Raw genomic sequence first — 72,089 nt, 5'->3', positions numbered from 1 at the left:
GAGCACCGAATAATGTATAGAATTGTTGAATCACTATATTGTATACCTGAAACTAATATTACGTTGTTTGTTGACTATACTGGAATTAAAATAAAAAACTTACGGGGTGCCTGGGTGGCTCAGTTGGTTAAGTGACTGACTCTTGGTTTCAGCTCAGGTCATGATTTCACAGTTTGTAAGATTGAGCCCTGCATCTGGCTCTGCACTGACACTGTGGAGCCTGCTTGAGGTTCTCTCGCTCCCTCTCTCTCTGCTCCTCCCCCCATGCATGCGCGCTCTCTCTCTCTCTCTCTCTAAGTAAATAACTTCTAAAAAACACTTCATTTAAAATAAAGTGTCCTTCCAAAGGATGGGAAGGCTAGAGAATATATTCATGAACTCCCATCTCCCGGGAGCTAAGGGTTGCTATTGCATACTTTTGTTATCTGAAATATTGTTCACATTTTCTTCATATCATGAGCTATCTTTGTCGTATTTTAATGAATACTTTAATAGAAGGTTAAATCCCCAGCTTCTTGACAGCCTAGTTCAGCACTTCCCAAAGGAAGAGAAGCAGAAACACAGGACTAGAAACAGAAGCTGCCACAATGCATAGAAACTATAGACACAGTAGCCCCAAGTGGGCTCAGTTGTAAGCCAAGTAAACAGGAGGCAGAACATTAACTTTATCTGCTACATGAACAAGTTCATCCATCTATCTTAACTGCCATCATCAGGCCAGCAGCTCCAGAAACCTAGTTTCTACTCATGGTCCTATTAGTATTTTCTGATTGATTGAAGATTTATGTCAATTTACATCCATCTTAGGCATACAATAATGTAAAGGCTATCATATAATACAACAAGGTAGCAGGGGGCTTAGAGATGTGACTGAGCTTTCATGTTTATTAGGGTTTGGGTCAGGGGTCACAAACTCAAATGCCTTCCATGGTTTTGGCTTTATGACCATCATAAACAGGGATAAAGCCTCAATGAGAGTAATCCTGATGGCGCAAGGTAGAGTTCCCAGCTGGCAAGGGGTAAAATGTTGGGACCAGAGGGTCTTTCCAAAACCATGTGGAGTTCTGAAGCATCTATTTAACTCCTGGTGACTCCAGTCATTCAACTGCCAGTTACTATCTACAGCACACCAGAAACCATGCTGGATACTAATAATATAGCTATATTCCTGATCCCTTGCGCTGGGGGAATCATGGCCTATGGAGGGAATGCTAATAAAAATAGAATCCTTCACCAACCCTGAAGTCTATTCCTGAAAATCCACTTCACAATAGAATTGACATTTAAGAAGCATTATACAAGTTTATGGAAAAACAGGGTCAAAAGCCTGAGTTAACCTACAGGAAACTTTATAAACATTGCATGCTACTTCTAATTGTTCATATTTAATCATCACTTACTATAGGTCAGGAACAATATAAAGTGCCTTTCATACATTCTCATTTAATTCTCCTAACAACCTATTTTACTGATAAGGAAACCGACTCTAGAGAGGTTTGGCAATTTGTGCAAAGCCATTCACCTAGCAGGTGAGTCAAAATTTATATCAGATAATCCAACTACAGAGCCAACACTCATTGTGACAAACCTACAGAACTTAATTAAAATAGAGCAAAGGTAGCACATGAAATGAAGAGGATACGAACAATATTTCTCAGAGCAAAAGTACATACTCACGGCTGCTTTACTATTAATTTCTGGTATAAAACCAACCACTTCAAAAGTTAAGCTAAACATTAATTATTTCTCCCAGCTCTGATCCGCGCTGGCTCAGCCAGGGATAATGATGTGGCATGGCCTCACTTATGTCTGTGGCCTCCACTGCATGGCTTGGACGATTGGAGGTCACTCCACATCATCTCTCTAATCCTCTAAGAGGCTACTTGGGCTTGTTTACATAGTGGCAGAAGGGTCTTCAATGACTAGAGCATGTAAGTTCTAATTACAAGTACTTTTCCAGCCTCTACACAGTATTTGCTATTATCTCATTGGCCAAATCAAGTCCCATGACCAAGACTAGAATCCAGACAGGAGTAGACCCAGTGAGGCAAGAATACCTTGAGGGCAATGTGTAATTTCTACAGAAGCTCTGTGCTCTCATTTCATTTTGCTTTCTTGCAGATGCATAAACTAAGAGGAACTATCTTCTATGTCAGTCACTTGCCCATATGGTTGGTTCCTTTCTCACTGTATGACTCAAAATAAATTCTTTCTTCCCAGGCCACAAAGCAAGGTTGCTGCAAGGTAACTAGATTAAGAATATATTGGGGCGCCTGGGTGGCTCAGTCGGTTAAGCCTCCGACTTCAGCTCAGGTCGCGATCTCGCGGTCCATGAGTTCGAGCCCCGCGTCGGGCTCTGGGCTGATGGCTGAAGAACCTGGAGCCTGCTTCTGAATCTGTGTCTCCCTCTCTCTCTGCCCCTCCCCCATTCATGCTCTGCCTCTCTCTGTCTCAAAAATAAATAAACATTAAAAAAATAAATTAAAAAAAAGAGTATGATGAGGAGTAGGAATAGGAATAGGAGGAGGAGGAGAAAAAAGAAGAGGAAGAAAAGCAGCAGCAGCCACCACCACCACCTTGAGTAATGCTACTTAACCTTGCCAGCATGGCAGAGTATCTCTGAACCTCCCTCCCCTCACTCTCAGGAATTGCACACCCCTGCTAATTCCCTGTCCTTCCTCCCACAGCATCAGGGATGCTGTCACAAGACCCAGAATTTTACGTGTTCTAATTGTTATTGCACCAGCTTCTATCCCAACTCTTGGTTCCCACGTTTTCAAATACCAGCAACAGAAATGACTCACAGTTCACATATACTAGAAGTAAAATTCTCACAGTTGATAAGAGTGATATGGAAATAGAACTCATATACTAGGATTTTCCAAAGGGAAATGGGGAAGAATGTATGCATGACTTATGTAGGGGCAAGGTGGAGAAGCTGTTGGATATGCTGGGGCAAGGGAGCTAGGATTCCCTCAGGTAGATTTCACGTCATAGGTGAAATGAGTCACATCAATGTGTAACTTTGGCCAGTGATGCCTCTCTGTGTGTCTTCTCATTTGACTAGAGATAATCAATAATAGGAGATAGCACACTGTAAGCACTTACCCCAGTCCCTGGAAATTGTAAGATAGCCAACAAATACTAGTTACCACAATATTTGAGTCTGAACTGCATATTGGTTCACAGTGAATGTTCCTCTAATTCACTCAGTGTCAAAAGAAACTTGATGGTGAGCTTCCAGCCTCTTCCCAAACTGTTCATGAGCCATGGTGAGTACCTGGACATCTCTGCCAAGGTCCCTAAGCCCAGGTCTACCTCCACCCAACATCTTACGAGCCTAAGGGGAATCTCTCTCCCCATTCTTTCTTTCTCATCCCCTGGCATACTCTTTGAGTACATCCATTTTAGGAAAACAAAAACTAGAACGAAACTATTAATGTTTTTGTATAAATATAAACATATAAATAAATGTATACGTACATATATACACATATATATACTTATTGCTTTCTGCCTATAACTCCAACCTTCACTGAGGCAAAGGAAAACAGAGGTCTGGCTACCATGCCCACAGGATGCAGGGAAAAGTTTGGAGCTAATCAAAGACATACTGATTTCTCAAATTATATTACTTCCCGGGACATGCCAAGGAGTTTGGATGTCCTCCCATGCATGACCCAGATGATCACTGAAATGCATACATGGGGCACTGACACAAGCAGATTCGTTTTAGAAAACTAATATTTGCAGCAAGCAATAGGCTGGAATAGTGTCTAGAAAAGTGGTTCTCAAGGTGGGATCCTCAAACCACGCCATCAGCATCACCTTGGAACTTGTTAGAAATACAGTTCTCAGGGGACGCCTGGGTAGATCAGCTGGTTAAGCATCTGACTCTTGATTTCAGCTCAGGTCATGATCTCACAGTTCATCGGATCGAGCCCTCTATTGGGCTCTGTGCTGACAGAGCAGTGCCTGCTTGGGATCTTCTCTCTCCCCCTCTCTCTCTCTGCCGCTCGCCCATGGATGTGTGCGTGCATGCTCCTGCTCTCTCTCTCTCTCTCCCTCTCAAAATAAATCAACTTTTTTTTTTAAATTCAGATAATAACAAGTGTTGACAAATATGTGAAGAAATCAGAACCTTCCTACACTGCTGGTGGGAATGCAAAATGGTGCATCCACTTTGGAAGATAGTCCAGCAGTTCCTCAAAAGGTTAAACAAAAAGTTACCAGATGACCCTATGTAGAACTACCCCTATGTAGAATCTCCTGCCCAAGAGAATTAAAAACATATATCCACACAAGAACATGTACCAAAATGTTCACAGCAGCATTATGCACAATAGCCAAAAGGTGAAAACAACCCAAATGCCCATCAATTGATGGATAGATAAAAGAAATGCAGTATATTCATGCAGTGGAAAATTTGCCAGCCATAATAAATGAAACAGGGATACATGCCACAACATGGATACACCTTAAAAACATGCTAAGACCAAGAAGCTAGTCACCGAAGACCACATATTATATGACTTCATCATATGCAATGTCCAGAAGAGGCAAATCTAAAGAGAAAGTAGAGTCACTTATAGCTAGCAGTGGCAGGAAGAGGAGAGACAAGAATCTGGGTTGGGGGGGGGGTGGTCAGGGGACAGTCAAAACAGACAGGGTTTCTTTTGTGTGGTAAACGTTTCTTAAAATGACTGTGGTCATGCATCTGTGATTCATGTATCTGTGAATAGACTAAAAACTATTGAACTTTGCATCCTATATGTGAACTCCATCTCAATGAAGCTATGAAAGAGAGAAGAAAGAAAGAAAATAGGGTAACCAAAACAAACTTTGAACAAAGATTTAGTGACATATACCCAGAAAATTTAGCCAACAAGCAAAAAAAAAGGACAATTATCATCTGTAGGAAAGTAAAAACCCCTTGGTCCCAAGAAGGAAATCAAGGTGTACAACATTAAAAGCTCAGTTGATAACAATACTTATGTAATCAAAATAATACATACATTAAAATTTAACCAAAAAGTATGGCGTAACTGTATTTGGAAAATAAAAAAAAGCCAAGTGTGACAGTATGGGATGGTGAGTAGAATAGTATAAAAAGACTCAAAATTCCTCATCTTCCTGCTACAAAGTCAAGGATAATGTCTGAAGGTAGGGAGCAAGTAATAGCAATGTATACAGATCATTTAGAAGAAAAATTCTGAACAAAATAGCCGAAAGTGTTGGAAGCAGCTGCTTTTGAGAGTGGCAACTAGGGAATGGACAGTGATATACAACTGACCAAATTTATAATTCCAAATCTATAGAGCTATCCAGACCCTTAAAAACCATATTCATTGTATGCTGGAAATCCAAGTAGAAGCCATAACTAATGGTTTGATTAACATCTAATTGGAAAAACAAAAACATTAAAAAAAAAAAAAAAACCCATAGAGCATCCAGTGATGATCACACATGAAATCATCAGGAAAAAAAAATCACCTAACCATTTTCTCCTATGTATCTACCAGGGATTTGCTATTCCAAGCTTGTTGCTTTGTAATGACTACTTTGGGAGGCTTAATCCAGAAGGCACAGGACTACCAAAATTACCCATTTTTCAGATACTACCTGCATACACCAGCTACCTCTGAGGACAAAAATCATGAATATGTCTGAAATTCATGCTAAGATTTAGCCACCACTAACTTTCCTTGCTTATCAGAGCATGAATCTCATGAGGTCATCCAAATAAGAATAAATTAAAGAACCTGACAAGTGCCTAAATGTCAGATTAAATTTCATAATATTAATACCCAGTACTCATTTCAAGTTTGAAAGAGAGCAAATATCCTTCATTGCAACTCACAGGAGAAATTTCTCATCACAAGCGATGATTTTCTATCACTTGTGCACAGCCATAAATTTTCATAATACTATCAACCCTTTAAGGTGATACAGCATTTAATTTAAGAAACTTATGTCCTACAAGGCTGGAAAAATTCTCAAACTCACCTTTCAAAGGTCTTTCTTTTCCCCTGGCAGACAAGAGGATAAAACAGTTTTTTTTTCCTCTTCCTGGCTTTGAAATAGCCTACTATCTACTTAGTTTCTCCTAGAGGTAAGAGCTCACTGCCAGTCGTCCAGCTATGGAAACAGATTTACATGGAAGCAAGTCTTAGTGTGTTTCATGACTCAATGCAAGGTGGAAATGGTACAGATAACAGCAATAACTATCAGCAGTTAGTTCTTTTCCCCCCTTTTGCAGGTGGAGAAAGACAAATGAAAAATTAAATTTCTGCATTCGGAGTAGTTCTGGTGAGTTTATCCATCAAGAATTGATCCAATTAGATGAAACTCTCCTGGTTAGCTTGAGTTAGTTACAGTTTGGAAATCAGAAGACAAATTAGTTACTTTCATCTAAAGCAATGAAATGATCATTTGGGCATTAAATTGAAAAAATGGTTAGAGAAGGCTGCACTTATTCACTCTAAATAGGTTCATATCCTAATTAGCTTCAACTAACAGTTCAAAATCAGATTTATGACAAGGGTTTCAGAGATGTAAATGAATACTGGGGAAAATTCTTGCGGAAAGCACTTCTGTCATCTGTTGGCAACTGGAGAAGCATTCTTTCCAATCACAGGTGCTCCAACTTTACCAAGGATCAGAATCATCCAGGGGCTTGTTAAAACACACAAGACTGGACCCTATGCCCTGAGTTTCTGATTAGGTAGGTCTGAGGTGGGGCTGGAAAAGTTGCATTTCTAACAGGTATCCCAGGTGATAGTGAAATAGCTATTCTGGAGAACAGTGAGAAATACCATTTTAGATGTACACCTATCTTGGGTTAATAATTTTGTTCAAGTAAAACGAGCTTTTGAAGTAAGTCACAGGAGTGATTTACTTTAATATCCTTTATTAGACAACTAAACTTTCATTAGCTTAAGAGACAGTGATAGAATACTCAATATTTGTCTTAAACATTGTTTAAAATCCTTATTTCGAAATGTCATTTTTAAAAATTATTTTAAGGAAGAGAGTCATCATTTAATTAACATAGATCTTTGGAAATGGAGACAAATAGAGATCAAAACTGGAAAACCGTGTTATTTAGTAATTAACATCTAGTTATGAATTGCACATTTATTATAATGAAAACAATGAATTCAGATTATGTTTGCGACCAGGAGTATCGCTGCTGGTGCTTATGACTGGCTGAATGATCATCTGTTCTCTTCCATAATGAAAAGAAATTATGATTATTCAAATATTGTACTTGTGGAATAATCACTGTAACTCTTGAAGCTTGCAAACTGTGACATTTACATGCTGAATTAGTATTCAAATCCAGTCTTTCAAGAAGTAAATTAACTCTCTCCAACCACTACACATCTGTATTTAAGAAATTGCCTCCAGGCAAATTTTAGTGACTATTTACCACAATGTAAGTTCAGTGGTTAGTTGTACTTGAGATATGAATAACTGAACCTAGTAGAAATACATGAAACACCCCATCAACTCACAAGTCATTTTTCAGTAAAAACAAATCATTTTACTAACTTAGCAATATGTTTTGAATCAGGTCTATTTTTACTTGTAATTTAATTCCCCATTAAAAGAAAGACAAAGAGAAAAATCCATTTCTAAATAGAAACTGTACATTCTTATTACTGAAGAGTTCAGCCCATCTAAACTAAAAACTGGTTTTTTCTTCTTCTCTTTCTTATCTTTTTATTTCCAAAGCCCTATTCTGACTTTTCCAGACTATTCCATGACCTCCATTTATATTCAAGGACTGCCTTGAATCATTTGGAGTATGGTCTCTTTACACAAACAAACTAAGGAAATTTTGCTATTTTGAGATTGATTATAAAGATTGATGATATAACAAAATTATTAAAGTCTTGTGGTTCTTCTCTGCTTTGACTTTGGTTTTATGAACCTGACACACCTGTATAACAAAGAACCACCTGGAGAAAGCATTACTAAATGAAGAAGCTAAAGAGGGAACCCAGGGAGGGGATGTGTTTTCATGTTTTTTTCTACAGTGAACATACAATCCAACATACTAGCATTTTAACATGTAAGCAGCGCAATGGATTTCACATGTGTATACATACATATACATATGCACAACCACACACACACTGGACTGTCCACAAATTTACAGCATTGTAACTGCCTTATATCCCCTAAGCTTAAGCAAGCATTATGGATTTTTTTTAAAATTTTTTAATGTTTATTTATTATTGACAGAGAGAGAGGCAGGCAGAGCATGAGTGGGAGAGGGGCAGAGACAGAGGGAGACACAGAATCTGAAACAGGCTCCAGGCTCTGAGCTGTTAGCACAGAGCCCGACATGTGGCTGGAACTCATGAATTGTGAGACCTTGACCTGAGCCGAAGTCGGACGCTCAACCGACTGAGCCACCCAGGCGCCCCGCATTATAGTTAATTTTTAAACGGAAACACTATATTTTGAAAATTATGAATTGTTTTAACTGCTTTGACTACATATATAAAATCAGTAAGAGTTTCTATTTCCAGCCAAGACTGAGTAATTGAGACTGGATTTATCCTCCCACCTGAAACAATCATAAACAGGACACAACGTGTGAAGCAAGAGTGTTCAAGACATTGGACACCAGACAACAAAGGACAGTGATCCCTGAGAAATGGGAGACAGGGTAAGCCCTACAACTGCCCCAGCTAGGTGCCAAGAGAGAGTTTCCAGGCCACATTGCATGAACAGGAGAATCCAGGAACATCCCAGTGAAGCCCTCAGTTGAAGAGATACAGCCAAAAACCTGGGGAGGCCAAGCAGGCTCTAGAATGCTAGAGAGGAGAGAGCTGGCCAGAGACGGGATTTCAGAGATCTCCAGAGGCTCCCCTCAAGCGGTCATTAGAGAACTGACCAGCACATGGTGTAAGAAAACTATCCTCACACCATAGCTGAGGAAGAACCATCTGAAGGATTAGAAGGAACAAAACTTGGACCTCACCGAGTCAACAATGCCTGTTCAAATCAGCCAAACTGGGAAATCTCCTAATTCAAGGGGCTTTGGACAGAGTATTCAGAGGGTCTTGCTTCAGTCGTGGAGAACAGTTAGACTAGACTAAATGTAACACTGGTCCTGCCTCACAAATCTGAAAAGCAACACCCAAAAGGATTAAACAACCTTTAATAATTAACGGTTTCTGAAAACCAACCTCAAGAATATATAAAATTAAAAATAGAAATTCCATACAATCCAGTAATTCCACTACTAGCTATTTGCCTCAAGAAAATGAAAACACTAATCCAAACAGATATATGCACCCCTATGTTTACTGTAGCATTAGTTTTAATAGCCAAGATATGGAGGCAACCCAAGTGTCCATCGACAGATGGATGAGGAAGATGTGTCTATACGGAATGGATTAGTACTCAGACATAAATAAATGAGATGTAGCCATTTGCAACAACATGAATGCGGCTAGAGGGTATAATGCTAAGTGAAATAAGACAGAGAAAGACAAATACAGTATGATTTCACTTATATGTGGAATCTAAACAACATAACAAATGAATTGACAAAAACAAAGCAGAAACAGACCCATAAAAAGAGAAACTGGTGGTTGCCAGGGAGGGAGGGTAGATGGAGATGGACAAGAGAGGCAAATGGGGGGTGGACAGCAAAGGCTTTCAGTTAAGGAACGAATAAATCGCAGGGATGAAAGGTACAGCATAGAGCATGTAGTCAATGGTATTGTAACAATGTTGTATGGTGACAGATGGCAGGTACACTTGTGGTGAATAGAACATAATGTATAGAACTGATGAATCACTATGTTGTGCACCTGAAACTAATATAACATTCTATGTCAACTATACTTCACTGAATTTAAAAAAAAAATGTCAGAGAAAGTATATAGAAATGCAAAAATATCCAGCACCCAACAAAGTAAAATTTACAATGCTTACATCCATAAAAAAATTTTTTTTTACCAGGCATGTAAAGGAAACAGGACCCAGGGGAGCCTGGATGGCTCATTCGGTTAAGTGTCCAACTTCAGCTCAGGTCATGATCTCACCGTTGTGGGTTCGAGCCCTGCATATAGCTCCATGCTGATAACTCAGAGTCTGGAGCCTGCTTCAGATTCTGTGTCTCCCTCTCTCTCTCTCTGCTCCTCCCCTGCCGACACTCTGTCTTTCTCTCTCAAAAATAAATAAACGTAAAAAAAATTATACAAAAAGAAAACACGACCCATAATGAAGAGAAAGCCAATCAAGTTAAACCAACCCGTAACTAAAATCAGTGGGAAATGCTTTCTGTGTGGCAACAACAATTGAGTCTAAACTGAGACCAAATTCTCATGAGAGCGCCAGCACCCAACTCAGTTGCACAGCCTAAAATTTTCTTTTTGAAAAAATAATAAAAATCACTAGTATATCAAACCCCCTGACTTTACATGATGCATATGATCCTACACCTTAGAAAATAGAAGAACCGCCAAAAAAAAGGGACAATTACAATCAAAATGGCAAATGTTGGAAGAGCTGCTTCAAATTACTGCTGACCAGCACACTGTGGGATGACTCACAATGGCCAGTGCTTCCTGAGACACCTGCCACTCTGCTCACCTATGACGTGCTATCAACTCAAGCAAAAAAGTGCAGGCTGTTTCTCCCTCTAGAGATGGTATGCACATTGGACCACTAATTAAGCACTAATTAAGAGTGTCTGGAGTCATAGCTGCTTAGAAATAGGCAATCATGATCTTCCTCATGCTCACATTTCCTTCACTATCAAACAGCATCACTAGTGACAAACATGTTTTCCTTTGTGTTTTACATTTCCCCCACATCACTGGTTCTCAAACTGTGTCTAGCATGCATCAGCATAGGAGCGCTTGTAAAAACACCGATAACTAGGTCCAGCCCCAAAGTTTCTGATTCAGCAGATGTGTGGCAGGGTGAAGGGGTCCCCAGGAACTTGGAGTATCTAACAAGTTCCCAAGTGATACTGATGCTGCCACGCTGGGAACACATTTTGAGAACCGCACTCAGTAATATGTAGCATTGTGATCGATTGAATCTGGACTTACAGGAGGGACTCAAGCACCAAAATTTTTAGTAACACTGGAATCTTCCATGGTTATATTCAGTAAGTTGAAGAGGGGAGGAAAATATACAAATATTCCCAATTTCAAAATGAAAGTTGCAGCGACAAGCTGATGATTCAGATCTCTTCTGTCATTGGTCTCCCATTCACTCACCCCTATCAGGTTATGAAGGCTAAGTAGGATGTTGTATTGGAAGAGCTAAAAGGAGCACCAGATTGAGATGCTATGCTTGGATAAGGAGTATCTTTGTTACAGATCTCATTCTCAGTCCAAAATAACATGTATCTTGGAGAAGCCTGACGTTCCACAGGCTAGGATCTCCCAAGGATTTCTTGAAAAAAAAAAAATAAACTCTACCAACTTATTGTCTTTTATATTAACCCAGGACCTACAGGATTAACAACTACCATATTTTATCAAATCTGACATTCATCAAATCACGACCTTAAGCAGCATCAAGAAAGAAAAAAAAATGCTACAAACTATGATACACACCTTCAATTTTAAGTTTCCTTTGGATTTTGAAAATGTGCAAATATGATCTTACAATCAATAAAACCCAGTAATAAAAAAATGTGCGCTGGCCTTGGGAACATTTGGGACCATTTCTTCATGTGCTACCATGCTTCATTATAGCAGTTAACATGCTGATTGTTTAATGCTATGGCGGGGGGGGGGGGGGCGTCTATATGAAATCAAAAGAAGAAATTCCATCAAGTCTACAGATTTTTTTTTTAATGGAGAACATTTTTAAACTTTTTATTCTGCAATAATTTTAAGTTTAAATTTGCAGGACCAGTATAAAAAGATTCCATAAAAAGTTTTTCCTTAAACATTTTTTTGTATTTTATCCAACATTACTTGATTTTTATTTTTTTATATTAAATATAATTTATTGTCAAATTGGTTTCCATAAAACACCCAGTGCTCATCCCAACAGGTGCCCTCCTCAATGCCCATCACCCACTTTCCCCTCCCTCCCACCCCCCATCAACCCTCAGTTTGTTCTCAGTATTTAAGAGTCTCTTATGTCCTTAACCATTTTAGAGTAAATTGTAAACATCATGTTCCTTTAGGACTTCAATACTTCAGAGTTTATTTCCTAAAAAACAGAGATATTCTTTTATTTAACTATAGTACAGCCATCTAAGTCAGGAATTGAATATTAACATCATTATCCACTAAACAATCCATTTTCGTATTTCTCCAACCTTCCCAATACTATCCTGTATAGTATTTAGTATGGGATGCAACCTGGCCCTATACATTACACATGGTTGCCATGCCTCATTACTCTCCTTGAATCTAGAAACCCATCTTTATCTTGCATGATAAAGAAATTTTTGAAGAAAATAGAATAATTAGTTTGGAAAATATCCTTCAGTATGGGTTCAATGATGCTTACTTAAGATTACAGATTTAGGTTATACTGAATACATTTTGGGCAGCAATACCACTGAAGTGATATTATGTCCTTGGTTTAATCCCATCCTATCAGGAGGCTGATGCTATCATTTTGTCCCCTTAGGGGTAATATTAACTTTGAGGACTTGGTTAAGGTGGTATCCATCAAATTTCTTCACTCTAAAGTTGCTTTCCATTTATCATCTGTAGGGACAAAGTTTAAGACCATTTAAATATCCTGTTCTTCAAACTTTCCAGTAGTTTTATCATCCGTTGATGATTTCTGACTGAATCTGGGATGAATGTAAAACATTTTCAAGAAAGATTTCAGCACATCCTAATGCATACTAGTGATGAGATTTGTTTTGTGTATTACATTCATTGAGCTTTATTTTATGGTGCTCTTTATAGTTTTGGAAGAAATACAGTGTACAGAGACAAAGGGGGGATTTAAGACTCTCTTCTTACCAGCTATACTGAGGGAATAGGATTCTTATGTAGGGAATTTCAGGGAATAATTTCATGGTGAAATCCTATCCCTCTACCTCATTTTATCTTCAAAATAGTATACAGACCAATAGAGTATAAACAAAACTGAATGAGAGCAAAAATAAATTCTATTTAGGATATATAGATCATTTTCAAAGATGTAAATTTGAAATAATGAAGGTTCAAATTGCTTTTCTTATATTTAATACTTATAATGGGTAAAAACAGAGGAAATGTGAAATAGCAGAACAGTGTTCCCAAGACAGATTTTAAAATCTCTTCTCCGGAGCAGTTTTTAGAACATTCCCAAGTAGCAATAGGACCGAAAGTTAGATTTTGGCCTATGATAAGGAGGAAGGTAATAAGATGAATTAGGATAATGCCATTTTATAGGTCAAAAGGGGAGGTCTATCGGCAATCCCATATACCTGCTAGCTTTCTGCAATTACAAGTGCCCAAAAGTGAGACGGCCCCTGGTCAAGGAGGACGTTGCAGTATAAAGCAATCCACGCGTCATCATAAGGAAGGCGGGCTGAATCAGCCCTAACACCGTCTGTGATCCTAACAGTCCATATTCTTATTAATGCCTTATGCACAGTCCTCTGTTAGGCCGTGTGTGAAGAAGGACTTGTCTCTACTTCATTAACCTGAGGGATTTGCCTTTTTCACACTGTTCTGCAACTCTTTACTCATTTGTTTCTGTGACTATAGAATATTTCAGGGAAGGTCATTTGGGTATCAAGGGAGAAGGATTCTTGACTCCTCCTGGAGGCTAGAGAATTTGTACAGACAAGAGGTTACAAAATGGAAAACTTTATAACTGGCTGCAGGAAGCAAATCATTGTTTTGTCTAAATACTGGGTGAGACCAAGGGCACATGGGTGGCTCAGTCGGTCAAGCATCCAACTTTGGCTCAGGTCATGATCTCGCTGTTCATGTTGAGCCCCACATCAGGCTCTGCACTGACAGCTTAGCGCATGGAGCCTGCTTCAGATTCTGTGTCTCCCTCGCTCTCTGCCCCTCCCCAACTCATGCTCTTTCTCTCTCTCTCTCTCTCTCTCTCTCTCTCTCTCAAAAACAAATTAAAAACATTAACAATTTTTAAATACTGGCTGAGACAAAATACCTAAATTGTACACCAGGGTCTTCAGTGACAGAACTTAAGCAAATGACTGAATCTCTGATTTGTGTATCTATACAGTTACTATTATAACTCTGAGTCTTGCAAGCATGTTATGAGAGTAACCAGTTGATTGTTGTAAAGAATCTGAGTTCCTTGAAGAAAAATATTACATAAAAATAAAGCACTAATATATTGCATTGATGCATTACATCCATGGTGAGACTACTGTCCCATCCCCAAAATTAGATCTCTAAATACACATAACAAGCTGTAGTTAGCAAATCCAAACACCATAAAATAAAAGATTGATTTTTTTTTTATTTTAATCATGCTGTTGGGACTAATTTTGCCAATTTGAAGGTTATTCCTAAATAACCAAATCCTCATTTACACTGCTAACTAGCTCTTTAGTACATTTGCAAATAGAACATATTACATTCCTATCATCCAACAACTTTCCCATTAGCTACAGTAAATACTCTGCACTTTCGTTACCCATCAGTTCCCCCATAGAGTTATGGGTTACAAGTTTAATTGTTCCATTTGCATATCCAGCTGAGGCAAATTAGAAAAAGTCACCACACTCATTACACGTTATTGCATTACAAACACAGATGTCTGTTTTTTCTAGACCCACTTAACCTTGACCTAAAGAGAGATTAGAATAATACAGTGAGAAAATATAAACTGTTCACTTGGTTTCTCACATCTGAACTACAGTGAATTTCCTACAATATAAAAGAACTTTAGTTTTTTAATTAAGAAAATAACCTCAAAAAAACCCCACCATAACCAGATATTGCTTTCCTTACTTATGAATGATCTATTTTTAAAAAATCTTTAGTTATTATTTCTCATATATATGGGAAATAATTATCTCTGTCAAGAGTAACTTTGCTACCTTAAAAAAAAAACTTTCTTCACGAGGAAATAACTTCCAGCCACCATTTGTCTGGCTTAGTGATTCATTTCACAAAACTACAGAGGGAAAGACCAAGGACTAGGCAGCTAAGGGCCCTCTAGAGTTTGTAGCTTTTGCTCACTACAGTAGTATCATAGGTCTCCACCACTGGTACTTTTATAACCTCTCCTGATGCCCTTATCTAATCTCTGGAAGATTCCTTACACACAGCTATGCAAGCACATGATATAGGGAGAAAGGCCATTTGTTTATGCTTGTGTGGCAAGTCTTTGATCAGGGACCATCATCCCAGTTGTCACATTCCCACCCACAATGGGGACAAGCCATTTTTATACCTAATTTGCTAAGAGCTATAATCAAAAATTCAGGGCAAAATTAAACTTGAAGAATTATCTTCAACTTTTATTTATTTTTGAGGGAGAGCAAGAGACAGAGTGCAAGCAGGGGAGGGGCAGAGAGAGATGGAGGCACACAATCCAAAGCAAGCTCCAGGCTCTGAGCTTTCAGCACAGAGCATGACGGCGGGGTTTGAACTCACGGAACGCGAGATCACGCCCTGAGCTGAAATCAAGAGTCAGATGCTTACCCAACTGAGCCATCCAGGCACCCAAGAATTATCTTTAAACCAAAAACAAGGGGCGTCCAGGTGGCTCAGTTGGTTAAGCATCTGAGTCTTGATTTTGGCTTGGGTCATGGTATCATGGTTCATGAGTTCATGTCCCACATCTGGCTCTGTGCTGACAGCATAGAACCTGTTTGGGATTCTCGGTTCCCCTCCCTGCTTGTGCTTGCTCTCTCTCTTCTAAAAATAAATAAGCATTAAAAAAAATCCAAAGACGAAAATTCTCAAAGAAAACCAATATGTATATGATGCTTAAGGTAGATTCAAGAGAGCCTCTGACACTCAACCAAAGCCTATGCACATATGAACCATTCTCACACACAACTATGGAAGACAAGGAAAATACCTGGCCTCACACCTGAGTTAAAACTGCACAACTGCGTAAGACTACATATGTCCAGATAGAGGTTTCCTTCAAGATAAACACATGGATAGAAGGAATTGAAAGAGGAAAAGCCAGAAAGACGCGATAACAAGCAAAGTATTTTAGAAACTACTTAGATACAAAAATGAACTTGAGTAACTTATAAAAAAAAAAAAATGTGTTCCCCAGAAAGAGACCTATCAACGACCAAGAGAAGACCTTGGTGGAACATATGAATTGTGCTGTATCTTTGTGGCTGAGGCATCTGTACTGTGCAGCTAATGAAGTTTCAGCTCAAGGGCCTCTCCTTTTGCGTAGCTCCTTCCAAAGCCCTGGAGGGACTCTCACAATTAGATTTTATAAAATTTTCAAAGCCAAGATATTTTTAACCATAATTACTTAAAACGCTGTCTCTTTCCACTCTGACTTCTCTGTCACACTTCCCCTGTGTCAGGTGGCATTAGAGTTACCACAGGCATTTTTGATGTTTTGGAAAGGGGAAGTTGTGAATACAGTGATTTGGGATTTATAGGATATAGTGATGTGTTTTTGCTGTCCCTTCCACGTAGAGTGAAAATATTGCTCATCTTCCCAAAGGAATGGCTTCCAGGAATACTTCTGACTTCCCACTGTGCCCACTCGCATAGCTACAAGACATGAAGGAGAAGGGTCATGAGTTGTGTCCTGATATGATGATGTTTGAAAGGCATCAAGCCAGAACCTAGTCTAAAAAAAATTCTTCCCATCATCAGATGTATAAAATTGCAAGCAGAGGATTTGATTCTCATCAACGCATAGTCAAAATAGATGCTCTCCTGTCAGAATCAATACAGCATGCACAACGGAACACACCATACATTCTTATTCCTTTAAGAGGAACGTTTAAACACACCATTTTTACTATAATTTTCAAAGGTGTCTTACAAGGTTTTAATCAAATAAGGAAGAAATTAAAGACTCCTGATTTGGATGTATACTAAGTGTACCTTTTGGCTTCTTTCAACTTATTTATTTAAGATCTGCAAGTTCCAATAAAAAATGATGAATGTGTAACAAAAGAGATAAAGATGGGAGTTGAAATCAATAGAAATTACTCTGACATCAAGAAAAGAATTGGATCCAAAATGTTTAAATCATACCTAAGCATTAATTCATTAAACCAAGAGATAAGTGTTAACTAGCCATAATGAATACATTCTTGGATTGTTTGATCCTGAAATTAAAAAGAGGAGGAACACAAATGAACACATTGGGGAAAGATTAAATTTTTCCTGAGTTGCCAGGAAGTTCTGGTATTGATGAAAATCACATAAAACATACAATGTACAAGGACATTGACAACAAATGATTGTCATCAATTCAAAGACCAAGATTATTCACTGTCTAAGGAAATCTCATAGCCCATACAGAAAAGAAACTTGGGGACAATTTTGCCCAATTTGAATCCTAAACCATTTTAAAATTCCAAATACCACTACCAATAAAGATTCAGGATGCTAAAATAAATTTTTCTTTAAAATAATTTTTTCTAAACAAATGCCAATCAGCCATGCTAAAAAAAAAAAAAAAAAGATTGAATTATCTGTCCTCTCAATGAAAAGCAAAATTTAAAAATTATCATGAAGTGCATGTATCAAATCACATTGTACACTAACTTGACACCATGTTATATGTCAATTATATCTCATTAAAGCTGGGTGGAAAAATTGAAATTAAATTTAAAAATTAAGACTATATAGCCACAAACAATAAATAAAAAAGTATCATTGAGGTGTAGTGGGCAATTAATAAAAATGTTATATTATCTCCTGGGTCATGTCATTATTGTTAACTGTTTTAATCTTTTTTTTTTCTTTTCTCAATCTAAGTGTTTACCTTCACACTTAATTTTATATCAATCATTTTGTGTGTTCTTCACACAAAAAGAGCCCTTTAGAGGGCTCTAAAACTGTGTAAGCTTTAGGCCCTGTAACTCCTGCATTTACCCCTGCCTGGGCAGCTAAGTGTTCACAGTAAAGCAAGGTTTGCCCTGGCATGCTGTTCAGAATCCTGATGAGGTAAAAAGTAAAGATCAAAGTGAAACTTCCTCATGAAAATGGGACTGACCTTCTATCTCAGTGGGTACATCACTCCTAAAAATACCAACAGCAACCCTTGCCTTTGCTTAGAAACGGAGAGTCATTGGTGCTTTCTCAACTGTTGCAATGTTGATTCTCAGCTAAATGTCACAGCACCATGTCTAAAGGACTGTGCACAAGCCATCTTGTTCAGATTACAATGTTTCTATCTCTGAAGCACACAGTTTTTATTAAAGAATTACTATGGGGGACAAAAAAAAAGAGAGAGTCAGACTATCAAGCTCCATTTTCCTTAATTGAGGATTTTTGTTTAGATTGGTGAAAATATGGAGTTTTCACCAGTCTTGCCTTCAGTGTTTCCAAAAAGACGTTATTAGGTCCACAAGTGTTTTTCAGGCCTGTAAAATTTCTTGGTTCTCACTCACATTTGCTATGTTATATACCTCCTTCCTTTTATCTTCCTAAACTTTTTCTCCCTTTTCCTCTATGATAAGACTTAGAGGGTACCAACATGTACTAATGGAAAATTCATCGTGAATTCTTTTGTAAACATAAAATCTTCAGGGGATATAAAACAAAGGCTTAGAATATCAACTTTACTTTAGGCCAGCTGGTTATCATTTGGCCTGCCTCAAAACCCTTTAATCCCCAGCAATGAGCCAGTCTTTATCCTCAATGCAGCAAAAGACTCTCAAATGAAAAACAATGAACACTTATGAGTCCCTAGTTGATCTACTTCTGCAAGAGATTCAGTTAGTTTTTCCAGCAAAGAATCTTAAAAATCACACTACTGAAAAGGGCTCTAAGAGGTCATCTTCTGTACCAGACTGCCAAAAAGGGCTGCACTTAAAATAATCAAAACAGATAGTCATTGCTCTAGTTCTTAAAAATTTTATGGGACAGGAGTTTCTCTCAAAGACAACTCTGCATTGGTTTCAGAAGCACTGTTGCTGATGAAAATCTATAATGCTGGCAAACTGATCAATACTCCCTCAACTGCAAGAACACTGTTAAGAGGCCTACATCAGAAGCAACCACTGGCTCAAAGAATTCAGGTAATGTGTATAACTCTCAGTGGGAAGGTATCAACTCTGTGAAACATTTAATCAAATCAAGCATCAGAAATCACAGTAGCCTATATGGAAAAGGAACTCTTCATCTAAATTTTTAATTAATAACCTTATTAATTATCCATCCAATAGAATGTTTATATATACAGACTAAGTTTTACTGGACTAAAAGACCCCTCAACAATGATTCCTTTTGATTTACTAGATACATCATGAAGTTTTTTTTTAATTCTTCATTTAAAAGTACAGAATAAACACCATATGGAATAAACTAGATTGAATAACTGGCCCTAAATCTTCACCCTCACGTGGACCCAAACCTTTGTCATGGCCTCCTAATGGGGTTGGGCCAATGGCACATTTGCAGAAGTAACAGTGAAGTGGTCTCTCCTGAATGTTGTTCTACAATTCCTTCATGGCTGCTGTGTTTCTGTCCTGTTATGGTGCCATCTGACTGCCACTACTCTATAGTCATGGATGCCTATAAGATGGACACAGGGCTTTATATCCTCTTATTTAGTCTAATTAATAATCCTATCTAGACCACTAGAACACAAGGTAACAAAAGCCAACAGAATTATTATTGCCATCATCATTTTCACAATAAAATAAGCATTAATCTACATTCCGCAAAGACCTAGTGATTCCTTTTTAAATGTAACTAAGTAAATTGGTTGCCATTGTCAACTTTTAGAGCTGCAACACATTTTAGAGACTGTTATTTATCAAATAAGACTGAAAGACTTAGTGATGTGACCAAGGTCACCAATGCTACTCAGCGGAAAACCCAGAAAAAGAATGTACCCAACACTTACAGAAATTCCTATACCCTTAGATCAAATCAAATTCTGGTACAAATCTAGAAACACCTTTAAAGGGATAAGTCAATATAAATCCAAAGGGTATCTAGAGAGGAAAAGAAGAAAGGTATGAGAAGCTTGGGTAACGAAATGAAAAAGAAAAAAGACAAAGAAAAAATTTCACCCCGAGGCAAATTAGTTTCAAAAATATTTCAATAGTACAAAAACAAAGTTGGTATTGATCTTGACACAAGATTTTGGAAGGATACATTTTGTGCCTTCGCTTCTCTAATACGTAAGTCACAATACATTTATTTAATAGCTATCATCCTGTATTACTCAGGGTTATCCAGACAAATAGAAACAATAACCATTAGGGTGTATAGACAGACAGATACAGATCGATCAAGCAACAGCAACACCAAGAATGATTTTAAGGAATTGGCTCACATGATTGTAGAGGCTGGCAAATCCCAAGACTAGCAGGCTAGAGACCCAGGGAAGTTAGTATTTCACTTCTGAAGTCTACAGAATTCCCTCCTCTCAGGGGTAGTCAGTCTTGGTTTTATTAAAGCTTTCAACTGAGGGGCACCCAGGTGGGTCAGTAAGTTAAGCATCTTACTCTTGGTTTTGGTTCAGGTCATGGCCTCATGGTTCTTGAGTTCAAGCCCCACGTCAGGCTCTGCACTGACAGCATGGAGACTGCTTGGGATTCTCTCTCCCTCTCTCTCTGCCCCTCCCCTGTGTGCTCCCTCTCTCCCTCTCTCCCATTAAACAAACAAACTTCGAGAAAAAAAAAAAAACTTTCAGCTGAATAAATGAAGCCCACCCACATTATGGAGGATAATCTGTTTTACTCAAAGTCTACTGATTTAAATGTTAATCACATCTAAAAAATACCTTCACAGAGAATCTTCAATAATGTTTGACAAAATATCTGGGTACTATAGCTTAGCTAAGTTGACACGTAAAATTAACCATCATATATCCATCCATCTGTTCATTCAACAAGCTTTTATTCAATGCTACAACATGCAAGGCACTGTGACAGATGCTGCTGACCCAGAAATGTTAGCTGTTACATTGATGTGTTTATTTACAACACATAATAGTGGGAGTGACACTGGTTTCATATACTTTTTGACCAACAACTTTTCCACATTTCTTAAAATTTTGTATTATTTTTACCTAATTTTCCACAAGACTAAGTAGCTAATGTGCTTAAGGAGCACATTAACACTGCTCTTAAAGTATGAGAAAAAAAAATACCTTTGTATTTCAAATCACCAACAACCATGCTCTAATTTGAATATAAATAAATAAAATAAAAATATTTTATTTTATTGCCATTATGGTGCAAATCAAGTTCTAATTTTTAGAAGTAATTCATTTGTGGAGCACCTAGGTGGCTCAGCTAAGCGTCTGACTTAGGCTCAGGTCATGATCTTGCAGTTCATGGGTTCCAGTCCCTCATCAGGCTCTGTGCTGACATTTCAGAGCCTGAAGCCTGCTTTGTGTTTCCCTCCCTCAATGCCCCTCCCCTGCTCATGCTATCTCTCTCTCTCTCTCTCAAAAATAAATGAACATTAAAAAAAAAGTAATTCATTTGTAATTCTTTTGGAAACATTGCCTTGAAGCTATTTTTTTGATGTGGCCAACAGAGCTTTGGAAAGTACAAAATGGCATGTGCAGAAAGGGCAAGAAATGAAATAGGTTACTTAAAGAAGAGAGATAGCATTTTAAATGGTCACCTAAACCATGAAGTATTCAGATTAGGAGGCTATTGACCTGCATCCTGGGCTAAGTGAGCACCAACTACATCGATGGGACAGATAAATAAAATGCAGATTAAAAATTAAACATTCTGCCAACTAATCTTTGACGAAGCAGGAAAGAATACCCAATGGAATAAAGACAGTCTCTTCAGCAAGTCGTGCTGGGAAAACTGGACAGCAACATGCAGAAGAATGAATCTGGACCACTTTCTTACACCATCTACAAAAATAAACTCAAAATGGATCAAAGACCTAAATGTAAGACAAGAAGCCATCAAAATCCTCAAGGAGAAAGCAGGCAAAAACCTCTTTGATCTTGGCCACAGCAACTTCTTACTCAACACATCTCCAGAGGCAAGGGAAACAAAAGCAAAAATGAACTACTAGGACCTCCTCAAAATAAAAAGCTCTGCACAGCAAAGGAAACAATCAACAAAACTAACAGGCAACCGACAGAATGGGAGAAGATATTTGCAAATGACATATCAGATAAAGGGTTAGTATCCAAAACCTATAAAGCACTTATCAAACTCAACGCCCACATCCAGTGAAGAAATGGGCAAAAGACACGAATAGACACTTCTCCAAAGAAGACGTCCAGATGGTCAACCGACACAAGAAAAAATGCTCCACATTACTCATCATTAGGGAAATACAAGTCAAAACCACAATGAGATACCACCTCACACCTGTCAGAATGGCTAACATGAACAACTCAGGCAACAACAGATGTTAGCAAGGATGCAGAGAAAGAGGATCTCTTTTGCATTGTTGGTGGGAATGCAAGCTGGTGCAGCCACTCTGGAAAACAGTATGGAGGTTCCTCAAAAAACTAAAAATAGAACTAGCCTACGACCCAGCAATTGCACTACTAGGCATTTATCCAAGGGATACAGGTGTGCTGTTTCGAAGGGACACATGCACCCCCATGTTTATAGCAGCACTATCCACAATAGCCAAAGTATGGAAAGAGCCCAAATGTCCATTGAAGGATGAATGGATAAAGAAGATGTAGTATATATACACAATGGAGTATTACTTGGCAATCAATAAGAATGAAATCTTGCCATTTACAACTACGTGGATAGAACTAGAGGGCATTATGTTAAGTGAAATTAGTCAGTCAGAGAAAGACAAATATCATAGGACTTCACTCACATGAAGACTTCAGGACATACAACAGCTGAACATAAGGGAAGGGAAGCAAAAATAATATAAAAACAGGGAGGGGGACAAAACTAAGACTCTTAAATATGGAGAACAAACAGAGGGTTACTGGAGGGGTTGTGGGAGGGGGGATGGGCTAAGTTGGTAAGGGGCATTAAGGAATCTATTCCTGAAATCAATTGTTGCACTATATGCTAACTAAATTGGATGTAAATTTAAAAAATAAAATAAATTTTTTAATAAAGATGTCTTCAAATTAAAAAAATAATTAAACATATTCTGTTTAATGTTAGAGTCCTAACAGTATTTTTAATTAAAAAAAAACAAAGGTAAAAATATTTTCTTTTTAATTTTTGATATACAGAGATCAGGAAAGCAACTGGATATATATACCAGTGCTATTAAAAATAAAAGGTTTCTGTTTTTGTGTTTTACTCCATTCCTCATTCTATATATAGCATTATAACAAATCCATTTTAATATCATTTAAGTGGACACTCTCCTTTCATCAGTATTTTCTGAAAAGGCTTTCTTTGGGAAATTATTTTCGAAACTTTGTTTCATTAGAATGGCCTATCTAAGGGACATGCCTGGGTTTTCACAACAGCTCAACTACTACAAGGCAAAAGCAATACCTTGCACCAATTTTCACTGGTGATGTAACTGTCCTGGTTTTTCAGCCTCTTCACTATAAAGAATATCTCCCCCTGGATAATCAGTCCTATAGTCTATGCAAGTCCTAAAGATTCCTGAATCTGCCATTTACAAGCTGTGTGACATTGAACACTGACTCTACTCTCCCTGCCTCAGTCTTCTCATCTATAAAATGGAACAATTATAATATTGTTATAAAGAATTTAGGAGTTGGGGCCCCTGGGTGGCTCAATCAGTTAAGTGTCCAACTTTGGCTCAGGTCATGATCTCACAGTTCGTAGATTCCAGCACTGTGTCAGGCTCTGTACTGACAGCTTGGAGCCTGGAGCCTGCTTCAGATTCTGTGTCTCCCTCTCTCTCTCTCTCTCTCTCTCTCTCTCTGCCCTTCCCCCGCTCATGCTCACACGTGTGTGCGCTCTCTCAGAAATAAACACTAAAAAAAATGAATGTAGGAGTTAAGCATCCATTCATGATAAAAACCCTCAACAAAGTGGGTTTAGGTGAAGCATACCTCAAAACAATAAAGGCAATATATGAAAACCCACAATTAACACCATACTCAATAGAGAAAAACAGAGAGTTTTCATCTAGGATGAGAAAACAGACAAGGATGTCCACTCTTGCTACTTTTAATCAGTACAGTACTGCAAGTCCTAGCCATAGCAATTGGACAAGAAAAAGAAATAAAAGGCACCTGAATTGGTGAGGAAGAAGTACAACTGTCACTATTTGCAGATGACATGATACTATACACAGAAAACCCTAAAAACTCCACCAAAAAAAAACTACTGCAAGTAATAAATGAATTCAGTGAAGTTCTAGAATACAAAATTAACATACAGCCATCTGTAACGAAGAAGCAGAAAAAGAAATTTAAATAACAATTCCATTTACAACTGCACCAAAAAGAGTATCTAGGAATAAACTTAACCAAGGAGGTGAAAGACTTGTACTTTGTAAACTGTAAAACATTGATGAAAGAAGAGATGACACAAATAAATGTAAAAATATACCAGACTCATGGATTGGAAGAATTAATAACTGTGAAAATCTTCATACTAGTCAAAGCAATCCACAGATTCAATGTAAGCCTTATCACAATACCAAGAGTGTTTTTCACAAAACTAGAATAATCCTAACATTTGTATGGAACCACTAAAGACCCTGAACGGCCAAAACAATCTTAAGAACAAACCTGAAGGTCTCACAACCTCAGATTTCAAAATATACTACAAAGCTATAATAATGGCAACAGTATGGTACTGACACAAAAACAGACACAAATATCAATGGAACAGAAGAGAGAACCCAGAAATAAACCCGTACTTATATGGTTAATTAATTTACAACACAGGAGGGAAGACAATGGGGGAAAGACAGTCCATTCACTAAGTGGTTCTGGGAAAACTGGAGCTACATGCAAAAGAATGAAACTGGACCACTTTCTCACACCACACAAAAAAACAAACTCAAAATGGATTCAAGACCTAAATGTGAGACCTGAAATCATAAAACTTCTAAAAGACAACATAGGCAGTAAACTCTTTGACATCAGCCCTAGCAACATTTTTCTAGATACATCTCAGGCAAGGAAAACAAAAACAAAAATAAATTATTGTGACTACATGAAAATAAAAAGCTTTTGCACAGCAAAGATAACCATCATTAAAACAAAAAGGTAACCTACCAAATGGAAGAAGATATTCACAAATTATATATCCAAAAGGGGACTGATATCCTAAATACATAAAGAATTTATACAACTCAATACCAAAAACAGCAACAAATAATTTGTTTCAAAATGGACAGAGGACCTGAATAGACATTTTTCCAAAGACCTACAGATGGCCAACAGACACAAAGATATTCAGTATTACTAATCATCAGGGAAATGCGAATCAAAATCACAATGAAGTATATTACCTTACACCTGTCAGAATGGCTAGAATAAAAAAGACAAAAAATAACAAGCGTTGGTGAGGATGTGGACCAAGAAGAACCCTAGTGCACTGTTGGTGGAAATGTAAATTGGTGCAGCCACTGTGGAAAACTGTATGGAAATTCCTCAAAAAATAAAAAATGGAAGTACCATATGATCCAGCCATCCCACTACTGGCCCTTTACCTAAAGAAAATAAAAACACCAATTCAAAAAAATGTACACACTGCCCTGTTTATTGTAGCATCATTTACAATAAGGAAGCAACCCAAGAGTCCATTGATGGATGAGTGGATAAAGGTGTGGTACATACATATATAATATTACTCAGTCATAAAAAAATGAGATCTTACCATTTGTAACAACATGGATGGACCTAGAGGGTATTATGTTACATGAAGTCACAGAAAAAAAATACCACAATTTCACTTATATATGGAATTTAAATACACAGACAAACAAGGCTGAAACAAAACCATAAATACAGATAACAAATTGATGGTTGCCAGAGGGGAGGGGGGTTGAGGCAAAATGGGTGAGGGGAGTGGGAGATAAAGACTTCCAGTTATGGAATGAATAAATCGGGGATGAAAGGTACATCATAGGGCATATAGTCAAGGGTTATTGTAACAGCATCGTATGGTGACAGATGGTAGCTACATCTGTGGTGAGTATAGCCTGACATACAGAGTTGTTGAATCATTATGTTGTATACCAGAAACTAATGTAACATTGTATGTCAACTACAATAAAAGAGATTTTTTAAAGAATAAATGTATTAAGATTTAGGAGGGATTTAGAACAGTACTTAGTACATAATAAGCACTATGTGAGTGTTAGCTGTTATCATTTTTATTACACAGATTAAGACCAAAACTAATTACCCACAATGGTAATTTGCATCATAAAAGAATGTTTGTTGACTTCCTTCCCTTCCTTGTTTCAGTTCCCCAATGTCCTACTCTGTCTCAGAGCCTGCTTGTAGGGGAACCCAATTAAAACAAGCCAATTGACTTTACAGGTTAGAAAACTCTGCAGTAAAGGAAAGGGTTTTAGATCATCTTAGGGATGCTAGTATACTTGGAACTCACTGGGAAAAGCACCACACAGTCTGATGATCTAAGTCTGGATTGTAACATTATTAGCTGTTTGTATCCTGGCTTTTAAGATCAATGAGGAAAGGAAGAACTAGTCAATAAATTGAAATAACTTGCTGACCATCTTGGGGGACAGAGTAATAAATTAGATCTCTTACCTCACAATCCCTACAAATGCCAAAGATGTCATTTTGATGTGGAAAGGCTTCCAAAGACAGAAACTCTTTCCTACACCCAAGGTCCCTTCCCAGGCTCCTCACCTTCAATGGAAAGGAGGGGATGGAATGAACAGAAATTGTAAAAGTAGGAGCTGTAAGTTTTGTTAAGTGACTGCACATGGAGCACCCTAGACAAGGAGTTTCAGACCTTGATCTTGGATGACAGACTAAATAAACTGTGCAACATCATCTCTGCTTGTCTCACTCTTATGCTATGTATAAAACCTTCCATGGCTCTCACCGTTTATCAAATTAACTTATAAAACCCTTTAGCTGAGTATTTTGACATCTAAGACCCTAACTTACCTTCCAGCTTATTCTTGATCCTCTTCTAGGTTTATCCTACCCTTCATTCATACTGACTGTTGCACTGTTCTACACACACACACACACACACACACACATACACACACACGTTTACTTGCCTCCATGCCTAGATATGAGCTAGGTGCTCTACCTAGAGAGTTTTCCCTTTCCCATCCCAGGTTCATCTCAGAGCCAAGGTTTCCCGACACCCAGTAGGGTGATGGTCAATGTTTAACAATCAGCACTGGGGCGTCTGCGTGGCTCAGTCAGCATCTGACTGTGGTCATGATCTTGCAGTTTGTGGCTTCAAGCAGTTTGTAACAGCAAACGGCAGTTTGCTGACAGTGCGGAGCCTGCTTCAAATTCTGTGTCCCCCTCTTTCTCTGCTCCTCCCCTGCTCACATTCTATCTTTCTCTCTCTCAAAAATAAACAAACATAAACAATCAACAACAACAATCAGCACTGGATGGAGGAAGCCCTGAGTTGTAGCATTTACCAGCTTCAGGGTCAATATTCTCACTGTGGTGCATTTCAAGCCATTAAACTGACATCAGCCAGCAGGCAAAATTCCAGAAAACACAACAGGCTACAAACAGGCAACATAGCTCTCTGTAGCATAGCACCTTTCCTAATCCTCCCCTCCACTTCCCATCTTCCCACCTCCCCTCCCAGCAGATATCATTTGTGTCCCCCACCCAGAACCTCCTCTCCCCTTAGAGCACTTTGCATTTAACTTGCTTTATTATCCCCCTCATCATATAGTTAAGAATTTGCTTTATCTACCCACAGATTAAAAACCATTTGAAAATAATTCATTGTTTTATTCCTTGTTAAAACCCCTGTAGAATTTTTTTTAAGTTTATCTGAGAGAGAATGCTCACACGTGGGAAAGTGGGGAGGGGAAGAGAGAGAGGGAGAAACAGAGAAGCTCAAGTGGGCTCCAAGCTCAGCGCGGAGGCTGATGCAGGGCTCTATCTCACGGCCAGAGAAATTATAACCTGAGTTGAGATTAAGAGTCAGACACTTAACCAGCTGAGCCACCTGGATGCCCCAGACACTATAGAACTTGAGGAAGGGGTCATAAACTCCCCAGGGCCCAGAGCAAGATGGAGTAGAAAAACAAAAATTCATAGAGAATGTTTAGGAAGAGTTTTTAGCTGCTTAGAAGTGCTATGAAATGTATGTCTTTAAGTAGGAAAAGAAGTGACAGACTTGAACGTTTGATCCTGTTTATCTACCCAACGTAGAAGTGAGTCACATAAGAAATAAAAAGTAACTCCAGTATTCTTGCTTCTTGCTTTCTATTTTTTCCCCAAAGCATGCCATCTGGGCCTCAACCTCAGGAAATGTCTTGTCCCATGTAAAACTATTCCCATTCTCTCCATCTCCCTACCCTCTAAGGAAGTGTTGCTCATTGAGAACATGAGATCACTGAAGGTAAGGATGAGGTCTTCTTTGCTCTTATAATCCCCAGAGCCAGCCTAATGCTTGGAACCCAGCAGGAAGATATAGTGAGTACACAAAATCATTTTTTTTTTTAATCTAAAAAAAGGCAATGGGTTTGAACTAATAGAAGTATTGGTGTTATTCACATAATATCCTTTTCAGTTGAGCCAAACTTTAGACTGTTACCCAGAGGGTAGAGTATAGTAGTGAGGACGTCTGTCTGCCCCCCTCCCAAACCTTAACACCTGAAGACCTGTGAGCTCTTTGTATGCTTATTAGGATGAAGGTCAAGGCTAAAATGCCACTCATTTATTTCTTCCTTCATTCTGCCAATATTTATCTAGTACCTTTTATATGCCAGACCCAGTGCTAGAAATTGTACACATTTCTTCAAAGTTGACACTCATTTTATATCCAATGCAGAAGAAAAGAAGATTCATGAAATTCTTGGAATGCCCCAGGGCATGAGGCATGACACAATAGCACAACAACCTTAAAAACAGTACCACCTGCCAAATGCACACCCAATACATAAAATCCAGGTCGTTTCCAATTTTCCTAAACTATACACTTAAAGAGAATTGTTACTGGAAGGTTTGTGAATACTAATAGTACAGTATTAAAAATGTTCTACAATACAGTCCTAAGGAAGTGATGAATCACTAAATTCTACACCTGAAACTACTATTACACTGTGTGTTAACTGGAATTTAAATAAAAAGTTGAAATAACAAAAAAATATATACTCCTAAGGAGACAATGAGCTCAAAGGTCTTGCTTAAAAAACTCAGCAACAGTTTTCCAGATTACTCACAAAGTCTTCCTGCTATACAGCTTAAAACTTATTGGTATTTAATGGTGGCATTTATTTGCCAGTCATAGACACTTGTCTGTGACAGCAAATATGATGGTCAACTCATCAGTAAATACTACCAACTTAATCAACAAAATGTGCCTTATCTAACTACACCATCTCCACTGATGTTATTCCTGGTTAAGTCTCTACCACCTCTTTCCAGACTACTCTAACAGCCTTGTAACAGAGTAGTCAAAGCCATCCTCTTAAAGTACAAATCAAATGTAGATCCTCCCTTGCTTAAACTCCAATGGCTTCTGCAGATTTAAGGAGACTGCAAGATCACTCTCATTTCTGACACCACTACAAACTTGTAGTGTCCCCATGACCACCCTCACTTGTGTCACCAATTATAAGTTTGGGAATCCCAAAGACCACCCTCAGGTTGGGTAACTTGCTAGAAAACCTCAAAGAATGCACTGAAAGCTATTATACTCATGGTTCTGGTCTATTACAAAGTAAGGATACAGATTAACATCAGCCAAAGGAAGAGGAACATGGGAAAGAGTCCAGGATAGCTCTCCACAGAGCTTCCAGTTGTCCTTTCCCAGGAGAGTCATGGATAGAACTAACTCTTCCCTCCAAAGATATGTGACAATACTCATGGTATTATTGCCAAGCAGGCAGGGAAGTTCAACCAAGCATTGGTATCCAGAGTTTTTATTGGGGTTCAATCATCTACATATGGTTGGTTATCTATATGCCTGATCTTTAGCCTCCAGTCCCTCTGGAAGTTGAGCTGCTACTTATGACCCAAAACAACCGCAATAAATCACAATGTTAAACTATCCAGTGTGACTCAGGACCACCAGGTAAACAAAGACACTTATCAGGCAGGGCATCCCATAGAGCTCCCAGGAGCTGAGGGCAAAAGCCAGACCTCTGTCTGGGTAAAGTTAACTGTTTCCAATACATTTAGAACAAAAACTCCTGGTCTATAAGGCCAGATAAGATCTAGCCCCTACCTGCCTTTCCTACATCTCCATTTCCCCATCACTTGCTCTGCTCCAATCACATCTGCCTTCTTTCAGTTCCTAGCATAAAGACAGCTCCCAAGTAAGGGCTGCAGCTCATGCTGTTCCCTCTGCCTACAATGCCCTTCCCCAGATGTTCATATGGTTGTCTGTGGCTCATGAAATTAATTGTCACCTCCTTAGAGGCCTTCACTGAACACCCTAGCAAAAGCAGTTGCAACCTGCCTCCTGACACACACACACACACACACGGGCACACACTCACACACACTACAAATGCACACACTATACACAAACACTACACACACCTATGCATACCTGCACAGACTACATACACATACGCTCTCTCCACTCCATTGAACTATCATCTTCATAGAACTTTTTAGGACCTAAATTATTATTTGTTTATTGCCTCTGTGTTCTTTACAGTAAAAATGTTTTAAGCCTTATTCACCAATCTTACTGACCATTCTTTTTGCAGTGTACAAACTGATACCTAATATCCAGTATGTGTTGAAAAAAAATTGTGGATTGACTATGTGCCTCATATGGGACAAATACAGACACACAGAATTGTAACTTTCCCGAACTGGCTTCAGATAAAGTGTATAAAAAGCATTAAAAACAAGTCTCTTTTTCTTAGTGACCAAGAGACTAGACACTGTATGCCATTTATAATTAACCAAGGGAAAATGTTGATATGAATATATGAAGCCTAATCAAATTAATGAGTCTCATTTCCCATGTGGATTGTTAAATCAGTTAAATGAGATGCCAACCTGGACCCAGGAGAGTGAAAGTTTAATCTTTTTCCTTTTCACCTGTATCAGAAAACCTGAGTTTCCAACTTAATGCTATACAATTAGAAGTATAAGTTGATTATTCACCAATTAAAAAGAAATGAACTATCAAGCCACAGAAGACAAATCTTAAATGCATATTGCTAAACCAATCTGAAAAGGCTACCTACTGTGTGACTCCAACTTTATGACATGCTGGAAAAGGCCCAACTATGGAAACAGTTGTTGGGAAGGAAAATTTTTTCTCTGCACTTCAAAGGTTCTTACAGCTAGTCTAAGCATTAAATTGTCATGAGACAGATTAACAGAGAAAATGAAATTTCATTCCATACATATAGGAATATCACATAAAGAAGTTCAAAGACAGAAAGGTAAAATGAGGAATATATGCCATCCTGAGCTAAGGAATGGAATAGGGGCCTGGCACTTCAAGGGGAGGAAGGTAATTCACAGGACAATACGAAGAGCAGATGTTTGGTAATTAAATGTTTGTCTTACCATACAGATGGGTGACTCAGATAAAGTTTATCTCTGGTGATAATGGTTACTCTGGGAAAGACTCCTAATTTAGAGTCTTCTAAGTAGTTAAGTGAGGGACTCTCTTGAGTCTACAGAGACTCGATTATCTTCAACTCAAGATATTCCACACGCCCAAGTGGCACATTTTAGAGAGACTTGTCCTGAACCCCTTCACAATAAAAAGAAGAGTGATTACCAAAGCTTTAGGAGTAGAGATAAATAGATGAACAGTTTCACAGACTTATGCTTCAACAGGATACCGTAATAGTGGACACACATCATACATTTGTCAAAACCCATAGAATATATACAACACCAAGAGTAAACCCTAATGTAAATGATGAATTTTAGTTAATAATGATTTTAGTGTCAACATTGGCTCATCTGTTGTAATAAATGTACACACTAATGCAAGATGTTAACAGGAGAAACTGGGTGGGGGAGGAGGGAGTATATGTACTTTCCCCTTAATTTTTTGTAAATCCCAAATGGCTCCAAAAAAATTCTACTAATTAAAAAAAAAAAGTGCAAGCTGCGTTTCTTTTCATGGAAATTTGAGAGGCTATTTCCTCAACTCTAAATGCATTAAGATACACAGTCTTGCCCCTTTTTTAGTTAATTATAACCTGTTTTCCCATCACATTTCCAGATTCTGTGTAACAGATGGTGAAAATGTCTATTCTGAAGGCCTATAAAGTATTCCTGTTGAAGAATAGTGGCTATTATTCAGCATCCCCCACATAAGAGTTGGAATACTCAGGGTAGGGTGCGAGGAAAGGGGGGCCACATGCAGGCAACAGGGTGGAAAACAGAAAGCAAATCCTCAGGGTGCTAACAGGAATAGAGGGTACTCCTAGAGGAATTAAAAGTGACCCCCACCAGGAACCTAGGGAAATCATCTATGCAGAGAAAGAAATGACTTGTTTGAAATTCATTCACACTGGCAGGGTCAATAGAAAAATTTCAATGTAAATAACGGGAGACCTTAAATGTGTGTTTGCTGAATGCTGAAGCATTGGGGGCAGAAACTAAGCAGAGGTTTCTGCAGTGGCCAAATGTTTCCTCTTATCACAGCAGAATGGTCATTAAAAGAGAAGCCCTAAGAATGTCTTGAATGTAGATGAAGGCCAATCAGATACCCCTGTGAGAGATTTTTAAAGATTTTTTTCTATTCTCCATTGTATTCCATTTGGATTTGATAAGATTTGGGGGAGTGATAATTTGTCATTATCTTAACCTCGGAATTGAAGCAAAATTTAAAGGAATTAATGCGGCTTTTTCCCTTCCCAGGAGCATCTTCACCTTTATACCACCAACTCTTCATTCGTCATCAGCAAGCGGGGACAGTTATTCAGAAAACAATGGCAGGAGCTCCACAGCACTGGGGGTTTAATGTTATTTCTGTCTCCATAAAATCTTCAATAATTTGTTTATGACTTCTAAAATTCAACAACAGTGTGCAAATGCAATTCCACTTATGTTAATGTGTGCTTCCTTCTCGCATATCAGATTCTGAATAAAAATTAGGCAAGTACTCTGTTTTGAAAATATGTAAGATGTGAACTTGCAGGGAGGAAAAAAAAAAACCTCGAAATGCACTATCCTATCAACCACATTTTTTTTAACTTAATAACTTAAGTGAACTGTTAGTGAAATTACAACCTGCTTGTGACACAATAAATTTACAACAAAATTCACTCCATAAATTATTCAATTCTGTGACTGCAGTCAAGGAGAGAAATATCGCCAGGAGCAGGTGATTAGCATGTGAAAAGAAAACCCATCTCCCCACCAAAACAATCACTGTCAAAGCCTCCTATTGGAGTTTTGTAAAAATTACCATTAAGAACACACATTTAAGTCTTTGTAGTTACTTTAAAAGGGCCAAGTATTTGATTTACATTATATTCATTTGTTCTTTCTTCAACTGTCTTTCTCCCACAAACCATAACTGCCTCAATAAATGCTTGCTCAATCAAGTGTGCATTAAAACAAAAGAATTTAACTTCAATAAAAGTGATGAATCAGAGCCAGAAGTTAACTTTTCCTTCCTCTGTATATCTGGCTACCGGTTAGGCAAAGTAGAAATTTACATTTGATGTTCCACAGGGGAATATTAGCAGATTCTGCTGTGAGATGTTGGGGTCCGGGAGCCAACACGGTCCAGAAAGAGTCCTTGATACATCTTCAGCACAAAAAGGATGGTTTTATTAAAGCACGGGGACAGGATCAGCGGGCAAAAAGAGCTGCCCTGGGATTGTAAGGAGTGACTGATTGCACACTTTCAAGTTGGGAGGGGGTTAGGGATAGCCTAAAGCCTCTAAGGAATTTGGAAGCAAGGCTTACAGGACCTTGAGGGGCTAGCTGCTAAGATAAAGTTCATTAGATCCCTCAGATGTATATCAGAGGGCCATATACTTGGAGAAGGACTGCTCACCTGTATCTTGGGGAGGTAGAGATAAAGAAGTTTCTAAAGGGATTGTTCTATGTTAAAGACTTACAGGATCCTGGAGGTCCGGCTACTGTCAAGCTAAGGTTGCCTTTTGCGTCTAGCAAAGTATTTACAATGAGGCAGTTGAGGTCCTGGAGGAAGGTCACTCTGCCTGCCTCAAGTACTTGTTAATGGGCTGCAAGTTGTAAGTAAGTTTGTTTTCTTTTGCCTTTGTTGTCCTCAGTTGCTATTGTGCGGTTGGTCATATTTGTACATTTTTGCATAAATCACCTTTCTTCCTAAGTCAAGAATGTGGCAGGGCACCTGGGTGGCTCAGTCGACCGACATCCACTCAGGTCGCGATCTCATAACCTGTGAGTTCAAGCCCTGCACTGGGCTCTGTGCTGACAGCTTGGAATCAGTAGAGCCTGCTTTGGATTCTGTGTTTCTCTCTCTCTCTGCCCTTCCCTCACTAGTACTCTGTCTCTCTCTCAAAAATAAATAAAAACATTACAAAAAATTTTTTTAAATCAAGAATGTGGCTATCCTCACATATTAATACATAAATTGTTTTCAGTTCAGCAGATGCCTTGGAATTGGGTTTTCTTTAGAGGCTGTTCTTTTTCTTGTAATGCCCCCAATTTCAAATCCGAGAGACCACCAAGGAGCCGATACCGATGCAAACACACGAGGGTTTATTTGCAAGCTCGAGCTTGGGCCCAAGTATACCTGACACAGCGGAGCAGGGACTTGGACCCCTAGGTTAAGAGGCGTAGCAGTTTTATAGGGACCAGTGGCCAATGAGATTGTAACACACACATAAATTTGCATAGTCATGTCAGTCCACATACAGGTGGCCAATTGAATTACAATTTACCCTATAGTAACTGTTTGAACTAGCCTATCACTCTGGTCAGAATTGGCGGGCAAAAGGCAGGGTTTACATTCTTTGGCGTTTAGGGGTTCCGCATTCTTATATGAGCTGGTTTCCAGTAAGGGTGTGCTCAGCGGCTTGACTAGGGTGGGGAGTGTCTTAAGCAATAAGTAGGTCATGTGGGTGTTATACATGAGATGGTGGGTGTAGCACAAAATGGAGTTAGTCTTGCTCTGCTTGTCCAGGGGTAGGGGATTTTTGTTAAATTCCTTGGGTCCCACATTTCTCATAAGTAGTGTGTGGCAGGCAGAATAATGGCCCCCCAAAGATATCTATGTCTTGTTTCCCAGAATTTGTGAACACATTATCTGGAAAAGGGAAATTAAAGTTGCAGATGGAATTAAGGCTACTAATCAGCTGACCTTAAAAGGGAGATTACACTGGGAATTCTCAATGTAATCACTGGGATCTTCAAATGTGGATGAGGGAGGCCCAGAGTGAGTACCAAAGTGACATGGTATGAAAAAGACATATATGGACATTGTGGGTTTCCAAGATGGAGGAAGGGGCCATGAGCCAAGGAATGTGGACGGATTCTAAAAGATGGAAAGTCCAAGAAAACAAATTATCCCCTTGACCCTCCTGAAGAAACACAGCCTTGCTGACACCTCAATCTCAGCCCAATAAGATCCATTTCAGATATGTGACTTCCCGAACTATTATAAATCTGTGATATTTTAAACTCTCAAGTTTGTGTTAATTTATTAAAGCAGCAATAGGAAACTAAAATAGAGTATTTAAATAGTACTCTCTATTGTGAAAGGCAAATGGTGTGAGAAAGGAAAAGAATTCCGCAAATTGTTAGTATCTGTTCATGAAGGAAATCACAAAAGACCTGTAATTTTATACAACTCTTCTTTCTTAAGTATTTATTTATTTTTGAGAGAGAGAGAGAGAGAGAACGAACATGAGCAGGAGAGGGGCAGAGACACAGGAAGACAGTGGATCCAAAGGGGGCTCTGTGTTGACAACAAAGAGCCTGATGCAGGGCTCAAATCAAACTCCCAAACCATGAGATCATGACCTGAGCTGAAGTCAGATGCTCACCCAACTGAGCCACCCAGGTACCCCTATATAACTCTTCTTAAAATTACATAGTAAGAAATAATTTGAATGGTATATTTATTTTAATTGCTATTACAGTTCTTCCATTTATCAGAAAAATTATTTAGTGCTTATGGATGTATCTTCCACTAGTATTGGAATAATTCACCCCATGTAAAGCTACTCTTTCTTTCTTGGATAATACCTCTTTCTCATCAGCTACCAGCTGGCATGAGCTTTGTGTTTTGATACACAAAAGCCATCTAAAAGATCACCTGTACTTATAAAAGTAAATTCTTGTTAGATAGTATAGGACAAAGAAAACTTTCCTTGATCCTCTTAGGATTCCTGGCTGGGCCTGAAAATTAAACTGACAAAAACAAATGAACAGGATAAAAATGTAAGTATTTATTTTTTTTTTCCCAACGTTTTTTATTTATTTTTGGGACAGAGAGAGACAGAGCATGAACGGGGGAGGGGCAGAGAGAGAGGGAGACACAGAATCGGAAACAGGCTCCAGGCTCCGAGCCATCAGCCCAGAGCCTGACGCGGGGCTCGAACTCACGGACCGCGAGATCGTGACCTGGCTGAAGTCGGACGCTTAACCGACTGCGCCACCCAGGCGCCCCTGTAAGTATTTATTTAATCTAAGTTTTGCCCTACACTAAAGCATTCATAAGAAAATGAAAGACCTGAATAAGCAGTTAAGCCTGAGTTTTTATACTAGGTTTGATAAAAAGTCAACAATGATGGGAATACTTGATAGGGCAAAAGGGTATGAGCTAAAAATAGTAACTGGAGGAAACTGAGCAAGGCCTGTTGGTATGGACTTCCTCTCAGCATTCCTCCATCTTGGCAGATAAGAGACAGTTTCCTCTGGGTGTAAGAAGGGCACCTCTCACATGAGGATCTTAGTACCTTCCTTCAGGAACGAAGGGAGAGGTCACAAAGTCCTTTCTGTACCAGCTATTTCTCAAATTACTTCAGCTTAAAATCTGGTGTCATATTTTGGGGTAGTGTGTTCTGAACCCTGTCAATTGTCCAGCAGGGAAGAAAAAAGACACAGAATCACAAAATGGAAGAGCTAAGAAACCTTATGTGACCTAGTTTAACTTCCTTAGCTTATCAGAAAAGCAATCAGGATTCAAAAGGTGGAATTCTCTTCCCAAATTACATAATCTGGGGTAGAAGTAGCTTTAGAATACTGGCCCAGATCTCTTTTAATAGTGCACAGTGCCACCTATATGGGTCATTCAAATCAACCTTTGTTAACCCAACAGATATTTATTGAGCACTTGTCGGTATGTTGGGCACTTGCCTTAGGCACTGATTATGCAATGAGAAGAGAGACAACTACATAGTTACTATGTAGTTATTCATATAACAGAGACAACTATGGTAACTACTTACTATAAGTTAATAGTTCATTGGGAGCAAACAGTATCAATAAACAAGCAAACAGTGTTCTATTGAAAATGTAACATATTCATGTGATATAGAAGGACTAAGGGCCATCTCAGAGAGCTGATCAGCAAAGAGCTTTTAAAATAGCTGAATGACAACAAAGAGTCAAGCAGAATGGGAAATGAACATATCAGGCAGAGCGTCAAGGTTGTGGAGGAGAAACTTAGTTCTGGAGGAATGTACTGAAAGCCAGTAAGGTGGGAACTTGGCAATGAGGGTGAGTGGGTAGATGGGAGATTAAAAAAAAGGAGGGGAAAACTAGGTTCAAGTTCTGAAATCATTTTGTGTTACATGTAACTATGGTCATCTCTACTTATATTTGCATTGACTTCCATGTTAAGATGTGAAACAAAGCACCTAATATTATCAAGTAAATATGAACTCAGATCTATCCCCCTGCTTCATGAAAAAGGCTTAGGTTCAAAGAAGTCAAATCAATAAAATATGATTGGATTATTGGCACTCATCAGTGACACTGTGCTAGGTTTTATAAACTAAAGGCTCACAAGAGCTCTTCAAGATAGAGATCACATATTTAACTAAAGGAAATTAAAAAAAAAAAAAAAAAAAAGTCAGGTGTTTCTTAGCATGAGAGAAGTCAATTAGTATTTCCCGAACACACACCATCTGCCAGGCACTCCAGTAGGTGCTTTACCTACACTATCACTATTAATGCCCCACTAAACAACTGCATGTCCCAAGCACTTTGATGTTAAGTCAATGGCTCAAGATTGCACTCTTAGGAGAAGAAAGGCAAGTATACACTGGTCTGTCTGCCTCCAAAGGTCACACTTTCCCCATTAGGCCATGTGCCACTCACATTGAGCAAAAGATTCCCTACATAAGTCACATCACCTCATTCTCTTCCTGTATGAAATGACATGTGGGACTAGATGATCTCAAAAATCCCTCTTACCTCTAACATTCTGTGATTCCGTGATCCTATTACATTGGCACAGACTGTCCTCTCCCATTCTTGCAACCTCTGCCCCTGGAAATTTCCTCCTCCACAAGTTGTACTGCAGTTGCTACCCACCAATGAGGAATGTTTCCTTCCACCAAGAAATCAGATTCTTGCCTACACCTGCGCAACACCAGAGAAAGCAAACCAACTTCCCCCTGCTGGCAAGGGGAGCACAATAACGGGAGTCTGTATTAGCTGACCATGTTTCTCTCCCATTTATTTCCTGCTCACTAAATGACTATCAACCATGTGACAGTCATTCTCAACCATGTTTGTGGGTTGAGACACCATGATGAGGAAAATTCACAGATCAACTTAAAGTACTGTTCTCAGCAGCTTAATTTGCAAATGTCAGTACTTCCCTTCTCCATACTGGGCTCATCTTTTTCAATTCTAAGTCAGATAGCAGCAAATACAAAATTTGCTTCTAAGCATAAACTGTTTCTGGGGAGTATAGTTCTCTGCCTCACAGACTTCTCACCTGAAAAATAAAATATTCAATGGCAGATGATAATTAAGTAAGTCAAGTTTCAAGATTTGGTGTGTAGGTAGCTAATCATTTTTCCTTGATATTAAACAAATTATACTTAATATTCTGGAACAAAAATTAAATATTTGAGTGTAAAAGTCATTATTTGTTATATATTTAATTATTAAGAATAAGGTGCATCATAATGAAAGAATCAGTTCTGATTATTCTGTAAGGCAACACTAGGACTAAAAAAATTCAGTGTTTCTTCTATGTACTGCTTTCCTTGATGTGTACAGAAGTTTTTCTGTGCTCTGGGAAAATCCTATGTGTCTTCCAAGTCACCACTTGTAGTAAACAGCTGCTATTTTTGCCTGCTTAGCATCCTGCAGGTGGGATTTCCTTTAGATATCACTCTACTTCAATGCTCTGTGCAGTGGTTCAGGTGGTTCAAGAGGATTATAACTCCAGATCCAGGAGCAAGTGATGCCTTGCCAACCAGCATACATCCTCCTAATAGTGATGGGCACATAACCCAAGTCTAACAGAGCTTAATTCCTAGTTTGCTGCTGGAGAATTCAAGATAAAAATGATCTCTTCCCCTGGAAAATGTCTATCAGTCTGGAACCATTGGGAGCTATCTTGCCAACACATGTAAGAGTTTACTTGAGCACAAACCAACATAAGAGGGCAAAGAGGCAGAGAGAGTTTGGTAAGTCTTGGTGATGAAATCTGAACTCCTGGATCCACCTGCACTAAAGCCCACTTGCACTTTTCAGGTAGTTGAGACATCATTCCCTATTTGTTTATATTAGTTTGTGTTTTTTAGTACTTGCAACCAAAAAATGTCGAAATATCCCATTTTATACAATGTTAACGTAATATCCTTCAATCATTAAAGGTCCATGAAAGTCAACTAAGTTTGTCCATAGAAAAGATACACAAGTACTCTTAGAGAGATAGGATTCTTTCCACCAAAAGAAAATGTGTTTACAGAATTACTCTAGAAGAACTACAAAGGAGTATCTACATTCCCATCACTAGCAGCAGAAGAAAATTATGGCTGTTCTGTTAAAATAGAAGTTCCTCTATCCCTGATCTCATCCCTCATTTTCATTTTAAAATAAAATTTTGGGGTGCCTGTGTGGCTCAGTCGGTTAAGCATCTGCCTTCAGCTCAGGTCATGATCTCATGGTTCATGGGTTCAAGTGCCACATCGGGCTCTCTGCTGTCCATGTAGAATACACTTTGGATCCTCTGTCCCCCTTTCTCTCTGCCTCTCCCTCGCTTGTTCTCTCTCCCCCTCTCAAAAATCAATAAATAAAAATTTATTTAAAATAATTTTCTTTGAAAGAGAGAGAGATAGAGTATGAGTAGGAGAAGGAGAGAGAGAGAGAGAGAGAGGGAGACACAGAATCCAAAGCAGGCTCTAGGCTCTGAGGTGTCAGCACAGAGCCTGACACAGGGCTTGTACTCACAAACCATGAGACCATGACCTGAGCCAAAGTTGGATGCTTAACTTTCTGAACCAACCAGGTGTCCCCCATTTTCATTTTTAATAAGTCAACAGCATGTTTTCTAAAAAGGTATTCAAATTATGTGTATACATACTATATCCTCCCATGTAAAAACAGAAAGCCTTCCCACTAGAGCACTTTGTCTTTAATTGTACAATGTGGAAATTTTTATTTTTCAGTCTTTTGGGAACAAGAATATTACAGACTAGTACACGTAACTGTAAAAACAACCTGAATCTGGATATCCCAACAAGCAGTGAGATCACAATCCATTTGTAGAAAAATGGGCTGATAGACAAAAGCGAGTACACAATGCCATAAAGGCAAATCCCACATAGTCCACCCAGGGGAATATTTCAAAAGATAACATAGAGAACAGATGGGGAAAGTGGTGGACATAATCTGATAACATTAAGTAGATCACAAAATAACAATAATGACACCATGCATATATTAGGAAAGGCCTGTTCTCCAACAATCACAAAGTACTTTTCCAACTCCTAGGTCAAACACCAGTAGTCAGAACTGATAGTGAAAAAGCATGATTCTTATTTTTCCTGTATTACAGACCTGAAACACTCACATTCTAAGAAATTGGCCAAATGGAGGCATGCATTGTGGAATATCTCTGATTAGACATTAAAAGACAGCCACTGGAATAAAACATGCCAGGGAAGAAAAGAACACATCAACCCACACAAGAGAGGAATCCATTTTGTTCAACAATTATATTGGTGTACAAATAATGTATTTTTTAATGTACTGCAATGTAATGTATATTCCTGTAGTAACCACAAGGAATGGCCACCACATAGGAAATACTACTTTTAAGTAGTAATATTTGAAATTTTGTGACATTAACTTACCATAAGATTGGAATTTCCTGACCTAAAGGGAACTTCTTACTCTGGGGGAGAAAAGTAGCATATGGATTTATGCAGAAAACTTCACAGTGGGAAATGTAGTTAGCATAAAAATATAGATGATCCAGCTTCTATGAAACCAAGTTGAGCTACTGTGCCTACCTGTGGTTCAGAGTAGAATAGGAATACATGTAGGACTTCTGAGCAGGAAATTCTTTACTTGCAGACCCTATTTTCTAGTGGCCTTGGTAAGGTATGTTATTCCTGCACACCCAGAATGGCACCACCTCCAATTTATGCACATGAAAGAAAGACAAATTCAATAAATTAGGTATGGCCCATTCAGGATTCACAGCTAAGATCCAGCTCCATAGTCACTTACATTTGTAATTCACTTTGCTTTCCTAATCTTGAATCCCCCGGGACCAGGTACCATTCTCAGACCCAGGTACAACTGTAGTCTACAGCACTCACCCCTAGGTAATGCCAAATTTGTCCAGGAAGTTGTACTGGCCTTCTGCCTTTGCACAACCATGTGCCACACTGAGAGCATGGCCTTGTTTCCTGAATGCCTATTAGAGGCACAGACATCATGACTCGTTCTCAACAGTACCTCTCTCTGATGCCTAAAACTGCCTTGCATACTCTCAGCACTGACTCTATTCTCTATCAAATGAGCAGCCTGGAATCAAGACACAAAAAGTGGCCAGGAGCATGCTCGGCAGGCATCAGCATGGAAGATGCTCCAACATTGGAAGGGACTCAACATGTTCAGTGAACTGCTGGGAGATGACAGAGTCCATTTAGCAAGGGAACTTGTAAAAATCATCATCATCATCATGTCCAACCTGAGCCACTCATACTCACATGACCGACATTAAGGTGTTTGAAATCCCCAAAATTCCAGTGTTATTTTATGTTACAAACACAGTTTGCAAGTAAAACATAAACTTATGTAAATTTCCTTTTACAAAAATGTAAATGTTTTTTAAAGAATTTTCAACACATGAATTTAAGCAAAGTGGGTTTGGTTTTTTGCTTTGTGTTCTTGATTTGTTTTGTTTTAATTAGGAAGATCCATTTCCATTTTCTGAACATTTGGGTTAATTGTAGCTTAAAATTATGTACATGTTATAGTTATCTGCTGAATTATAGAACATCCAAAACTTAACAGTATACAGCTACAACCAAGAATCTCCAAAATAAGGAGCCGACAACCAAGAATCACTGAACATTTTAGGAAAACCAACATCACAAAAGAAAAGGCATCAAACAAGGGAAGAATTGACACACGAAGAAGCTGAAACCCTCATACTTTACTGTGGCATAGTAAAATTGTGTGGCCACTCTGTAAAACTGTCTGACAGTTGCTCAAAATGCTAAACCTAGAGTTACCATATGAGTTAGAAATTTCACTCCTAGGTATATACAAAGGAAAATTGAAAATACATGTCAACACAAAAACTTAGAAATATTCACAGCAATACTATTCCTAATAGTCACGTGTCCAACTGATGAATGGATAAATAAAATGTGGTGTATCTATACAATGAAATACTTTTCAGCAATAAAAAGGAATGAAGTTTTGATACATACTACAACATGGATGAAACTTGGAAACATTAACATTACATTAAGAAATCAGCCTTTTGGGGTGTCTGGGTGGCTCAGTCGGTTGAGGGTCCAACTTCGGCCCAGGTCATGATCTCACAGCTTGTGAGTTCGAGCCCTGCATCAGGCTCTGTGCTGATAGCTCAGAGCCTGGAGCCTGCTTTGGCTTCTGTGTCTCCCTCTCTCTCTGCCCCTAACCCACTCGCATTCTGTCTCTGTCTGTCTCAAAAATAAATAAATATTAAAAAAAAAAACTAAAAAAAAAAAAAAAAGGAAATCGGCCTTTAAACAAATAATCCAGATAATCCAGTGAAGAAATGGGCAAAAGACATGAATAGACAATTCTCCAAAGAAGACATCCAGATGGCCAACCGACACATGAAAAAATGCTCAACATCACTCATCATCAGGGAAAGACAAATCAAAACCACAAAGAGATACCACCTCACACCTGTCAGAATGGCTAACATGAGCAACTCAGGCAACAACAGATGTGGCGAGGATGCAGAGAAAGAGGATCTCTTTTGCACTGCTGGTGGGAATGCAAAGTGGAAAATAGCCTGAAGGTTCCTCAAAAAATTAAAAATAGAACTACCCTACAACCCAGCAATTGTACTACTAGGTGTTTATCCAAGGGATACAGGTGTGCTGTTTCAAAGGGGCACATGCACCCCATGTTTATAGCCACACCATCAACAATAGTCTAAGTATGTAAACAGCCCAAATGTCCATCGATGGATGAATGGATAAAGAAGACATGGTATTTATATACAATGGAGTATTACTCAGCAATCAAAAAGAATGAAATCTTGCCATTCGCAACTACCTGGACGGAACTGGAGAGTATTACGCTAAGCAAAATTAGTCCAAGAAAGACAAATATCCTATGACTTCATTCATATGAGGACTTTAAGATACAAAACAGATGAACATAAGATAAGAGAAGAAAAAATAATATAAAAACAGGGAGGGGGACAAAACATGTATCACTCTTAAATATAGAGTACAAACAGAGGGTTGCTGGAGGGATATAAAAACAGGGAGGGAGAATGGTCTAAATGGGTAAGGGGCATTAAGGAATCTACTCCTGAAATCACTGTTGCACCATTAATATTTTATATTACATATTTTTTAATATTTAATATTTTACATATATAATGTTTATAATGTATATAAATTGATATATATATTTATACATGCACAAATTATTTATACACACACACAAACATATGACAGAACACTGCATTCATAAAATAAGAGCAGGCAACTATGAATAAAAACAAATTAGAAATGAAATAAGCAAAAATTTGTCACTGAGACAAACAGATCAACGGAACAGAATAAAAAGGCTCGAAATAGACCTACATAAATACAGCCAATTGATCTTTGAAAAAACAGCAAAAGCAGTGTAGTGCCTGGATGGCTCAGTTGGTTAAGTATCCAATTCTTTATTTTGGTTCAGGTCATGATCCCATAGCTCATGGGTTCAAGCCCAGAGGAATGGAATTCCCTCTCTCTCTCTGCCCCTCCTCTACTCCTTCTCTCTCTCTCTCTCTCTCTCTCTCTCTCTCTCTTTCTCTCAAAAATAAATAAATAAACAGCAAAGGTAATATAATGGAGCAAACATAGTGTCTTCAACAAATTGTGCTGAAACAAATGAACATCCACATAGAAAAACATAAATCTAACACAGACATTATATTCTTCACAAAAATTAACTCAAAATAGATCACATACCTAAATATAAAATACAAAACTATAAAACTAGAAGATAACGTAGAAGAAAATCTAGATAACCTTGGGAATGGCAGTAACTTTTTAGATACAACATCAAAATCACAATCCATGAACGAAATAATGGATAAGATGAATTTCATTAAAATTTAAAACTCATGGTCTGAGAAAGATTTATCAATAAAAGGAGAAGACAAGCCACAGACTGTGAATAATGATTGCAAAAGACACATCTGATAGCGCCTGGATGGCTCAGATGGTTAAGCAACCAACTCTTGATTTCAGCTCAGGTCATGATCTCATGGTTCATGAGTTCGAGCCCCACATCACACTCTGCCCTGATGGTATAGAGCCTGCTCGGGGGTTCTGTCCCTCCTCTCTATGTTCCCCCACTTATGCTCTCTCTCTCTCACTCTCAAAGTAAGTAAATAAACATTAAAAAAAATAAAAACAAAAAGACACATCTGATAAAGGTATACTATCCAAAATAAACCAAGAATTTAAAAGTCAACAATAGGAAGGGATTCAGAGGTCAAAGTCCAGCAGGCTGCCAGATCCTGGAGTCTCCTATCTTGCAGGGAGCGGCTTCCAGCAGCTATAGCCAAGAGGCAGAAGCACTACTTTGAGGCTGCAGCATGGCAACTACAGGAGAGCTGGCCAGGCCAGGCCCACTATCTCCTCTGGGCCTACAGTTCATCACACAATGATAACATCACTTTTGAAGGAACATGTGCACACTGTTTCCAGTTGCTCATCTTGGATAACTCTCAAGTGTACCTCAAACCCAAATCCAAACTGCCACCCAAAATACATAAACTTCTTAGTGAGAGGCAAGAAAATATACACTCAGTTTTAAAGAAGCAAAAATTGAGAAAAAATACAAAGACCCCAAAAGTGTGTTGATTACTTGTAAAACATGCAACAGAACAGTTAAATATCATGGTGAAAGTAGAAGCTTTCTATCCACACTGAAGAGCAGTCCTACCACTCCTATGACTAAACTTGGCCTGAAGACACCAGAAAGACTCTGAGTTCTACAAACATAAATCATACGTGTGGTTCCAAATGCAAGAGCTCAACCTTGATATTCAGGACACCAACATCTCAACACTCAACACTCACTTGCTCCTCAAAGAGTGTGAGCAAAACTAAGAAACACTTCTCTCAATTAAAAATGTTGCTTAGCCAGAGTGAATCTCAAAAGAATTCAAAGGTGGACTTCAGAAATTTCTTACTATCTTTGTAAAGGGTACGCTGTGAAAATAAATGTTTAATGCAACTCTGAAACTAAAGGTAGTAAGAAAAACATCTGTTTTAAAGCTTTACTTATTTAAATACATGGATACTAGGGTCCAGGAGCAAACTTCTCTGGGCATTTTTCAGTGTTTATGGAGAAAATACTTCATTAAAATGAATAATTGAGGGGCGCCTGGGTGGCTCAGTCAGTTGAGGGTCCGACTTCTGCTGAGGTCATGATCTCGCAGTTCGTGGGTTCGAGCCGCACATCAGGCTGTGTGCTGACAGCTCAGAGCCTGGAGCCTGCTTCGGATTCTGTGTCTCCCTCTCTCTCTGCCCCTCCCCTGTTCATGCTCTGTCTCTGTCTCTCAACAATAAATATATGTTAAAAAGAAATTTTTTTACATGCATAACTGAAACCTGTCTACCTCATAGGGTGGCTGTGAGGATCAACAATATATGGAAGGTCCTTGTAAACAGCAAAGACATTATGGACATTGAGTGGTTATATTATTATTTTCCTTTCCCTTAATTAGCACATTAGTCATTTTCTTTCATAAGGAAATTGAGATCTTTCTGAGGGGACCTACTCACTCCTTTCTAGGTGTCTGTTATTGCTAATTCAGGAAAAGGATCAAGTGTCCTTGTTTTTCCACAATTATCTGCATAACTGTATTAGAGTGCTGAACATGATTCCTGTTTTGCATACTAAAGTAAATACATGGATCATTCTTGATTGTAAATCATTCAGATACCCAAAATTTCATATTTTACAACTTTCTGTTGTTCCTAGTAATATTTTATCCTAAGTGGCATTTCATTTGCTCTGGTGAAGACTTATTTCTATGCCTAAAATTTACAGCAAAATATAACATAGTAACAGTTTAACTATCTTAAACCTTTTCTGGAACATAGATATACCAAAATGATAGACTGAGGTTGTATTCAACCTATCTTTTAAAAATTCTTTCAATAAATAATTTAGATACTTTCAACTACAAAAAAAAAGTCAACAATAGGAAAGCAATCCAATTAAAAATGGGTTAAAGACCTTGACTCCTCACCAAAAAGGATACATATATTAAAAATATGAATATGAAAAGATGTTCACATCATATTTCATATCAATGTAAATTGTAACAGTTATGAAATACCACTACACACCTGTTGGAATGGCCAAAATCCAGAACACTGACAACAGTAAATGCTGGTGAGGATGTAGACCAACAACAACTCTCATTCACTGCTATTAAGACCACAAAATGATACAGCCACTTTTGGAGACATTTTGGCAATTTCTTATAAAACTAAACATACAATTATCATACAACCCAGCAATCTTGCTCATTGGTATTTACCCAAAGGAGGTGAAAACATATCCACACAAAAAACATCTGCACTCAGATGTTTATAGCATCTTTACTCATAATTGCCAAAACTTGGAAGCAACCATGATGTTCTTCAGTAGCTGAATGAACAAATAAACTAAGTACATCCAGGCAATAGAATATAATTTAGCAGTAAAAAGAAATGAGCTATCAAGCTATGACAGGACATTAAGGAAATTTAAATGCATATTACTAAGTGAAAGAAGACAATCTGAAAAGGGTACATTCTCTATGATTCTAATTACATGACTTTCTAGAAAAGGCAAAACTTTGGAGAGCATGAAAAGCTCAGTGGTTGCCAGGAGTTGGAGGGTAAGAGGATGAGGAATATGAGGGTTTTAGGGCAGTGACAATACTTTGGATGATACTATATTACCGTACAATAATATATTCCATATAATATTATACATACATATTATAATAATGAATATAAGTCATTACACACTTGTCCAAACCCATAAAATGTACAACACCAAGACTGAACTTTAAGGTCAACTATGGACTTTAAGCAGGATATGTCATGACAAGGTCAGGTGGTAAGATATGTACCACTCTGGTGGAGGATGTTGATAATGGCTTAAGCTAGGCACATGCTGGGGTCAGGAGACATATGGGAAATACGGGAAATCTCTTTACCTTCCACTTACATTTATTGTGAACCAAAAACTGCTCTTAAAAAAATAAAATCTTTTTAAAAATCACTTAAATTAGGGGCACCTGGGTGGCTTAGGTCATGATCTCACAGCTAGTGAGTTAGAGCCCTACATCTGGCTCTGTGCTGACAGCTCAGTCTCTGGCTCTTTGAAAAAATAAACATTAAAAAAAATCAATGAAATTAAATCCTCAATTGGTTATCTAAAACCAAAATGGACAAAGCTGAAAATGAAAATCTTCAAGTTGAAAATATAGCCCAAGAATTCACTCAAAACACAACATAAACACCTCAGAGATTAAGGAAGAAAAAATATTCATAAGACAGATCCAGAAACTGTAAATTTGTCTGCTAGGAGGCAAAGAAGAAAAGAGTGAGAGGGGTGGGGGAGGTAACACACACACACACACACACACACACACACACACACACACACACACACAATTCTGGCAAGTTTTCCTAATGTCAAAGAAAGAAGCAAATCCTAAAAGATTCCAGATAAAGTTCTGCCTCCATTATGAGAACTGCCAATACATGTGCCTTGATTTAAGAGCAGCACCAGGAGTTCCATTCCATTTGCCCTTAGATCAAGGATTCCACAGAAGACTACCCAAGACTCAACAAACTTGGGCACCCAGGGCCATTTGGGTAAGATTAGCACCTTGTATTCCTTTATCCCTAATCAGCCTCTCCACAGAGAGAATTTGCAGAGTGTCTACCATATGCCAGATGCTGGGCAACAGTAACAGCTATACTCTCTATCCTCTCCTTTTCCTAAACCTTCTAGAATATAGTGTTCTGATAGACTGTGGAACACATCTCTTAAAGAGGTGAAGAGATGAAGAAGCTTGAATATTTGATCTATTGACTTCCAAACCTCACTGGGTGAAGGGGCCACCCTGGAAGCAAGAGTCCCACAGGATACCCTGTCTTGTCTTCACAAAGGCCAAGAACACCCTCCCACAGTTAGTGAATGTGCTTAAGCAGAGAGAGCCAGGAAGTCTGCCTTATGGAAAATAACTGTCCACAGGTGACCTCTGGGGCAGCTGGGGGGATCTGGGTAGATGAGTGCATGCAGGTGCATACCTACACACACATAAAATCAGCCCTAAGGTCAACTTCTGATATAATGTAGAAACATTGGGAGCATTAATGCTAACGTTAGGCACAAAGATGTCATCACCATATTTAACACTAACTTGAACTAATGCAATTAGATTAGAGAGAGAATTGAGAGGTGTAAGATTGAAACAAAGCAAAGCTATCTCTATTTTGAGATATGATTTTGTATCTGTAAACCCAGTAAATCCACTAAAATACCACAGCAAAATACAAGATAATTCAATCAGGTGGCAGTATGTAGAATTAAAAAGAAATCAATACACTCTATATAATAAAACAACAGTTAAAAGGTATAATGGAAGGAAGAGCCTATTCACAGCTAGGAACAAGCTTAATATGAAATGTGCAAAACCAAATGACAGGGGAAAAGAACTACTACCAAAGGATAAATAGTAATATGAGAAAGAGATGCTGTATTCTTGGAAAGAAAGACTTAAAAGTCAATTCTCTCTCAGTTAATTTAATGTAATCCAATAAAATACCAACAAGGTGGGGTTTTTGTTCGTTTGTTGTTTTGTTTTTACCTAAAACTAGACAAACTGATTCTAAATTCATACAGAAAAATAAATTTTAAAATATCTAGGAAAACTCTGAAGAGAAGAAATCTAAGAAATAGACCTCTTAGCACACTAATTAAAAATGTGTAACTGGTGACTGAAGAGACAGGCCAAAATGGTCATAAATAGACCAAACAGAGCAAAATAGGGCACTTGGGTGGCTCAGTCGGTTAAGCGTCTGACTTCAGCTCAGGTCATGATCTCGTGGTGCACACTCTGTGGGTTCCAGCCCCACGTCAGGCTCTGTGATCACAGCTCAAAGCCTGGAGCCCGCTTCAGATCCTGGGTCTCCCTCTCTCTCTACCCCTCTCCCATTTGCACACTCTCTCTCTCAAAAATAAACAAACATTAAAGAAAAAATTAATAAAAATAAATAGACCAAAATGTAAATAGGAATTTATATTATAAAGATAACATTTCAAATTACTGAGATGAAGAAGGACATTTTAATAAATGTCTGGACAGCTGAGTAGCAGTTTGGGAAAAGGTAAAGTTGTTTCCCAACTTCACACTGTACAGAAAAACTCCCAAATGATCCAAGCGTTAAAGGTAAAAAATGAAATACTAGAAATACATGAAAAATGGAGTGGGGAAGGGGCGCTTGGGTGGCTCAGTCAGTTAAGCATCCGACTTCAGGTCAGGTTATGATCTCATAGTCCATGAGTTTGAGCCCCACTTCAGGCTCTGTGCTGACAGCTCAGAGCCTGGAGCCTGCTTCAGATTCAGTGTCTCCCTCTCTCTCTGCCTCTCCCCTACTCATGCTCGCTTGCTCTCTGTCAAAAATGAACATTAAAAAAAAAGTTTTTTTCAATGGAGTGGGGAAGTCCCTAGAAGTTAGACTGCAAAATCCAAAGGCAATGTAAAATTGGTAAACTTGAATGAGTAAGAATCTTAACCTTATACATGCCCCCCCCCAAAAAAAAACAAACAACAACAACAACAAAACACCATAAGCAAAATTAAAGTCCATGAGTAATCTGGGAGGAGAGAAGTTTAAGATTTATATTATAAAACCTGATCTCTCTAATTTATGAAGATTACCTATATTCAAGAATACATGAACAACAATCCAAAATAAAAATGGACAAAGGATACACAGTCCTTAGTAAAAAGAAAAAAAAACATACAAATCACCATAATTTTGACAACTGTTAATGTTGGAGTGAAACAGGCTCAGAGGGTACACTGCTAATGGGAAAGTTAAATGGTACAACCCTCATGGAGAGTAATCTAGCTATCTCTACTAATAATACAGATGCATTTACCCTTCGACCCAGCAGTCCTACTTCTGGGAATCTATCCCACGGATATAACTGTACACATATAAAATGGCCTATGTATTTCACCTACCATTATACTTTCTAGCTCTATCCATGTTGTGTCAAATGGCAAGACTTCATTCTTTTTTGTGGCTGAATAATATTCCAATATATGTATTATACACACATACGTGTACACACACACACACACACACACCTGCTATATTGTACACCTGAAATAATGTAACACTATGTATTAACTATAATAAAATTTAAAATTAAATTAAATTTTAAAAATCCTATTCAGAAACGTTATGTAGTATACTACTTTTTCTATAACAAAAAGGAAATAGAAATACACCTTTGCTTTTACTTTCCTTTGAATAAAGATATATAGAAAAGATAACCAGGAATCTCATAAAAATTTTTATCTATAGAGAGGAGAACAGGCAGGAGAGAAGAGATGGAAGAATTCTAAGTGCAATTTTTTTAAATTTTTTATTATTACCTAGAATAAGAAAAATATTTTAAACATTCCAGAGAGAAAAATAACACACATGAAGACATGGCCTAAAAGGAAGTAAAAACTGAAATTATTTCAGATTTCTGATGAAACAGTATCACTAATGTTCTAAGAGAAAAGGATTTGAACCTAAAATTCTACAGGCCTAATTATTTTTCAAAATAAAGACATTCTCAGACATATAAGATTTCAGTTTACCATATACAAACTTTCTCTAACAAGAATTTCTCAAAAAGGTACTCCAGAAAAAAAGAGACAGAGAGGTTGGAAATAAAAAGCAAGGGTGAGCAAAGACACCAGCAAAATTAATCAAATGTCACTACATGTTGATTTTAAACAAACAAAAATACTTTAACAACTTGGAACTCAAGACATGAGAAGTGCCAAAGAAGATGGAAAGTGAGGTAAGTAAAAATACATCAGATATTCACCTCATTCAGGGACAACAGGTACTTTACCTGATGGTCCAAAGATATACAATAAATGTGTTTGTTAAAGTTATCAATGTAACTAATAAAAGAAAATAAATGGGAAGTATAACTTACAAACCATCATTGGAGGGGAAAAAATGGAATAAAATAATCCAATCAACCAAAATTAGGCAGAAAGGAGGAAAACAAAAAAAGGCACATTGTAACAAAAAACATAAATAAGGTAAGTCCAAACACATTTTAAGTATGGGTGAAGAATAATTTTCTATTAAAAATAGAAAATCTGGGGTGTCTGGGTGGCTCAGTGGGCTAAGCATCCAACTTCACCTCAGGTCATGATCTCACAGTTTGTGGGTTTGAGCCTCGTGTCAGGCTCTGCCCTAATAGCTTAGACCCTGGGGCCTGCTTCAGATTCTATGTCTCTCTCTTACTCTTTGGCCTTCCCCCACTTGTGCTCTCCCTCTATCTCAAAAATAAATCAATACAAACATATTTTAAAAATAGAAAATTTGAAGAGAACACAAGCAGTGACATCTGTGACATGGCTGTACCAACTTCTTTCTAGATACGTCCCCTGAGGCAAAGGAAACAAAAGCAAAAATAAACTATGGACTTTATCAAAATAAGAAGTTTCTGTACAGTGAAGCAAACAATTAAAAGTAAAAGGCAACTTATGGAATGGGAGAAAATACTTGCTATTAACCTATCTAACAAAGGGTTAGCATCCAAAATGTATACAGATATAAAACTCAACACCCAAAAAACAAAGTATCCAATTAAAAATAGGCAGAACACATGAATGAACATTTCTCCAAGAAGACTCCCAGATGGACAAGAGACACAATCATTACTTATCATCAGGGAAATGCAAATCCAAACTACAATGAGATATAATCACACACCTGTCAGAATGGCTAAAATCAAAAACAAAAGAAACAATACCTGTTAGGGCACCTGGGTGGCTCAGTCGGTTAAGTGTCCGACTTGAGCTCAGGTCATGATCTCATAGTCTGTGAGTTTGAGCCCTGCGTCAGGCTCTGTGCTAACAGTTCAGAGCCCAGAGCCTGCTTCAGATTCTGTGTCTCCCTCTCTCTCTGCCCCTCCCCCACTCTGTATCTCTCTCTAAAATAAATAAACAACAACAACACAAAAACAAGTGTTGGTGAGGATATGGAGAAAAAGGAATACAGATGCACTACTAGTGGGAATGCAAACTGGTACAGCCATTCTCGAGAAGAGTATGGAGGTTCCTCACAAAGTAAAAAAAATAGAACAATCTTATGATCCACCAATCACACTAGTGGGTATTTATCCAAAGAATACAAGAACCACTAATTCAAAGGAATACATGCCCCCTTACATTTAAGCAGCCTTATTTAAATAAGCAAGATATGGAAGCAGCCCAAGTGTCCATTGATTGATGAATGGGTAAAGAAGATTTAGTGTCTATATATATATATATATATATATATATATATATATATATATATACACACACATATATATACATACACACACACACACAATGGAATATTATGCAGCCATTAAAGAGAATGAAACCTTGCCCCTTGCAATGACATGGATGGAGCTAGAGAGTATAATGCTAAGCAAAACAAGTCAGAGAAAGACAAATGCAATAGGATTCCACTCATGTGGAATTTAAGAAACAAAACAAAGGGAATAAACTAGGAGAAAGACAAATCAAGAAACAGACTCTTAATTATAGGGAACAAATTGATGGTTACCAGAGGGGTGGGGCATGAGAGAATTGATTAAACAGGTGATGGAGGTTAAGGAGTACACCTTTCACGATAAGCACTGGATCAAGTATGGAATTGTTTGAATTATTATATGGTACACATGAAACTTATATAACACTGTATGTTAGTTAATTGAAATTAAAATAAAAATCTGAAATAGAAACTTTCATTTTACAATAAAAACTCCATAGGCTGTATGTAAAACACGTATCTAAAATAAGACAACACAGAAATAGTAACAATAACAGTGTAAGAAAAGATATAGTAAGTAATTCTTAGCATCAGAAAAAAATAGAAAATTTTAGCCAAATGCACTAAAAAAAAACAAATAGAGCATATCAACTTTGGGGTATGTCTAACAACACAGCTACCTGGAACCAGCAGATAAAAGAGATGAAGAAAAACTAAGAATATAGAATATTTAAATAATCTAACAAGTTTGATCTAACAGATATAAAATAGAGCATTAAGCACATTAAAGAACATTTTTCTCAAGAAGTCAGGGACCCTCACAAAAGAAAATTGGTAACATTTTAGGTAATGAAGAAAAAATATCATCAACTCCCATAAAGCAGAAATCATATAAGGCTTATTGACTGGACTCAATAAAATAAAATTAGATTCATCATCAAAAAGATAGCCAAAAACATCTATGGACTCAGAAACTATAAAACCCTTTGACAGTAACTCTTATATTTAAGAGAAAAATCAGTATAGAACCTGTAAACTATTTTAAAATGACTTGAGACCCAAATAAAACCTGTAGGATTCAGGTAAAACAGTTTTCAGAAAAACTGAAATACACTCATTAACCTTGCTTGATTCTTGTTATCTTTCCCAAGGAAACATTTCCACTGTGCACAGAAATATGCACAGAGGTTTTTATTGCACCATGGTCTGTCATGGTTAACATTTCTCTATTTGGACACTTTGTTCTTTCCAGATCTTTCTAGCTCCACGTTATGGAATATTACACAACAGTTCAACAGAATACAGTTCTAAGTATTGAAATGGAAAAATTTTCAAGATGTAATATTAAGTGAAAAAATTTTTAATTCATACAAAATTATTACATATACTTTTATGTTAGAATAATTTAACAAAAATGAAAACTAATGTATTTCTAGAGGTACATATCTATTTGACAGCAAAAAATGTCAGGAAGAGTAGCTGCTAGCCAGTGTGTTACTTTTAGGGAAAAGAGTAGATAAGAGGAATGACCGATGTAACATTCAATTAACTGTACTACTTTTTTTTTAAATTTTTAAAAAATGTTCGTTTATTTTTGACAGAGAGACACAGAGCATGAGCAGGGGGAGGGGCCGAGAGAGAGGGTGACTCAGAATCTGAAACAGGCTCCAGGCTCTGAGCTGTCAGCACAGGGCCGGATGTGGGGCTCGAACTCACAGACCACGTGATCATGACCTGAGCTGAAGTCGGAAGCTCAACCGATGGAGCCACCCAGGCACCCCTTAACTTTTTTTTTTTTTTTTTTTTTACAACATGAGAGTATTTATGTAAAATCTGTGTAATAGAAAAAAAAGCTACCTATGTGAATTATCCTAAAATCATCATATAGGATTCCTCTCTTATAAACAGATTTTGCAGGAACCATTTATTCAGCTTACATAATTTTTTGCTCAGGCAAGTTTTTACTGATGAAGCTAGCCTTTTTTTTTTTTTTAACCATTTGCAATCTTAGGTGAACATAAGGCATTAGACGATTTTCATTGATGTGTTGTTTAGTTATATCAGATTTCTAAATTATCAGACTAGAAAAACAGCTAAAATGGAAAGGGGAGAAGCTCAAATAAAGCACAATTTTACAAATCCTTTTTATTAATAATCACAAGGGTATCATCTGCAAAATAAATCTTCAAATCCTTAAATTCATCAATGTCAACATATTTTAAAGTCTGCATCTCAGGCTCACATTTAATACAAGGGTTTCTTTTAAGAGAAAACTCATCATTAACAGCACAAGATAGGAACCAAAATGTAAACTATAAATGTAAGAACAAAATAAAATGTTACATAAACAAAGTAAAAAGTGTGTACCCCTTTTCTCTAACTATACAACAAATTATTAAAATAATTCTCAGATACACTGGTTGTTAAACAGGGCAGCGGAAGTGTGAATAAGAAAGATACTCTAATTTAAACAAAATTAATAAAGAAATGTTCTGCATGGTTTTTTTTTTTCCTGTTTCTACTTCTAATCATTTATCATGCAAATGAAAGCAGTAATGGAAAATGTAAAGAAAACAAATTCTGCAATATACCAAAACCCATATCCAGCAAGAGATAAGATTGAATATCAGAAGGAAGGGGTCTGAAAATTAGCTGTCTGTACAATGACTGGGAGGGAAAACTGTTTTATTTAGCCTGGAGGGATTTTTTTGTAGCAAACTGACTAAATTAAAATCCAGTCTATTAAATCCAGTATCATACTAGAAAATGCCTTTTCCTTGCACTTTTAGATAAATTTTCATTGATCTCATTTTACGCATGATTACATTTTTAATGAGTTGTGCAATATTTCCAGGCTAATATTAAATCCCCTCTCTCCTCCTCTTCCCCCGCCCCCCACTTACTGCTTGCTGGATTAACATTTCTGATAAATTGTTGGACCAGAAAGAAGGAGCATTACCAAGATGAAATAAATTACTTCCATTTTTTTGCAGCTCTAAAGTGATAATAGGAGAATACAAATGCCTACTGCCTAATTATGCCACATCTTCCAATTCATTTTACAAAAACAATTATTTTATTTTTATGTAACAGGCATGTTACCTTGTACTCATCATAAACGACCCTGAACACTGCATGGTTTATTAGGAAAAAAAAAAGGTTTTTGTCACCATAACACTGATCAAGTAAACTTATGATCATCTGAAAAGAAGTAACTTCATAAACTAAATCATATGGCAGTGATAGACAATTAGAAAATCTAAACACTAAGAAATAAGTTTATTTTAAAGATAGAAATTATTTAAAATTAACTTCCAAGCAGAGTACAAAATGATATTATGCATAAATGCTTTAAGAGACCAGTTCCTGTGTGAGACAAGAGACCAGGAGAGTACCTTGCATACAGTCTCCCACTTTATGTAAATAAGACCCATTTTTCTCTAGCAGCGTCTTCAGGCTTATATGCCATAAATAAAGATAATGTCATGGACACTACTGGAATTCCAGGCTCTACTCAAGAAAGAAAGTCAGAAAAATCATTAAAAGTGGGTCTAGGACCAAGAACTTTGTAAGAGAGTTCTTAAACATCTATGCTTCCCCCTGTATTAGCTATAACTACTTAATTCTTTGTAATGACTAAGAGAAAACTCTGTAAACATATTAAACTTTCTAATTCAAAGAATACAAGAACAAAATGAAATTCAGCTCTATGGTGCTTACAAGAGATAGGCCTAAAAAAATGGGTCTTGAAAGACTGAAAATAAAAATGTGGGAACAGATTTATCAAATACTAACTAGAAGACTGGTAGTGTAGTAATTTTAGTGATTTTTAGTAATTTTAGTAATCAATGTAGAAAATAAAGCAAAAGGATTTAAAATAAAGGGGGAAAAATCACAAGATTTATATACATAAATATGGAATTTATAGGTATGATTACATACATGGAAAGAATGTATGTATTTGCATGTAAGAACATAGATATATATTAAATTTGAGTATTTATGTTAAATATTTATTTAGATACAGGAAAAAATATATATACACACATGTACATACACAGTACATATATGCCCACATGAATACACACATATGTACAAAGTATTAACTTGTATGCTCCCAACACATGGCTTTGAAACATAAAAATCACAACTGACAGAATTATAAAGGGAAAATGATAGAAGAAAGATCCAACATGTTAAATGGAGACATGAAAAAATTTTTTTGAAGTTTCTTTATTTATTTTTTGAGAGAGAGAGAGACAAAGCAATCAGGAGAGGAGCTGAGAGAGAGAGAATCCAAAGCAGGCTCCATGCTGTCAGTGCACAGCGTAACATGGGGCTCAATTTTCATGAACTCTGAGATCATGATCTAAGCCAAAATCAAGAGTCACCTGCTTAACTGACTAAGCCACCAAGCACCCCTGGAAGATATTTTAAGAAGACACAACTGAATTTCTAGAGATGAAAACTACAATGTATGAGATCAAAAATATCCTGTATGGAAGAGACTAGACCAAGCAGAAGAAAAGATTAGTCAACTTCAAGACATGGCAATAAGAACTATACAAAATGCAACACAGATAGAAATAAAGACAGGAAAAAGAATTAACAAAGCATCAGTGAACCATGGGGCAACCTCATAGGGCCAAATATAAGGTAACTGGCATCCCTAAAAGGATGAGAAAGCAATACATATTTGAAGAAATAATGACTGAAAAATTTCCAAGTTTGTTGAAAACCATAAGCTCATTTTGTGGGTGGCAGCAAGCATAAAGTGGGCACCATGAAGGCCTCAGATAGACTCCAAGAATATATAAGATGGTGGAGTACTGCCTACTCACTCCCAAATGCCACTCCCTGCACTCTACCACATGCCAATCTTTGCACCTAATCATGTCACAGCCAAGTCCTGTTTCTCATACTTTCTGTCTCAACTTAAGAAGTCTTCAAGGAAAGTGGTCTACTGGCAGCAGGTATTTAAGATACCTCCCCTGCAGCTACACAACTCTGGCACCTAGCTGTGCTACAACTCCTGTAATGACACCCACATATGCTGGATGTACAGGGACCTAACCACTGTGGACAATGTCACCCAGGGCTATCATGACATGGGGGCCCAGCACAGCACCCAATCCCATACAATCCATATCATGAGGGTGGAGGAGTTCATGGGCAATCAGTTCCACAACCTCAAGATTAAGTTTTGTTGCCACACTGGGTCTTGGATTGACAGTAAAGGCCAAGGTTTACTGCCAAAAGCCCCAACACCTTCTTTTAGATGCAAGGTCCTCCCCATTCCCACATCTGCCCAAATAAACTCATAGGGACACAAAAATACAAGAATCTCCCATGAACCCCAAGCACCAAAAACAAAAAAATAAACAAAAAAAACACAAGAAAACTAAGGCACATGATAATCACCAGGCTTAAAATCAGTGATAAAGAGAAAAATGTGAAAAATAACCACAGAGGGAAAATGGAGACATATTAGATACAGAGTAATAAAGATAAAACGGACAGTACATTTCTAATTAAAGACAACATAAGCTACAAAATAGTGTACCAAGATCTTTAAAATACTAACTGGGAGGGGGAAAAAAAAAGAGGGGCACCTGGCCTGCTCAGTTGGAAGAGCATGTGACTCTTGATCTCAGGGTCATGAGTTCAAGTCCCATAAGGGGTATAGAGATTACGTAAATAAAAATTTAAAAATTTTTAAAAAAGGAAAATAGATGGAAAAATGCAAGTGAAATAAAGACCTTCCCCAGACCTACAAAAACTCAGTCAATCACTAGTAGACCTGCAGAACAAGAAATGAAGCAAGTGCACCAAACAGAATGAAAATGATACCAGATGGAAACCTCAAAGCACACAAAGAGCTGGAAATAGAAACTACAAAGGTAAATAAAAATAAAAACTTGCTTTTTAACTGAAATCTCTAAAACATTATCAACCGTTTGAAACAAAAATAACGCAATTTACTGTAGGGATTTGAACACACATAAAAATGAAATGTGTTGACAACAGCTTAAAGGCCAGGAGAAAAGGAAGTAATACCATTGTAAGGTTCTTACACTGTACGTGTATCACTTAAATGTTGACTGTGCTATGTTAAACCTGTGTAATATAAACCCCAAAGCAACCAATAAAACAGTTTTAACCTATAAGACAACAAAGGAGACAAAATAGATTCATAAAAATAAAAAACTCATCTAAAAGAAAGCAGAGGGGCACCTGGGTGGCTCAGTCAGTTGAGCGTCCAACTTTGGCTCAGGTCATGATCTCATGGTTTGTGAGTTTGAGCCCCACATTGAGCTCACTGCTGTCAGTGCAGAGCTTGCTTAGTATCCTCTGTCCCTGTCTCTCTCTGCCCCTCCCCCTCTTCAAAACTAAATATAAACATTTTTTTTTATAAAAAGGAGAAAATGAAGATAAAGGGAACATAGAACAGAAGGAACATACAGAAAACAAATAACAAGACGGTAGATTCCAACACAATCATATCAATAACCTTATTAAGTGTAAATGGTCTAAAAACCCTAATTAAAAGCTGGGGATTGTTAAATTGGGAGAATAAAGATGCAACACCAAACTCTATGCTGCCATAATTTTTTTTCAAGTAAAAAGAATGAAAAAGATACTCCGTACTAGCAAATTGAGAAAAAAGTCGAAGTGGCTGTGTTAGTATTAGACAAAGTAGATTTTAAAACAAAGACTGTCAAGGATCAAAGAAAGTCATATCATAATGATAAAGGGGTTACTTCATTAAGAGGGCATAAAAATCTCAAATATTTATGTACCTAATAATACAGTTTCAAAATACATGAAATAAAGTAATTCAGTAATTGACAGAACAGTAGAAAATCACTAAGATAGGAGATATGAAAAACAATATTAACCAACTTGATTTAATTTATATCCATATAATACTTCATCCAGAGACAGAAAAATATATATTCATTTCATATGTCTCTAGTCTAAGATGGAGTATATTGGGGCTATACAAGAAGTGTTAAAAAATTATTAAGTATTCAAGTCACACAAAGTAGGCTGTCTAATGACAATGAAATTAAATTATTAATCAGTAGCAGAAAAATCTCTGGAAAATCCCCCAATATTTAGAAACAAAATAAGATATCCATGGTGTGTAATCCATGGGGAAAGTAAGAAATCAAACAGAAATTACAAAGTATTTTGAATTAAAAATAAAAACACAATTTATGGATTTCTGCATTGTATTTCTTAGGAAAAAAACTTCTCCAAAGACAATGCAGGTAACTAGGGGTTACATTTAGGAAGCTCATCCAGTATTTTAGGTCTTAGATGCAGTACCAATTTCAACCTTGAATGAAAATCTTCACCTTGGCATTAAAAAAAGAAGTTGGTGTCATCATGACTCCCCAGCTCTTATACTCATGGTGCAAAAGGGAGGAAGTCAATTTTTTATGGTCATTTCTAGTTCTACCTCTATGTCCTCTCCAAAAAGTAACAGAAAAATTCTAATAAACTTAACAAATTTAAACCAATAGCCAAATCTGACCAATTTCTGGATATATTTGTCATTTTTATCACCAAAACAGGTTTCAGGGAATTCAAGGGTATTAATAAAAATCCATGCCTGTGACTGAGCAATTTAACTATTTTTAATGATGGTGAACAGTAAATACATGACCAGAAAGATAAAATATTAACATCAAAGTGAAATAAAGTCTCAGAAAGTACCAATGGCCTAAAGGAATGCAGTAGAAAATTTAACAGACTATAAAGTTCACAAGAGAACATGACAAGAATCTAAGACTCAAAATAGTAAAAGCCAGTCTTATATTTGTTTAACCTACTGAAAAATTCTCTGCAGTCTGGACAGCCACGGTCTAAGACTTCAGCAATGAAAATGTAATTAAAATATGCTAATATTGGACAAGAAAATAGTAAGACCTGAGGATGTGGAAATGTCTCCCACGTTGCTCAGGTGGGTAATATGTGAGCATGGAAAGGAGATGTCAAGGGGTGGTATGGAGAAACTGCCAAAGTCCCAAAAAATGTTTCTGCTGTTAGACAAGCCTGCAGTCAGAAAGGGGGGAGGAGGGAGGATTTGTTAATAAAATCATTTCACAGACCTTTGTCCTAGTCTGCGTGCCAAGGACAGGAGCATCCATTTCACGTGATTCTGTGAGAATTCAGTGAAGTCAACAAGTCTAGTGGAGACGAATTTGACAGCAGTTTCTAAAAGAAATTTCATAATGGGCCTAAAAAAGAGCTACAATATTTCAGTACAAAAGTACCAACTTTGAAATCAGAAACCTCTACGTTTTCAAAGTTGGCTCTACTATATTATAAGCTCCGAGAACTTGGGCAAGTTTCTTATCCGTCCAAAGCCTCAGTTCTTTAAATCAAGAAAAGAGAAGTAATACCTTCTTCATAGGCTTGCTATAAGGACTTGCTCACATACATAAAGAACTAAACTCAGTTCTGAGCACACATCAAGGCCTAACTCAACAGTACCAATTACTAAGAATAATTAGGGCTACCTTCCCTAAAGAACCAGAAAATGCTGGCTGACACTGGCAAGTAAACGTAAGATTGTTCTTTTCAAGGAAGCTGAAGACACATGAAAAAAATCAGATTTACAAAATTAAATAGTGCTAATTTAAAGTGAATAATGAGGCTGTGGCAAGTATGCTCCAAAGAAAGCTGCCATCAGGACACCTGGGTGGCACAGTCAGTTAAGTGTCCTACTCATGATTTTGGCTCAGGTCATGATCTCACTATTGTGAGATCAAGCACCAGGTCAGGCTTCAAACAGGGTGTGAAGCCTGTTTATGATTCTCTCCCCCTCTCTCTCCCTCTGCCCTTCCCCCACTCACACATGCATACTCTCTCTCTCAAAAAACAAAACAAAACAAATAAGTGCCATCAATTATTTACTCTCTGTGTATGAACAAAGCACTCTCCCCATCAAGAAATGGAGTCTAATTGAATTTGGATTTTAACTTAGGTGGAAGTGACACTGTAGTAAATGCAGCCCTAGCCTTTAGGGGGCCCAGGCCAGCCACACGAAGAGAACATGTGGAGAAAAAGCAAAACATGAGACATTTGAGTGAAGGTTTCTTGGAACTTCCCTCCCAGCCAAGATGCCAAATGAATGCAACCAACAGAGTAACCTTAGTTGTTGACATCCTATGAGGCGGGAGAACCACCCAGCTAAGTAAGCCCAGTCAGCCTACAGAAACATAAGGGGAAAAATCTATCATTTTAACTTCCAGGCAAAAGAGAACTGAAACATAGACTAAAGCAGCCACTATCAACTGTATTTATATGTAGCCTCTGACTTTCAGAGCGGTTCAAATTATCTTTTCTCCTTTAACGTATTTTCAGAAGTTTGTCTGTATTAGGAGTTTCAGACAATGTTGGAAATGAGCACCACCCCCATAAGTAGAAGGGAGAGCTGCAATTTCAGAAACATTCTCTTTGCAGGGAAATGACTTAACTCACTGGACAGGGGCCCCAAATAGAGACCCAGACAGTAAAAGCACCAAGAACACCTCTAGTAGAGGGGTGATTCTTTCTTTTTTTTTTCTAATGTTTATTTATTATTGAGAGACAGAGAGACACAGAGCATGATCAGGGGAGGGGCAGAGAGAGGGGGAGACACATAATCTGAAGCAGGCTCCAGGCTCCAAGCTGTCAGCAGAGCCTGACGTGGGGCTCAAACCCACGAACCATGAGACAATGACCTGAGCCGAAGTCAGTCGCCCAACCAACTAAGCCACCCACGCGCCCCAGAGGGGTGATTCTTTCTCACCTACAAATAAAATAATGTTTGTAAAAAAGCTTTCTCTGGAAAAGATTACACAAAAACAACTTGCCAATTATGTCTTACAGGAAACTTTATTACCAAAAGCCACTTTGCTAATATTTTTTTTCTTTCACTACATAGAACTGATATTTTAGAACACAACCACAAGTAGCCTTTTCAAATTCATAATCTCATTGGGATTTGATTTATGGTTTTTAAGAACCTGATGGAATCAAGTTCTGTGAACAAAAGATCACCATAACTAGTGGTCAATGCTGTCATGCCAGAAAATAGTTCTAAAAACACACAAGAATTCAATAGACAGAGAATCTGTGAAATACTTGGTCTTCTCCCCTTTTAATTCTCTTTCTCTCCTTAGAGGACAACTCTTTCTGGGTCTTTCAATGACTTAGCTGTCTTATTATCATCCTCAACTGATTTTGGAATAAAAAAAACTTTTCTACCTCTTCCCACAAGTTTTATCCCTAAACTATTTCCCACACACTGTGGCAGGAGATGGCATGAAGAATAATTCTGGGGCATAAAAGCTTTTCAGGTCTTTAATACTATGAACTCACCTCAATTAATCGGATGGAAATATTTCTCTAATTTGCTGACAGTGACCTTACTCTTAATGGCCTTCAATGAAGTCACCAAAGCTTTCACTCTCCAGAATTTCAAGACAGTTATTTATTCGTTTATTCCTTTTATTCTGCCATTTGTCTTCATAAAATAAGTTATAAATTAAACAAATTTTAAATACAATTTCTAACAGCAAGGGCAAAAAGACTTAACTTTTGATCTCACCATGGCCTGTTTTGACAGCCAAAGTAACATTCATTTTTATACACATCCTCCAAAGAGAATTTTCAAAAGCTTTAAAAAGGATTTTACAAGATAGAAACAAAAAGAGAAATTTTCATTAATTAAGCTAATATTTAATATAAATTGATTATGTGCCCATCACATCCCAAGGTACAGGAGCTGAAAAACAGACAAACTCCCAGGAAGTTCATGGCTGAATAGAGATGCAGACACTGAACAAAAAACTCTCCCTAACATTGTGGGAAGAGAAAATACAAGAGTGTGATACAAATGAAGGGTTGAGTGTGTACACATGAAGTGGGAGGGGGGAGGAAGAAAGATTGTGAAGCAGTCAATTAGAGCAAAGCTTATAACACATTTCACTAGACAGTGAGAGAGAAGCAGGAGAAGGAAAGCATAAGGCATCTTCCAAACAAAGGAAAAGGCCCAGAACAGAAGCGTGAAGCACCATACATCTTCAAGAAATATTAAGAAAGAAAGAATGAGTATAAAGAGGACTGGGGGTGGGGGTGGCGGGCGGCACCAGGTGGCTAAGAGGGTTGAGTGTCTGACTCTTGATTTCAGTTCAGGTCATGATCTCACAGTTTGGGATTGAGCCCCAAGTTGGGCTCTGTGCTGTCAGAGAGCACAGAATCCCTGCTTGGGATTCTGTCTCTCCCTGTCTCTCTCTGACCCTCCCCTGCTCCCTCTCTCTCAAAATAAAATAAACTTAAATAGTAATGATAAACATAACTGAGAAGGGAGAAGGTATTAGTTTCCTACAGCTGCTGTACCACAAACTGAGTGCCTTCAAATAACAGCAATTACTCTCTTGAAGTTCTAGAGGCCAGTAGTCAGAAATCGAATTGTCAGTGAGGTTTATTCCCTCTGAAGGTTCTGAGGGAAAATCTGTTTTGTCTCTCTCCTAGCTTCAGGTGGTTGCTGGCAAGCCTTGGCTTGTAGCAGCATACTCCAGTTTCTGTCTCTATTGTTACATGCCTTTCTGATAAAAACACCAGTGATTGAATTTAGGGCCCATGCTAATTCAATAGGATTTCTTCCTAAATAATAACATCTACAACTATTTTTCTCACATTCTGAGGTTCTAGTAGTTTGGAGCACACTCTTCAACTCAGCATAGAAGGTATGCTGAGGAATTTGGATGCAGTAAGGCCCATGGTCCTAAACTTTAGTTGTTATGTACCACCATTCACAATTTTTCTCACACCTGTAAGCCACCCACTCTTCAATCTTATTATATTTTATTTTAAATTTTATTAGGTCATCTTTGTTTTTTACTTGTCTATATTTATTTCAAAACGAAGCATAACATTATTATAAATTAAAATCCAGCCTTTCTTCGGGGCGCCTGGGTGGCTCAGTCAGTTAAGTGGCCGACTTCGGCTCAGGTCATGATCTCGCGGTCCGTGAGATCGAGCCCTGCGTCGGGCTCCGTGCTGACAGCTCACAGCCTGGAGCCTGTTTCGGATTCTGTGTCTCCCTCTCTCTGACCCTCCCCCATTCATGCTCTGTCTCTGTCACAAAAATAAATAAAACATTAAAAAAAAAATTTTTTTTTAAATAAAATCTTGCTTGCCATAACTGTATCCCTAAAATGTTTATCAAATTTTTAATGAAAAATCTTAACTATGAAATATCCGGATCCAATATATAAATCTGGTTTATAAAAACCTGAAAATAAGTTGCTCAGTGATAAGAAAGGAACTCTCAGTGACTAATTATAATAAAGGAGTTTTGGCTTATCTTCACTGGGTTTAAAAAGATGAAGTTCAACAGGGTACCTGGGTGGCTCAGTCAGTTAAATGTCCGACTTCACCTCAGGTCATGATTTCGCAGTCTGTGAGTTCAAGTCCTGCATCGGGCTCTGCACTGACAGCTCAGAGCCTGGAGCCTGGTTCAGATTCTGTGTCTCCCTCTCTCTCTCTCTCTCTGCCCTTCCCCCATTCACGCTCTGTGTCTCTCCCTCTCTCAAAAATAAACATTAAAAAAAAATTTTTTTTTAAAGATGAAGTTCCAGGGACACCTGGGTAGCTCAGTCAGTTAAGCACTGGACTCTTGATTTCGGCTCAGTTCATGATCCCGTGGTTTGTGAGATTGAACCCTACATGGGGCTCTGAGCTAACAACACAGAGCCTGCTTGGGATTCTTTCTCCCCCTGCCCCTCCCCCACACTCTCCCAAAATAAAATAAACCTTAAAAAAAAAAGATGAAGTTTCACACCAACAGGACAATTCTCCCTTAACAGCCACAGAAAATCCTGATTTTAATACGTACATAATTATAAAGAGCCAAAGCCACTTAACACCCTTCACTGTTACGGTTACACACTGAGAATGAATTCCTCACCAAAATAGTAATCATCACTTCTGCTCAACAATCTTTTGTCACCAGCAACCATCTGACCACAGCACCAGCACCTGTTCTGCTTCAGCATATTTCATGTTGTTTGGTAATACCAGAGAAATAATGGAGGAAGGGTTCTCCATGCATTCACCCCTGACTCACAATTTGAGAAAATTCCTATGAGGACTTTCTAGCAAGTCTTTCAAGGGTCCTTTCATAACGTTCAAAATACTGGTGGTAAGTTCTTTAGGTGAGCTCAAAACCAGGGTTTTCAGATAAGGCTTTCACAGTATTGTTGAACCGATGAATGGGGCTGAAGGACATGGATGTCATCCCAATTGCTGCCATTCATTCAGCACTACTGTGTCTAGCCTCTGCAGGAAGCTATTGGCACTCATGTTCTCATCTCATTCTCCCAAGTACTTCCAAATAGCTACTGTTATTATCTGCACTCGATAGCCAAGGAGACTGAGGTTCCAAGAGGTGACAAGATTGGCATAAATTTACACTGTCCATGAAGAAACAGTCAGGATTATGGGGGGCGGGGGGAGTTGAGGGCATTAAATAGAAGGTGCAAGATGGTATGTGCAAACTGTAAGTTGCTGTCACTTTCCAAATGGGCAAACTATGCCAGATACGATTAAATACCATTTCCTACTCCAGAATATAGAGGTCAAGGCAGTGATAGTCAAGTTTCTGTAATTAACTTCTATAACAGTGATTACCAAGACCTGTTTGGAGGGGCAGGAGTAACTGAAAAGTCTTTAAAATGGTTTAGATCTGGCCAGCCCAGCCCCAAGGGAGTTTTGGGCTAGATTCAAGAATGGGAGAGAAACTTCCTAAATGTTAATGGCTTTAACAAATAGACAAGTCACTTCTCAATAACTTATAAAACTCTCCACTTTTCTATCACCTTTGCTTTCAAACTAATGAAAACACAGCCTTAATCTGAGGGAGGAGAGTTGATTCCATCTAAATTTTTTCTGCTGGTTAAGAGATCCACAGGCAACCACTAATTTCCATTTTTATCACTGCTTTTTTATTTAAACATGTTCTGTCTATTGGCCCATTGTTTTAAGAAACTCCTACAGCTTGCTGGTTTTTAATCTATCTTTTCTTTTAATACCTGTCATTGTTCATGAACTTCTGAAGCATTCTGCTTTGTGTCTATGAAAAGTTTAGGCATACGATTTTAATTTCCCTTCTGGGCAGCTAAAGGCATCAAGGAAATTTTCACTTTGTATTTCTGTGGGGCTTCAATCAAGGTGTGCTGATAATGCAGCTGATGGTCTGGTTACAAATTGAAGATTTGTGGTTCTTTCTCAACATGTACAACTTTGAGATGAGCTAATACCTGAAAGTAGAGCTCTAATGTAAACATAAGGTGACAGTTCCTACCTAAGATTCAGGAAGCTTCTTCCTCGTGGCAGTTTCTTTCATGAATGCATAAAATCAACTAGATGTTATTTACAAGTAAAATTTAAACCTACAAATGCAAGGTCTCTACCCTCAAGGTGTTTACAGATCTCCCCCAGCTCCCACCAACAGGCATATGGTAACAGAAGTGTGCATGCACATACACACACACACTCTCTCGCAGCCCCTCTTACTACAAGTACCTGGGTCACTGCCTGTGGACTTTCTCCAGCCACAGTACCATACCCAAAGGGCTGAGAGTATGAATTCCCTGGTGTGAGAAGGGAGAAGATTCATTTTCAGAAATACCAAATAAAAGCTGTGTTGTCTAGTTAACAGGTTTACAACTACATTGGAAATATGTATGAAATCCCCTGCTCCCCCCACCACCACCACAATGGAGTCCCAAACTCTTAGAGCCTTCACTTACTGGTTCTTCTTCCCTTCTCCATTTTGTGGGCTTATTTTCAGGGGCTTGCAATGAGCATGCGCCAAAGAACAAAGGGAGGAGGGACTAAAAGTCTCTGCATCACCTCAGGGAATGTACATTTGTTCCAATCAGACTAATTTTTCCATTACGTGGGTATAGGTGACATCAGGGTAAGACTGTAACCTCTGTAGGAGTCAGCCAATGAGGAACCAGAGGAAGGACTTGCACACTAAGAGATAAATTGTCTGCTATAACTGCCCCTTGTGTGCCTGTCCATCAGATACCCACTCTTCCAAGAATGTTGATTAAAGCCTTGTTCAACTGTTCTCTGAGTCTCTGTGTCCCTCCTTTGACTGGGATGGTGAACTTATTTCTCATACTGGGGAGTAGTCTTCAACCAGTGACAAATTAAAAACAGTGAAGAGATATCCCAGCCTCCATGCCTCTCAGGTGGGAAAACTCTAAGACATGCTCTATACAATTTCTTCAAAGTCCTAAATAGGACTGCATCCCAATTGCCATCAACCGCCCCCTACTCATCAATCCTCCTTGCACTGGCTTCTTCCTTTACCTGTCTCACTTCCCTCCTTCTCTCCTAGAGCATCTTGGAATCCCTTTCCAAGTAAACTACTTACACACAGAGATGGGGAAATAAAATGGGTTCAAAAGAACTGTCACCAGGATAGAGATGGCATGTAATCGTTCAAGTTGCATAATCTAATTAACATGACAATACTAATAACTTTATGGTCTCTTTCATTATCTTTTAGGAAAAAGGAAAGAAACTTAGGAGAAAAAATAGGTTTGATTTCCATGTATAATATAAAAAAAAAAAAAAATCACAGTCAGGATTCAGTCAAGGAAATAGAGTTTATGCCAGGTATTTTAGTAGAGGATATTTTATACAAGGAACTAGTTCTAAAGGAGCTGGAAACACCAAGAGGCCCAAGAGAAGATAATGAGATAAGACAAAGACTTGCAACAGAAAGAAGCCACTGTCCAGTTCTTCAAAAGTTTCTGTGTAAAATTAACATATGACCTAGTCATTCTACTGCTAGGTAAATCTTGTTTTGCTCAACAGAAATGAGAATTTTAATCCAAGAATTGAAAATATAGGTTCACAAAGAAATGGTAACATATATGTTCATTTATAATTGGCATATATTACAAATGGCATTATTTATAATGGCCAAAAAAATGGAAACCATCTAGATGTTCAATAAACAAAATGTGGTAAGTCCATACAATAAAACATTCCATCATAAAAATCAAGTAGTGATATATGCTACAACATGGATGAAACTTGAAGACATTATGTCAAAGAAGCCAGTCACAAAAGGCCATATGTTGTAGAATGACATTTGTCCAAAGTGTGCCAAAGAGGTACACACTCATAGACAGAACATAAATTCATGGTTTCCAGTGACTATGATGAAAGGAAAATGGGGAGTGACCATTGATGGGTATAGAGTTTCTTCCTGGGGGTGCTGAAAATGTTCAGAATTAGACAGTGGTAGTGGTTGCACAAGTTTATGACTATACTAAAAACCACTGAATTTTATACTTTACAAGTGAATTTTATGGTTTTTTATGGCATTATATTTCAATTAGAAGTAAATAAAGAAGGCAAAGTAGGGGAAAAGGAAAGAAGAAAAAAAGAAGAGAGAAAGGAACAACTACTTGCCCACCACTTGGGCAAGAGGGACAAAAGGGTAAGATGTTTTGCCAGATCTCACAAGACAGGACAGAAACTGGGGCCAGTGTGGAAGGGACTATGAGATGGGAGCTCGAACAAGGGGGGAGACACAGCCACTGCTAGGCCCTCATCTTGAAGCAGGAGGAGACAGGAAGACATGCTCTGATTTTTCCCTTCCTCCTATCCACCATTCTTTTCCCATTGGACAAACCTATTTGGAAACCATTAGGAAGGGAGCCTGAGAAACCATCTTAGGCATCTCATGTGTTGACCCGATAATACAGAGAAGTGCAGGGTAAGAACACAGAATGAGTCTGAGAACCAACAGGCAAATGACTCGCAAAGAACCCCATTGCTTCAAACATGAAACTCTTCCCAGTTGCGATTATTAAATACAACCTGGTCAACAGCATGGGTAGTATTATTTGTGAAAATTTAACACAAATCCTCAATGCTTTTTTTTTTTTTTTTTGAGATAATGGAAGAGGAAGGCAATAATTATTTCAGTAGTAGTTCCATTAAAACGGAAAATCAAGTGTTAACCTTAAGCCAAATGGGCATTCTCACTTGGCCTGACATTCCGTAAACATTACTGAGTACCCTAGGGACACAATGAAAGTGACACCATCCTTACCCTCAAGGAGATCATTAAGGAACTCTCAGCCTATACAAGGGAAAAAATATTAACCAGGCCTGATTAATATGAATCAAAGATGTGGGAACCATAACAGAATTGAAAGTGCTTATTTAATAAGTAAATTTTAATAGCACCTCCCTATCAAATACCTCAAAGAGCTGAAAATCAGAAGGGCAACCTTTGGCAGGATGCCAAAGAAGCCTCATCCTCACTGAATTTCAATCTATCCAAACATCATTACCTTGGGGGCATACTGCAGTCTTCCTAAACCATATTCCCACACGCCCATTTCCAACATGCCACTCACTTTACTACACTCCATGGAATAGCTATTGGAACACAGAACAGAACTTGTAGTTTAAATTTCCCAGTGAGAACAACAGGGCTGGGGGAGGCTGGTGGGGGGAGAAGCCAAATTTAGAGTGATCTAAGTTTCCCTAAAACCTTCAGAATATTTAAAATCTCCAAACAGACATGTCTCCAACCAACTCCTGACACTGAGATGGCCAATTATTCCTCTAACATTCGTGAACTATTGCAACTTGCTGTTAATTTCATCCCTAGGAATAGTATTGGCAGACAATCGACTCAGAGGCATTAATATGAACTGAGGCTAGATTCCTGCTGACTATAGGAATGCCTTTAATCTAGGGTATATGTCATACCTTGAAGAAATCCTAAAAGAGAATTATTAAAGATGTCTTTCTTTCAAAAAAAAAAAAAAAGGCAAGAGGTCTTCCTTTATGTAAGCAAGCGAATCACAAAAACAAATTTCCTTTTTTTGCTTAAGGCCAAAACAATGTCAAATAAAATAAAGCAAAAGATAAGCACATACCTCTGAGGCCATACTTTGCTCATTTCCACTTTTCCTCCTGGATAATTCTCAATATTAATACAGCTTGGGAGGATGGAGCTACCAGAATTGGGGAGGGACAATGGATACAAATGAGAAAAAACAACAAAACAAAACACCTATGGGATTACTAACCTGTTTGCAAGATATGCAAAGATTTCCAAGGATAAAATATTTCAAGACTGCCTACATAACAAAGAACTGAGTCACAATTATAGTAAAGTCAGACTTTTCAATAGTTCACTATTTGTTTTGGGTTATACCTATACATCAAAGCACAGCACAAAGACAAAATCTTTTGTTTCTCAATATCTATTTATGAAAAGCAGAGCTTTATCAAGCAGTCAATATAGCTAATTTTGTTCTTAGATCTTGTCATTTGTGGACGCCTAAAAGGGGAGTGCATTTGGCTACAAAACTTAAAAACAATTTTCCTTTCCAGAGCTCCAAAGGAAAATTATCAGGACTTAATGAGGTATGTGCATGAATCAGCAAATATATTAACTTTATTAATATATTATTTATTATACAGATATTAACTTATGTTAATATATTTCATCAATATCTCAAAACCTAGCAAACCACTACTCAACATAAAGTTTCTCCAAGGGATTTTAAATACTTCCTTTAATTTGCTTAATGAAGAAAATTGCCAATTACCAGTTTTCAAGTTCTTACTGAAATAATTAACAAGAAATTAAGAACTCTTGAAGTTGCAGTA

At 37.9% G+C, this 72,089-nt stretch overlaps 1 pseudogene; it reads left to right on the top strand.

Moving 5' to 3' along the window:
- Positions 1-53,312: 53,312 nt before the first annotated feature.
- Positions 53,313-58,650, top strand: LOC122207703 (annotated as a pseudogene).
- Positions 58,651-72,089: the final 13,439 nt, after the last annotated feature.

Source organism: Panthera leo, chromosome E2 (genome assembly GCF_018350215.1).
Source record: "Panthera leo isolate Ple1 chromosome E2, P.leo_Ple1_pat1.1, whole genome shotgun sequence".
In the NCBI taxonomy this organism is placed as follows: domain Eukaryota; kingdom Metazoa; phylum Chordata; class Mammalia; order Carnivora; family Felidae; genus Panthera; species Panthera leo.
This window is presented reverse-complemented; position numbering and strand designations above follow the sequence as displayed.